This window comes from Enhydra lutris, unplaced genomic scaffold (genome assembly GCF_002288905.1).
Source record: "Enhydra lutris kenyoni isolate GAN:26980312 unplaced genomic scaffold, ASM228890v2 scaffoldscaffold72, whole genome shotgun sequence".
Classification (NCBI taxonomy): domain Eukaryota; kingdom Metazoa; phylum Chordata; class Mammalia; order Carnivora; family Mustelidae; genus Enhydra; species Enhydra lutris.
The window spans coordinates 6240822-6312910 of record NW_019154156.1 but is presented as its reverse complement, the minus strand read 5'-3'; positions in this window follow the sequence as shown (position 1 = coordinate 6312910).

Sequence of the window (72089 nt, the reverse complement as noted above, 5' to 3'; positions counted from 1 at the left end):
CAATGAGAGAGGGAACACAAGTGGCGGGGAGTGGGAGAGGGAGAAGCAGGCTTCCCATGGAGCAGGGAGCCTGATGTGGGGCTCCATCCCAGGATGCCAGGATCATGACCTGAGCCAAAGGCAGACACTTAACGACTGAGCCACCCAGGCACCCCCAAATTATTTCTTTAACAAATAACAGTAGTGCTGACTCTAAGCCAGACCTTGATCTGAGCACTTTACAAATATTAACTCGGTGCTCACAACAAATTTATGAAATAGGCGCTTTTACTTTGATCTTGTAGGTGAGGAAGTAGATGTACCAAGAGGCTGATTGACTTGTAGAGGTCAGGTGGGGGCTAAGTGGCGGAACTAGAATTCTCACCAGGGAAATCCAGCTTCACAGCTCGAGGTGAGTGCGTGCTATGGTGTGTGGGGTTGGCCATTATCATAAATATCGATGAGCATTTTAAAAAATATCCTCATTTGGGCCAAATACTAATTTCTACTCTAAATGGCTTCCTAATTTTTTTTGAAATCGTGATAGTCTGTGAAATTGAAAATTCAGGAATTACTCAACTGTATATCTTTTCTGAATCTCTAAGTTTCCTCCTCCCTGAAGGGAAACTAGTACTTTCTGGCTTCTGTACTGCACTGGATTTCTGTAAAGATTAAATGAGATAACTAAGAGAACATATCTGGAGAAGTCATGACTGTGTGGTTCGACCCCGAGAAAGACTTTACTTTCTGTATGATGTAGGGAGCTACTGTGAAGGGCAGTTCAGTGAAGAGAGGCACGTTCCCCTCCCCACCCCCGCCATGCCCACTCGCACACCTCCACACTCACAGAACGACCAAAACCCTTTCAGTGTGTTGGTTTAATGGCAGCCGGGTTTTGGGCTATTTCATAAAATACAACACAGGTCTGAAAATCTTTGGGCATCAGAAGGTCCATGACTGCTGCCTTCTTCATTGGGGGTTAATAAGTGGCATGAGAACTAAGGAATCTCAAGTCACTGTGTGCGGGACAGTCAAACTGTGGTGAGCAGAGTATCCAGGCTGCAGATATTTGCACAATGTTACTAGTACAAACACCCAAGGTACCAATGCTTTCATGGAAATTCTGGCTGTGCAACTGTATTAGCATTGGCTCAGGCTTGAAGCTATTTTCAGAAGCCTTCACAAACTTACAGGAAGTACCTTCCCTTTTTATTTACATTTGGCATTGTTATTTTTAAACATGGCACATGCGGGAAAACTCATTTCCTTTGCCTCTACGAATGCTCATGTTTTTAAAAATCACACACGTATGAACAATTGTGAAAACATATAACATTTTAGTTGAGCTCATCTTAAAAACAAAAACAAAAACCCTGGAACACCCAGCTCTCACCTGATGGAGAGGCTAGAACTGATGGCTCTTTCTAGCAAAGCTTCCCAGCTCTCCCGTCTTGGTAGAGTAGACGGACCCTCCCTGGGCTCCAGTGTGAACTGTGGCAAAATCAATAAACAAATAAATAAAGTAAAGTAAAAGCCAGAGGCTCCGTGGAGAGTTGGGACTCCCTGTCTCTTTTCTGAGTAATGAATGTGGCAACCACAGAAACCGGGAAAGGACTCGGATTCTCAGATCTGCAGCCAACTTCCAAGTAGGTCAGTGCGCTTTTACAGGGACTTGGTGGCAATGGGGGTGGGGGCACCAAGGAATAACTAAGAAGAGGGGATTGAGGCAGACCAGCAAGGAGCTTGGAAAGGAGGACGTGTTAGGGATTGCTGTGAGTCCATCTTCCCTCCCTCCTGAAATGCCTGTGTGTTAAATGTTGAAGCCCCAGGATCTGTTGTGCAACATGCCTGGATTTCTCAGCCCATCTCTTGGAAAGTAAGACGATTTGTGTCCAAAGAGGCCCACCTGATGTGGCCATCTGTCTCAAGACTGCTTCACTGTCCTGGGTGGTCCCAGGCTTTTGAAAGGGAACATCTTTCTCTTGAGAAATACCTATGAAGTAAATAGAACACAAGCTGGCTCTCCAACACTGGCCTCCCCGTTCCATCCCAGATCCTTCATGTTTTCTTAAATATGGGGGGGCTTTCGTGTGTCAGTCCCTTGTGTGCCTCTTCTTGAATGCCAGCAAAGAAAGATGGCAAGAAGGAAATAAGAGAGACTAGAGGGGCTCAGAGAGTATTTGCAGATCCAGACATGAGCAAAACAACTGAGATCATCTTAGCAACTGGGACCAGTCCCCTCACAAACCAATAGTCAATCTTTAAAGTCATGGGAGATCAGAAAGGTAGAAATGTGGCCCCTTGTTCCATGCAACATGAGCGCTATTCTACAATACTATTTTTTCTTTCTGTGTGTACAGTGAAAACTATCTTTGGAACACTAATATGGACCTTAATGTGTATGGGAATGACCTTTCCATTAATGTATTCTTAAGAGTCAAGAAGAACAAAAAAAGATGATTTATTTTTTTCTCACATTTGTTAAAAAGGGCTCTTGTTCATTTCTATACAGAATGCATGATTGCCTACTCAATGGCTCACTCAACCCACTCTCTGTATGTGCGAAACACTTTGCGAATCAAAGAAGCTTCCAGTAATTCTCCAAAGACAAAACAATGTATTTAAGCTATAATGTAGTTCTGTTTACCTCTTTGGGAGTAACCAGGACTGGCCAGGCCTATGCTCTGCTCTGGAGGCTTGTAGGGGAGCCTGGAGAAAGAAGGAACCTCTGCTTTGCTGCATAAGTCATGAAAAGATTTATCACTTACTCATCTAATTAGAGGAGTCCTGGGAGCTTAAGGCATAAAGAAAAGAGATGGAAAAGAAAAGACATTTTTAACAACTTCCAAGTTATGAGATTAGAGTAGACAGATGAATATTGGAAACTAAAGAGGAAGAAATGAAATGAAAACCAATCACAATACAGTGACTCATCTGGCTTTGATTTATTTTTTCCATTTAAAAATATCGGGGGGTACAAGTGAATTTCAATCCTTGTCCCATTAAAAAACATGACTTTGTTTTGGCAACTGGTCCATTTTCTAAGACACTGATTTTCTCACTACAGAAAAAGTGAAATCGACTTTTTAAAAAATAAAGGTATTTTTATGCTATATTGAGGTCAGTGTTCTCCTCTACTCTTGAGAGGGTGGCTGAAAAGGGAGCCCATACTTCTTTTTTAAGAAGCGACTGTAAGTTCCCATCAAAGAGCTTCCCAACTTCAGGGCTAACAGTGAAGTAAGTTATTTCACAGAGGAGAGAAGTAAGTGTCTGCACCAGTTGTAAAAAAGAAATGCTCTTAAAGGAAGCCCAGTGTGCTGCGTTGGGAAGGGTAGTAAGATTTTATTGTGTGAAAGATGAATGATGTCTGCTTAGGGCCCGAGAGTGACAGGGAGAACAAACACTGTCTCTTTGCTATCTTAGCACTAAGTAGACACCTGCGAAAAGTGTTACTCGCATAAACATTCCATCTGCTGATTGCTGAGAACGGAAAATCACTTAGGAAGTAGAAAGGGACTGAATGGGGGCGCCTGGGTGGCTTAGTCAGTTGAGCATTCAACTCTTGATTCTGGCTCAGGTTGTAATCTCAGGGTCATGAGATTAAGCTCTGTATTGGGCTCCACGCTCAACACCAAGTCTGCTTGTGCCTCTCCCTCTGCTCTTCCTCTCTCTTCTTCTCTCTCTGCAAAATAAATCCGTAAAATCTTAAAAAAAATAAATAAAGTGACTGAATTGATCCTTTTATCTCACAAATACCGAAGTTGCAAGGAAACAGCATGACTTGGTTGATGCACTGGAGATCCTTTCTCTGATGGTGGAAGTGTGTCTGTGGAGGGAGCAAGAGGAATAGAGGAGGGTAAAGGCAATTGATGCTCAATTACGGGGGACAAACATGCAAAAATACCATGCTTTAAGCTTCACCCCTTTGTCCTCATCATCTCTCAGATCTGAAATGACCCAGAAATCTGCTTTGCAGGATACAGCAGCAGAGGAAGAAGTTACTTTCTTTCTAAAGAAGAAGTTGATAGAGAAATCCACTGGGAGTACAAGGTAAAAATTAAAATATCAGGATGCGTCTTGGTTTGGAAGCCCAGCTCTTCATCAGGAACAAAGGCAAAGTTTTTCTTAGCTCAGGCCAAGTTTAGGAGACAAGTGGGTTAAGGTGAAATATTCTGAATATTACTTAATGAGAAGAAGTAGATCGTAGTGGTTAGGATTACATGTTCTGCTTTTTTTAAAGCAATAATGTGCATATACAAAAGTCCTATAGCAAACATTTTACTTAAAGGAAAAATACTGAACAGTTATTCACAATAATGGAAATAAGACAACGTACTACTTCTTTTTGATATTGTACTAAAAGTTTCAGCCAGTACAATAAGACTATTAGGCTAGAAGTGGATAAACAAGAAATAATAAAAAAATTCTGTTTTTACAAATTAAGAAACATATGCTTATAAATTATCCACAAGTCAAAGAAGAATTTACAGCAGAAATTTGAAAATATTTTATGCCAAATGATAATAAAAATATAACATTCAAATCTTGTAGGTTAGGTAGTGATTACAAGGGAATTTATAGCCATAAAGTTTCAAGAAGGAAGACTGAAAAGCAATAAACCCACCTCAAAAAGAAGGAACTAAATATAATGATATAGAAGGAAGAAAATCGTAAAGACAACAGCAAAAACTAATGAAGAAATAAAATGATAAATAAATGTAAAATGTAAAAATGTAAATATAAAAAATGTAAGAAAAAGCAGAGGTTGATTCTTTAAAAAAAACACAATACTATTGACAAATCTGAATGGGGACTAAGAGGACAAAGAGTAAGGAGGGTGGAGAAGGAGAAAGAGAGAGATAAAATTACTAATATCAGGAATGAAAGAATAGTCACTAAAGTAGATCCTGTAGACATTATAAAGACAGTAATAAGATTTTACTATGAACTTTATGCCAATGAATTTTGAAAAGGTAGATAAAATGGACAAATTCTTAGCAAAACTCTATTTATTTATTTTTATTTATTTTAGCTTTTTAAAAATTATGTTATGTTATTTACCATACAGTACATCATTAGTTTTTGATGTAGTGTTCCATGATTCATTATTTGTGTATAACATGCTGTGCTCATTGCAACATGTGCCCTCTTTAATACCCATCACTGGGCTACCCCATCTGCCAACCCACCTCCCCTCTGAAACCCTCAGATTGTTTCCTGGAGTCCATAGTCTCTCATGGTTCATCTCTCCCTCTGATTTACCCCCACTTCAGTCTCAATTTTAAAAAAGAAGGGGAAAAAATCCCAAATGGCCATATAACTATTAAGCTGTGAGCATATTGAAAACCTTCCCAAAAAGGAATTATCAGGTTCACTCAGATGGCCTCACTAATGAATTCTACCAAATATTTAAGAAGATTATTAAACCTCACAAAAACGGTGAGTACTAAAATATGGAAAGGATAATTCATCATAACCTGGTTGGGTTTATTCAGGAATGTAAGATATTTAACATTGATAATCAGCCAATATATTTGAACTCATTAAGCGAACAAAAGAGAGAAACCATACAATCTTCTCAAAGTACAGAAAATATTCTTAGCATAGTTTAACAGCAAATTAAAATTTTCTCAGGAAATAGAAGAATAGATGAGAAAAGTTTAATCTGATAAAGGGAAGCTATAGAAATGATATAGCTAGCACATACTTAAAGGTGAAAGGTTGAAAGCTTGGCCTCAAGATTGGGAATGAAACACGGATATCCATTAGTATACCTCTGTTCAGCATCATACTGAATAAGCTCCCAGATATTTCAGTAAGCAAGGGCAGAATATGAAAATGTATACAAATAGGAAAATAAGAAATAGAATTATTCAGAGCTGACATAATTGTGTACATAGAAAATCCATCACCATCCATAGAGAAACCATATGTGAGTCAATTTAGCAAAATTGCTGGATACAAGATCAATTTGCAAAAATCAGTTGGACTTCAACATACAAACAACAAATTGAAAACAAACGTGGGAAATTTGCACTGAAACTAGAAACATTGTTGAGAGAAATCAGAGAAGAGCAAGATAAATGGGGGGATATATGATGTTAATGAATTGCAAGATCCAATGTTTTAGAGATGTTAACATTCCTATATTAATCCACAGATCTAACAGAATTTGAAATGGAGAGCTTATTTTGCTATGAAAATTGATAAAATTATTTTAAAGATTTATTTATTTATTTTTGAGGGGGGAAAGGGCAGAGGGAGAAAATCTTCAAGCAACCCTCAAGTGAGCTTGCTGAGTGCAGAGTCTGATTCAGGTCTTGACCTCATGACCCACAAGATCACGACCTGACCCAAAACAAGAGTCAGATGCTTAACCAACTGAGCTACCCAGGTGCTCCAATAAAATTATTTTAAAATGACTATAGAAATGCAAAGAACCAAGAATAGTAACTGTCATCTTGAAGAAGGAAAAGAACAAGTGTGGATGGCTAAACTTTATACGTAATAATAAGTAATACAGCATGGAATTAACGTAAGGATAAATATACCGACCAGTGGAATAGATTAGAGACCAGAAAACAGACCCATACATAAGATCAGTGGCAAAGATGACAATGCAGCACTATTGGGAAAGGAACTTTTTTAAAAGATTTTATTTATTTATTTGACACAGAGAGAGAAAGATCACAAGCAGGCATAGAGGCAGGCGGAGGGGGGCAGGCTCCCTGCCAAGCAGAGATCCTGATGTGGGGCTGGATCCCAGGACCCTGAGACCATGACCTGAACTGAAGGCAGAGGCTTAACCCACTGAGCCACCCAGGCACCCCATGGGAAAGGAATTTTTAAAAATGAATGATACTATGCAAAATGGACACACATACACATGTGTATTTTAATCTCTACCTAATATCAAAACATAAGTCTGTTCCACATGGATTCCAGACCTAAATATGAAAAGTGAAGCAACAAGGCTTTTAGTAGAAAAATGTTAAAAGGACTCCAAAAGTGCTAACCATCAAGAAAAAAGTGATAAAGTTATTATTATTTTTAAATTAAAAACTTATTCAGCAAAAGATATCCTCAAGAGAGTAAAAAGGCAACCTATGGTGTGGGCAAAGATAATAGCAATACCTCTATCTGACAAAGAACTCATACACACATAACAGATATTTTCTGAAAATATGTCAATGTGTAAAAACTTTACCAGTCAGTAAGACAGTCAGACCAATTTAAAAAAATGGGCAAAAGCTTGAAAGGGCACTTGGCAAAAGAGGATATCCAACTGGCCACATTTCTTAGTTATAATATAAACATTAATTAGCAGCAGCATGGCTAAAATGAAAAAAATGGAAGATATCAAGTGTTGGCAAGAATGTGGAGCAATTCAAATTTTTGTACACTGCAGAGAGAAATTTTAATAGCCACATCATCTGAGATACTTCTTGTAGCATGTGCTGAAGTTGAATGTACGCATCATCTATGACCCAGCAATTCTACCCTTAGGGGTGTACTCAAGTGAAAGGCACATACACCTAAAACTAAAATGTATTAGAGTGATTATAGCTGCTCTATTAGTGATAGCCCTTACCTGGAAACTACACAAATGTCCATCAATAAAAGAGTGAATAATGAAATCGTGGTATATCTACATAATGGAACACTATATAGCAATGAGAAAGAAAAATCTAGACATTTACACAATATGGATTTATCTCACAAAAATCATGGTGAGCAAAAGGAACCAGACACAAACACTACTATATTATTCCATCTATATTAGTTCTATTTATGTAAAGTTCAGAAATGGGCAAAATTAACCAATGTAGTTTAAAGTAAAAAACTTGGTTACCTTTGGGGATGGGGCCGATAGTAATGCGGAGGGAGCAAGTCAGGGCCTTGTAGAATGCTAATAATGTTTACTTCCTGGATTTGGACGGCAGGTACATGGATGTGTTCACCTGTAAATTGTCACTGAGCTGTACATTTACAGTTTCTGCACTTTTCTGTATGTGTAGTATACCTCATAAAATTAGTGCATTATTTATATTTATTCTAAACTCAACGATTTTTTTTCTCCTAGTGTTTTTGGCTAAGCTAATTCAAGTACAAGTTGACTGATTTATGCATTGATTTACAAAACCTTTTTGCCACACCTTTACAGATGAAACCTGTTTCTTTCTTTTTTTTTTGCCAAAGCAGGATTTTCCATTACTGCCTGCTGCTATTGCATTAGAGCCATTTCAAACACTCCTGGAAGGTTCCATTTCTTCTTGGAGACTATTTAAATTACATGTTCAGAACCTTTTAATTACCAGAAAGTCCCACGTGCCTTTTATAGGCATTTGTCAGTTCTCACTTACCATCTTTAAATGGAGGAAAAGTTGTGTCTTAAAGTTTATTTTGGTAGGAAAGTGGGCATAGGATGTTAGGATAAGGAGCTTTTGCACTCACTCTTATGTGTGGTATTCCCTAAAAGAACTGTTTCATGGAATTGTGTATTCTAAGTGAAATCAGGAGAGATGAGAGAATAGGCAGGGGAAAATGGAGATTAGTTCTCTGAGTCACCTCTGCATGTGTAACCAAAGCTACATAATGAAGAATTGATATCTCTAGAGGTTAAATCTTATGAAACAAGCAGAGTTTACTGAACACACTGGGAAGCTTCTCTTTCTGACCTTCCAAATGCTGTGACATCAAGGCCATTCCCATCCAAGAGGCAGTCTTGGCCGAGAAAGGTCAAGTGTAGCTAGCTGAAAACCACAACCTTGGTGAAGCATTTCCTGATTTCTCTGTGCATAATTAATATCTTCCTCTACTCTAATTCAATAGACTTTGTTCATATTCAATTTCATCTTTATATTCAACCAAATGATATTGACTGCCCCCCCCAAACAAAATGGCCTCATTTTCCCTTTTCATAAAAACTGGGGTGTGTCAAGGATTGTAATAACATCATACTATTATATTTTGTTTGATGTTACCCAAATTTTCCTTCACCAGCATGTTGCTTCAATTTCCTCCTTGCATTGCTAATAAAGGATTTCCTGGCTCAGATATCTATAAACTTATGTTCACAGCAGCATTATTCACAATATCTGCAAGATAGAAGCAACCCGAGTGTCTATTGTAAGATGAATAGAAGAATAAAATGTGGTTAACACATATAATGGTATCTCATTCAGCCCTAAAGAGAAGGAAATTCTGACAAATGCTACAAGACAGATGAACCTTGAAGACATCATGCTAAGTGAAATAAGCCAGTCACAGAAGAATAAATATGGTATGACTCCAGTTATATGAGGTTTCTAGAGTAATCAAATTCATAGAAACAGAAAGAAGAATGATGGTTGCCAGGGGGTGAGGGGAGGAAGGAATGGGGAGTTCTTGTTTATTGGGCACAGGGTTGCAGCTAGAGAAGATGCAAGAGTTCTGGAGATAGATAGTGGTGTTGGTTACATAACAAGTGAATGTCATTTATACCATGGAATTGTATACCCCCCAAATAGTTGAAAGGGTACATTTTACACAATATTTTTAATATACATAAATTTTAATAAAAGAATCCTTGGTCCTTTTCCCCCAGCAACTCCTGGTTTGTTGGTTGGTTTGTTTTTGTCATTTTTTGTGCCTGATTTTCCATTCTGCCTGTCCCATGTTTCTGTTCCATATACTAACACACATGCCCCGTATTTGACTTCAAACAACATTTAGTATATTCTCCCACAGAATGAGAAGTGCATTACCTTAGGAATCTGGAAAGGCATTTTCTTTTGTTTAGAGGCAAAGCCTCAGAACAGAGAAGTTTAATTTTGATTTAGCCCCATGAAGAAACTATTTTGCCCTGGTGAGTCTTTTGGACAATAGAACAGAATGTACCAGAACAAAGAAATGGTGACACTAATATTATAGTTGGGGGTCCTAGACAGCAACCCAGCTCCCTGCTTTGAAGTCTAGAGCAAATACATCTTTAGAAATTAAAGGATGGCTCATTTCCAGAATATATTTGAACATGTAAAGATAAGGTTGCCTCATAGAAAAGCTTCTCGATTAAAAAAAAGTAAATTCCAGTTGAAAGGAAAAAAGACAATTTGTATGTTATTTTCTAAATTGTCTTCTGTTTTCTACTAAAAATAGCACCATCCAGCTGCTCATTTTGTCTGTTTCTCTCCTCCTCTCACTTTCTCCTTTTTACTTACTTACTCCTTTCCTTAGAATATACAGAATAAAATCCAAATTCTTTGTCACAAAATACAGGGTTCATCCCGATCCAGCCTCAGACTGTTGTTCTTATTCTCTCTCTCTCTCTCTCTCTCTCTCTCTCTCCAGCCTGACCCTTCCCACCCTACATTCTCTCCTGTCATAGCACACCACCCGTCTCTCAGAATGGGCCATGATGCATACATCGTGTTGTCCTTCCTTTACTGCTGTATCCTCTGCTCAGAGGACGTTCCCACCCTTCTCCACGTGACAGCTTCTTATTCACCTTTGGAACAGCTCAATCATCACCTTCTCTGTAAAGCCTGATGTACTTCCTTTTCTCCTCTGCCTAGCCCGCTACTTGTCCCTCTTCAGGGATCCGCCATGATTCAGGACCTTTCTGCATGGTTTGTGTAGAGCATGGAATAATGTTGTCTAACGTATGTTTCAGCTTTTATTTAATTTTTAAGATTTTATTTATTTATTTGAGAGAGAGAGAGAAGGAGAGCACAAGCAGGGTGAGGGACAGAGGGAGAAGCAGTCTCTCTGCTGAGCAGGTTGCCCAATGCAGGGCTCAGTCCCGGGACTCCGGGACCATGACCTGAGCCGGAGGCACACGTTTACCCAACTGAGCCACCCAGGTGCCCCTGTTTCAGCTTTCAGACTAGAGGATTCTCCAGAGTGGGGTCATCATTATATCACAGCACCTGACACAGGCCCTTGGAATCAACTCTCAGATACTTGTTTGGATAAATGAATGAATAATGAGTGGAGGAATGAGTGAAAATCAAGACATAACCATTCATTGTTATGGATTTCACAGAGAGAACACAGAGGCTTGTATGTCCAGTGACAAGCATGAAGGTAAAGTTTCTTTCTAACAGAGAAGACAGAGTTTTACAGTTACTGGTTGAACGTCAACTTCACCCACAACTAAAAACCACTTGCTCTGCTTTGTATCTGCAGAGTAGGGCATACTAACATTACACTCAGGAGTGCTGTGAAAATCAATTTTCATCAGTTAACTGTTTCAAAGTTCAGAGGTAATAAATTGTCTTTATGCTATAAATTTAAAATAATGTTATCCTCTAGCATTTTTTTTTTGAAATAGAAAAAAATCCCTTTCTACATTGAAAATGTGTGGTAGAAAAGTAAGTAGAATTGTTTCCACTTACAATGCTTTCAAGTGATACCCCTGGAGTCATTTGGCCTGAGCTATAAAGGTGGAAAGAAACTGAGTTTTATGCACATGCATGCTCACACACAGTACACTCTCTTATGTAAACCAGGCAGTGACAAGTTACTTGGATGGCTAAATCGAAACTGGTCCACCAAACAAAATTGTGCACTGTGTTGGAGAGCATTAGTGCTGCTGGGTTTTAAGGTTTGCCTTGGCTGGGATTCATTGTAACACCACCCACCTCTCTCCAGTTGCAATATTCTAACCAGGTCACCTAGATGCTGTGAAACAGATGTTCATTGAAGGGAAAGGGAAGTAGGTGGTGTCCATTGAAAAGTGATAGCCATGGCAGAGGGGAAAATATACTTTTACCTACAACACAGGCTGAATATTATGGAAAATTATTGGTGGGGGAGACATTCCTAGATCTCCAGGAATCTGCACATTTAGTAAGCGCTTGAGGGTACTGAGAGGCAGGAAAGCAGGGAGGGAGGCTCTTGGGCTCTGGGGTCAGACTGGTTTTGACTCCCAGCTCTGTACCTCCTAGCCATGTGCCCTTGGACAAATTACTTAATCTTCATCTTTAGCTTCTCATCTATAAAACTGAATAAGAATACCTACTTCCTATGGTGCACTTCAAATGGTGCACAGTGTTGTTGACTATTATGACAAAGATTGTCTTTATGCTGAGGGAACTCCACTGTTGATTTGGGTTGGCAACCCACTCAACCTAAAGTTCTAAAAGGGGAGGAACAGTGATCAGAGCTTCACCAAAGGGCTAGGAAACAGTCTGTTCTCAGTGCTAGGAAGATTTGCACTTACAAAAGTCAGGAGGGAAGATGGCAAAGCTACCAAATGCAGAGCCTTGAACCTCTCTTGACATTCCAGCAGCCCCACTTTGCAGAAGTTCATGGCAGGCTGCTGATGGTTGCAGCCCTCTGCCCAGGAACTTAGTGGGCACCTTCTTAGCCGTTTGGTAGACCTATGACTTGGTAACACTTCACGTCAGCCTTGAAGCCCCAGAGTCCTTTGTCAAATCTTCCTCCCCTGCACCTTCATGACCTTTCCAAGCTTTCACTCATCTCTTTCCTCCTGAAGGAATTTCTATCAGTGAGGGTCTTCTTTCCTGATCGAGTTGTCAGTCCATTTTGTGATCCAGGTTGTGTGGGTATCACACGTACACCTTCTGATGTCAGGGTGCCATAGTTAGTAAACTGAGGCACTGGTTGGGAGATGTAGGAATTAGGAATATAGATTCCAAAGCTTCTCTGTTTACAAACTTATTTACTTATTTTTTTTATGAATTTTCATTAATTTGAACAAAGCTACATGACAGAACATAGCTTCAGCATTGTCCACCACCAACAGGTAGCAAGAGAAGCTGTTGAGTGTTTCAGTCTTCATCTCTGACCTGCTGTTTTGCATTTATGCATACTCTTCATATTTTAGGAACAATATCACTCTGCTGTAGCCAATAAAAACAAAAGCAATGAGAGTTTCAAAGTGCTAGGTAGAAGAGGAATTTGAGTTTGATATAAAAAGAAGTGGTCTCTCTGCTTCTGGCTACGATGGGATAACTGGTGCCAGACTAATTACCCTCGGCAAACAGCCACAGAATAGGCACCTCCTCAGAATGAGGCAACTGTGTCCAACCCTTGGACAGCAGGCAGTGCTAGACAGCAGTCCTTAAGAGAGGGGAAATCCATGGGGTGAGAGCCCTGATTGCCCTAGCCCTGTGCCTGTGCACAATTTCCAGAGGGCAATGTAGGGATCCGGAACCCAAGTAGACATAGGGGTTCCTCTGGGCTGAGGAGGCAGAGATCAGAGTCTGGAGGATGTCATGGAATCTGAGGGGTAAGGCACCAACAAGGGAGACCTCAGGAGTCGTGTGAGCTTCCCAGTGGGTCTTTGGTGGAGGGAGAGCCTAAACAACTATAGAGTAAACATCTTGGTATCTTGTGTCCTTTCCAATTCATTGTCTTACTAATTTCTTTGCAAATCTAGGAAATTGTTTGTCTGGAATATTCTCATATATCACAGGTTATTCTTCTCAAGTGCACTAATCTGATGATTGCTTATAACAGCATGTTGTGTTCTCGTTTTGTTGAATATGTATCTAGGTCTCATGCAGCACCCTTTTTGTTGATTGCTTATTTTTAAAAACCTAATGGTCTATCCAGATCTGCTCTTTGCTCAAGAAGAACATGGGAAGGGGCAGGAAGGGTGATTCGAATCGGCAGTAGAGTCTCATCTCAGAACACTTTCTCAGCATATTTGCTGTCTTTCCATGGGGAATGACTGCGTTCATCTTCCAGGAATTCCTTCCACATGTCCCTTCTCATGCTGTGGAGTAGGCAGATCTCTCAGCAGGAGGCCTGAAAGCTTAGTTCTGCCCAGTCCTTCTGTTTCTGTTTGGTGACTTAGTGTTTATTTTTGCTATGGTAGCAGATAGAACTCTAGCTGGTTATAACTTTCCTTCTCTCTTCTACTTGGTTTGGGGTGAGAAGTCTAATCAAGAAAAATCAAAGATGGTATGACTCTGTCATACCTCGCTCAGGTCCGTCTTTCTAACACTCCATGTTTGGGAGTCAAACCTCCATAGAGCGCTTTCAGACTTTTTCTCTGGCCCACTCCAAATCCTGGTTTCTGTCACAAAAGACAAAGAACTGTTTGTTGAATTCAACACAAAGTGACATGTAGGATTTCATGTAGGATCTCACTTGTCCTGCCTCCCTTTGGTCCTAATTTTCACAGATTTTACAAATTTTGGAAAATCCGTGGTTTGTGGTTGTGGTCATATCCCACTTGTACTGAAGGAGTAAACTTTTTAATTTGTTTCTCATTCTTCTAATGATATGTACTGTTTAGAATTGAAAAATTGGAAAAGTTTTTAGTATGCTACTTAAAATTATAAAGTTAAATGGTAATAGAACTCCTTATCAGGAGAATCAAAGAAACACAAATAAAAGTAAAAACTGTTAAGTGTCTAAAATTTAAATAGGGAGAAGGAGAAGTGGTAAGAAGGAAACTCTAACGTAAAATAATAATATAGAATATAAAATAAAATCACATATAGTGAAGTTGCCAAATATATCTACTATAGTAAATATAAACCGGGTAAGCTTTAAAAACAAAGATTTTTAGCTTTTACTAAAAACCAAAACCCAAATATAGACTATTGAAATAGTAAAAAATTAGAAAATATTTGAACAGTGTAATTTATGACAAGTAAATAATATCATGTCTTTACTATCGAATATATATATATATGTTCATAAGAATTCATACATATGTGTGCACACACACGACTTATAGTCTACAAATAGGTTGCAAAACAGTATGAAATGACCTTTACTTAAGTAAAAGACTTGAGTATGTGTATTCTAAATATACAAAAAAAATCTGAAAAGATTTATAATACCTTTGAGGAGTAAAATTTGTTAGGCTATAAAAGGAAAGGGGGATTTTATTTCTCACTTTTTATGATTCTCAACTGTTTGTCACAAACATATTTGGCTTTTATAGTAAAACCTTTTAAAATAGCTATCACATATATTCAAAAAATGAATTGTCAAATATTTTGCATACAAAACTGAATCCTTAGTCTATGCCCCAAATCGTTTCCTTTCTCTTGGATTACTTAAAAGGGCAATGTTAAAGTTTTCTATGGCTCAAGAGTCACAACCTGCCACAACTGTAAAAGTGGAGAATTTGAAAGAAAGTAGATTCTGTTAGAACATTGACGACGGAGGTATACAGTCTAACTGGAAAAATGACAAATGAGGCTACAAAGGACAGCAGGTGCCAAACACTGGTGTATTAAGGCATTAGACATAGTGAATAAAGCAACTGAAATTTTGTTGTTGTTTTTGTTTTGTTTTTAGAGAGAGAAAGAGTGCATGCAGGGGCGGGTTGGGGAGGGGCAGAGGAAGAGGGAAAGAGAGAACCTCAAGCAGGCTCCGTACTCAGCACAGAGCCCTACAGTCGGCTCAGTCTCACAACACTGAGATCACGACCTGAGCTGAAATCAAGAATCAGATGCTTAACCGACTGTGCCACCTGCATGCCCTGCCACTGAAGTGCTTTAAGCAAGTAGCATAACACCATCAAAGTTGCATTTTCAAGAAATTGCTGGTTGAAGGTTGGAGAAAGAAGTTGGAGGAGGGCAAGAATGGAAACAGGATTCGTGACTTAAGGCTGATAATCTTAAATCTTCTGCCTAGCTCAAATACTAGGTTGTGAAATTTGACTTATGTGTCTCACAACTGGAGGACAAAATACCAGCTTTTTTTTTTTTTTAACTGATGAAATTTAATTACATGTTTGCAGCCCTCTCTGGACTACCTCATTTTTTATTCCTCCAACTGGCAGTTAAGACCTTGGATTCAACCCACCCATGTGACAGTTTTAGTCAGCAGCTATATTTGCGTCTTGTAAATCCCAGTGACTAAAAGGAAAAGAGAGGAAGAGGTCTTCAGACATAATCTTTTGAAGTCAGCCTGGATCCAGACTGAGGTCAGTTACCTTGGTCTGAAGAGCAGAACAGAATGTCCTTTCAATGGGCAGACAGGTACTAAAGGAAAGAATCCCAAAAAGTTGAACCATGAATGCTTACTCCTTTTCTCTAGGGGTGGGGCCATAAATGAAAGGTCAGAAGGGACAGAATTGTTCCTTGCATACTTTTCTTCATTCCCTGAGAATGTGATGAGTAGGGAAGAAGTGTGACCCTGGAACCAAGGGGCCAGGCACAGTGAGCTTCAATCACGTTTGAGACTGCAATGTCCGTCAGACTCCTGGGAGCAGAATGGAGCATCTCAGTGTCAGCTGAGCACAGAGGGCTGTTTCTTCAGCATGCTGTAAGAGCTCCCATGAGGGAGTGAGAAGGTGGTTTACTGGAATGGGGACTCACATATATATGAAGCCAAGATTTGACTTTTTGAAAAGAAGTTAAAAATGTTTAGTTATTTCACTCTTAGAAGAGTAAGTTAATGACTTAAGGAATGCATTTACAAGGTTCCTGGTTAGAGTTTGAGGTTTGCATTTAGAAAAGACTTTCAGCCATGTTCTTTGGATTTCTCTTTCCTTATTTCCTTCTCTTCCTTTCCCTTCCATTCCCTTCCCTTCCTTTCCCTTTCCTTTCCTTCTTTCCCTTCTTCACTGTCTACAAGTTTATAAAGAATACTAACTTCCAAGCTTTGGGCTATGTTTCATTCCACTGACAGGTTCAAAGGATGTACACACAGTAACTATGGAAAATCCTACATCAGAGCCACTATTCAACAACATCAAGGAGAAATTAGTGGGCATTTTATGAAGGAAGATGACCAGAGCATTCATAGTTTTCATCTTACAAACTACGTTAGAGTGTTTCTTCCAATTTCTAACTGTCCAGCCCTTCTCTTTCCTTTCTTTTAGCGCTCTGAACTATGATGGTGCAATTGGAGAATTTCTGGTTCTGCTAATATTGTGGATTGGATAAATTGAATAGTAACTTGCTACAAACACCCCCAAAATACTGGGATAGGGTACAATACTCATTGTTTTAAACACATAGTTATATTAGTAAGAAAGAAAAGAAAATCCATATATAAAAAAAGCAATCTGAAAATCAGGATAGTGAGCTCATTACCTGACATAGAGTTTTCTAACTAAGGTGAAGAGTGGAGTATATGTGGGGTGTTCTTAATCTTATTAATCTACAAGCATGAGTCTCACTCCCTGCGCAAGAACAGAAGTTGATGGCCTTGAGGCTGCAAGAGGCAGAGAAATGGAACTGGAAAGTAACACAAATCATGGTTCTGGAAGCAGAAATTAGAAAAAAATATTCTTCCACTGGCAGAAGTTGTTGACAGGGAAATTTTAGTTCCCTTCAGGATTCTTGGATAAAAATAAACACATAATAAAATGACTTGAGAAACTAGGAATAAAGTGATCATTCCTAACCTGATAAAGGGAATCTAAAAACAAACCTAGAATGAACACCAAACTTAATGTTGAACTTTTTTTAAAAAAGATTTTATTTATTTATTTATTTATTTATTTATTTTAGAGAGAGACAGAGAGAGAGCATGCAAGAGAGTGGGGAGGGGCAGAGGGAGACGGAGAGAGTGAATCACAGGTAGACTCCCTGCTGAGCACAGAGCCCAATGGGGGACTTGATCTTATAATCCTGAGATCATGACCTGAGCCAAAATCAAGAGTCAGATGTTTAACCTACTGAACCACTCAGGCACCCCAATGGCGAAATTTTTTAAAACTTCACTTTAGGAGAAGAATATGAGCTCTCACCACTTATTGTCATTATGCATCATCACAGTGAGGAGGGAAAAAAAAAAGTATGGGATTTGGAAGTGAGGAAGCAACATATTGTTTTTACATTCTGTCATCTCCTTCGTAGAAAACATCAAAGAACCTACAGACAAATCACTAGAGAGACTAGGGGAGTTTTGTAAGGTAGAGGAAACAATAAATAAGACAAAAAGTCAAAAGAAAAATAGACAGAGGCTTGGACCAGATACTTTACTAGAAGAGGAAAAACAAGTGGCCATCAAATATACTGAAGGATGCTCAGCTTTATTAGGTATCAGAATTCATATTAAGACCATGCTGAATTATGATTTCACACCCACTGGGCTGGCCAGAAGCAGAAATTCTGGTAAACTAAAAGAGTCTCCCAAGTAGATTTCTGAAGCTCTTTCTTTTCTCATGGTTCCTTCCTCCCTACAACTCTGCCCCAGAAAGCCAACCAACTCTCTTTCTCTGACCAATCTGTGCTTCCTTAGTTCAGTGAGATAACCAAACATTGCTCTCGATGATCCTCCCCACTGTATAATAAGGAACGTGCTTCCAAGCAGAGAATAGGTCCTCTTGGTCTTTTTCTTTCTCCCAGGCATCACAATCTGGGCCACTTGCCATCCAATGCCTGAACACAGTTGTTTCACTTATTTTGTTCAGTTTTTCATTTGCTTGTAGTGGGAAAGCAAAGGTGGTCCTTCTTACTCTTGTCATGACTGGAAACAGAATTTCCCTGTATCTATGCATAACAGAGTTCAGAGAGAAGGGAGCAACGCAGGGACGCAAGGATGCAAGGACTCTAGCAATCTGCACAGAGGTAACCTTTGTGTCTTTCCTGACACGAGAATATGCATGCTTAGGGTAAAACTCTGTGTCTGGAGGAAAAAATGACCAGGGATCTGTGGGCTTCATGCTTCCAAGAACTCGTACAGGGCATGAAGTTCCAGGCAGTCAGAGTTACAAGTCCACACTGATCACCTAGGGCATTTATTAGAGACCCCGTATGAGTCAAACCTCATGAATAAGATTAACTCATCCCTTGAGATTGTGCCATTTGAGACAACATGGCTGCACCTAGAGGGTATTATGCTGAGTAAAGTAAGTCAGGTTAAGAGAGAAAAGTACCATACAGTTTCACTTGTAAGTGGAATCTAAAAACAACAACAACAGAAATGAGTAAACAAAAAGGAGAATTAGATCTATAAATACAGAGAACTAACTGATGGTTGCCAGAAGGGGAGTGGGATGACTTATGGAATAAGTAAGTCACAAGAATAAGAGACACAACATAAGAAATATAGTCAATGATATCATAATAGTGATGTGTCAGGACAGAAGCCAGCTACACTTGTGATGAGCATAGGATAATGTATAAATGGTCAAATCACTATGTACACCTGAAACTAATGTAATATTGTGTGTCAAATATATTAAAAAGAAAGAAAGAGAAAGAAAGAAAGTGAAAGAGCTAAGTCATACCTCCAGTAAAGGTTACTCTGGACCTTCCCTGACAAAGCTTAAATAAAACTCAAAAAGATCAATGTAACTTGCAATAATTTTACTACCTTTAAAAACAAAGCCCAACAGTCTGTAGAGGAAGTCAACAAAATCCAGACTTAAAAAAAAGTATCATTTATAATGTCCAGAATCAAGTGAAAAATTATTAGACCTTTAAAGCAGGAAAATACAACCTATAATTAGGAGAAACATCACTCAATAGAGAAAGACCAAAATGATGGAAAAAGATGGAAATGATGGGATTAGCAGACAAAGATGTTAAAACTACCTTACAGTATATAAAGGAAAATGTGAACTCAATGAGAACAATAGAGATATAAAAAAGAACCAAATGAAACCGCAGACAGGAAAAATTAAAAAAAAAAATCTAAAATGAGAAGCTCACTGAATTAGACTAATGGCAGATTACACTGTGCAGGAGACATGATAATAGAAAGCAACCTCAATTAAGTGTACAGCAAATAATTTTAGTATATCTCATCTATGTGTATATTAATAATATATTTTTATAGTAATAATTTTAAGACCAAATTCAGCAACATAAGTACCTATACATATCTACATGTGTGTGTATATATATATATATATATATATATATATATATATATATATAGTAGTAGTAGTGTTTGTCCTGAGACTACAAAGTTGATTTAACATTTGATAGCCAACCAATGAACTTTACCAAATTAATAAAAGAAATAATACAAGTTCTAATGCCACTTAAATAGATATAAAATACTAATTAAAAAATTAACCCTCAATCTTGATAAAGCTTCCAGCAAAATAACAATAGATCCGTTTCTCAATTTGTTGAGTGGAATCTATGAAGATCATAAACTGATTTCATAATTAATGGTAAGTAACTGACATATTTCCCCCCAAGTTCAGAAACAAGCCAAGCATATTCACTCCCAACACTACCATTCAATGTTGCATTGGAGGTTCTAGCCAATGCAATAAGGGGGAAAGGGAAAGAACTAAAAAGGAATATTGGTTAGAAAGGAAGTAAATAAATAAACTTGTTTTTATTTGCAGCTGGCATAATCTTCTGTGGAAAAAAAATGTAAGGGTCTTAAAAAAAAACTACTCAAACTAAAAATGACTTCAGTTGAGTTAAAAGTAACAAGGTTAAAATACAAAGTTTGATTGCATTTCATTGTGTTAACAATTAACAACTAGAGCTTGAAATTGAAAAATCAATATAATTTGTATTGTTAAAATATTAACTAGGAAAGCTAACAAGTATATGCAAGAAAATTAATGAAATATATCCAATTCTAAAGGAGAAAAATCTTGGTGAAATTGGGGCAGGCAAAATTTTAAAGTAGAACACAAAAAGTATAAAGTGTAAAGAAAAAAATTTTAACATGGACTTCATCAAAATTCCAAAATTTTGTGCTTTGAAAACACCCTTAAAAATAAAAAAGCAAGGGTGCCTGGGTGGCTCAGTGGGTTAAGCCTCTGCCTTTGGCTTGGGTCATGATCTCGGGGTCCTGGGATTGAGCCCCGTGTCAGGCTCTCTGCTCAGGGGGGAGCCTGTTTCCCCCCTCCTCTCTGCCTGCCTCTCTGCCTACTTGTGATCTCTCTCTCTGTCAAATAAATAAATAAAATCTTTAAAAAAAATAAAAAAATAAAAAAGCAAGTTGAAGAACTAAACATTCTCTTTTTTCCACTATAGATTAAAGGAATTGTATCTAGAATTTGTAAAGAATCTTACAATTCCTTAAGAAGAAGACAAACAACCCATTTTTTTAAGAAGATTTTATTTATTTATTTGACAGACAGAGATCACAAGTAGGCAGAGAAGCAGGCAGAGAGAGAGGGGGAAGCAGGCTCCCTGAGCAGAGAGCCCGATTCGGGGCTCAATCCCAGGACCCTGGAATCATGACCTGAGCTGAAGGCAGAGGCTTTAACCCACTGAGCCACCCAGGTGCCCCAAACAACCCATTTTTAAAAAGTAATTTAAACAGACACATCAGAGAATAACTACACGAATACTCAATAAGCTCATGACATGATACTAAATGTAAATATTCATCAAGAAAATGTAAATTAAATCTATCATGAGATACTACTGCATACCTGTTAGAATGGTAAGATTGAAAAGACAGACCATACCAAATTTTTGCAAGAATTTGGAGAAACTGAACCCCTTATTAATTTCTGGTGGAAATATAAAATGGTACAATTACTGTGGAAATAGTATGGCAGTGTCTTATAAAGTTAAATAACATTTTCCATATGACCCAGTCATTAAAAAAAATTTTTTTTTAAGATTTTATTTATCTGTCAGAGCGAGAGAGCATGAGAGAGAGAGAGAGAGTGCGCACAAGCAGGGGGAGAGGAAGGCAGAGGGAGAAGTAGGCTCCCTGCTGAGCGAGGAGCCGGATGCTGATGCGGAATTCCACTCCATGACCCTGAAATCATGACCTGAGCCGCAGGCAGACAATTAATTGACTGAGCCACCCAGGTGTCCCTGACCATCATTTTAATCCATATTCACTCAAGAAAAATGAACAGATGTCCACAGAAAGGCTGTTTGTAAATATTCAAAAAGACTGGCTTTATTCCTAATGGCCCAACCTGGAAATAATCTAAATATCCTTCAACACGTAAGTGGCTAAACAAATTGTAGTATAATTATACAGTAGAATACAACACAGCAATACGAAGGAATGAAATATTCATACACACAACACGATGAGCCATAAAAACATTATAATGAGTAAAAGAAGACAACAGAATAAATACCATAGGTTTCCATTTATAGGAAACTCTAGGAAAGCTAAACCTAATGTATTGTGATAGAAAGATCATTTGTTGCCTGGAGTCAGGGATGGGCTGGTACTTTACTGGGAAGGGGCCACTGGGGCATCTTTTGAAGGTGATGATAATATTTTATAAATGATTTTGCTGGTGGTTATAAGTACGTATGCTCTTGTCTCACTGGACTGTACACTTAATAGGAGTACAGCTTATTGTTTATAAACTATGTCTCAATAAAACTTGACTTTAAAAGTCTTGATAGGGGCACCTGGGTGGCTCAGTGGGTTAAAGCCTCTGCCTTCAGCTCAGGTCATGATCCCAGGGTCCTGGGATCGGGCCTCGCATCGGGCTCTCTGCTAGGTGGGAAGCCTGCTCCTCTCCCCGCCACCGTCTGCCTCTCTGCCTACTTGTGATCTGTCTGTCAAGTAAGTAAATAAAATCTTTAAAAAAAAAATAAAAGTCTTGATAAAAGCAAGTACAAGAGCAATCTTATAGTTTTGATTTTCATTTCCCTGATAATTCGTGATGTTGAACACACTTTATATACATGGTGGCCATTTGTATGTCTTCCTGGAGAAATGTCTAGTCCAGTCCTGTGCTCATTTTCAAAATCAGGTTATGAGATAACATCCCCCAACTGTAGAATGGCTATTATCCAAAAAGAAACAAAAGATAACAAGTGTTGGCAAGAATGTGGAGAAATTGGAGCCCTTTTATACTGTTGGTGAGAATGTAAAATGGCTTGGCCCCTGTGGAGAATAGTATGCAGGTTCCTCAGAAAAATTAAAATAAAACTACATTTAATCCAGCAATTCCACTGCTGTGTATGCATCCCAGAAAACTGGAATCAGGATCTCAAAGAGATATCTGCACTCCCATGTTCATTGCAACATTATTTACAACAGCCGAGATATGGAAACAACCAAAATGTCCATCAACAGAAGAATGGCTAAAGAAAATGTAGTCAGTATGTAGAATGGAATATTGGCCTTAAAAAAGAAGTAAATCCTACCATTTGTGGCAACACAAATGAAACTGGAAGACTTCATGCTGAGTGAAATAAGCCAGTCTCAGAAGGCCAAATGTTTTATGATTCTACTTATATGAGGGGTCTAAAATAGTCAAAAGTAGAGAATAGAATCGTGGTTGCCAGGGATTGCCAGAGGGAGAGGAAATGGGGAGGTGTGAAAATGAAAGGATCTAATTTAAGCAATTATAACATTGCCTGGCACATAGCAAATACTCCATAGATGTTAGCTTTTAGCATTAATATTGTCTTGGCTCTCCAACAAAGAATGTTGATAAGGGATTACTTTAAGATGTGAATATCATCTATTCATCATTCTGGTGAAACTCAACTTCAAAACGCACGTGCACACACACACACACACACACACACACTCAGAGACACACACGTGCAAGCCAGGAAGAGGTGACAATAATGACCGTGCAGTTGTGAGACTCTAGTAAAGGTCTTGTTCATAGAAATGAAGAGATAGGTTCCAATTTGGGAGGGATTATTAGCCAAGGAAAGTGTCAGGACTTGTCAATGAAAAGAATTACTTTAAGTGACAAGCATTTGGAAGAGAATGTTATGTGTATTGTTTAAATGTGTAACAATTCCTGAATTATAATTCCAGTGAGTCACCATGCACTGACCGCACCAGGGAGTGGAGGGTGTGACAGCCATTCACATTCTTGTACATACTGGCTTGTTCACTCCCAGGGGATGGAGTGTTTATGGACATAACCTCACTCGAGCCTGTGTTCCTTCTTGCAGAATTGCAAACATTACACAAATGGCCTTCATCTTGCCTTAGACTTGCCTCTAACCTACGTCTGTTTTCAAACCCTTAATCATAAACTCCTATTGACCTTGTAGTCAAATGAAGATACTGAGTATTTCCTTTATACAGTCACATCTTCCTCACCCCATACTGATGATTTGGGGGCTTTAGGAAAGGACTCTAAGTTCCTCTGATTCTATTTTACTTTGCTGGATTTGGTTCATCACCAGGCCAACAGATTGGTCTGTTTGTTGAAAGCATACTCTGTCATCTAACAAATTTGTTATCCATTTCAGTTTTGGGTCCTCAGGATATCTGATAAGCATGCATTTTATGACTTCATCCAAGCTTTTGATAAAAATATTGAAAAGAATAAGATCAAGGACAGAACCTTAAAGCAAGTCATCCCAGAGATCCTTCCAAGTTACCATTAACAGCAAGCTTGACACTGGTATATACTCTGATCAACTCAACCATAGGGGCTTCATTGTCAAATACATTCTGGAGGTGTTACCTATTGTGCAACTCTTAGAATTTTGCATTACAAGTCAGCATCCTAAAGATTTAGGGAATTCCCCAGTGAGAAGGGTCTTATCTCACTATGATGTACTTGTTCATGAAAGACACTTAACATCCCAGGGACCTACAACTATGGAGATTTAGGATCCTGTGAAACAAGGTCTGACACCCAAAGGAGAGGACCTCAACATCATGTGAGTGGAATGCCATTGTGCGGAGCCTAGATCATGTGGGAGGAAAACGAGAGGTCCGGGCTCTGTGTGTTTTATTGGTTTTCGTCCACCACACTCGGAGTCTCTGGCAGTTCAGTGCTCTTCCTCACTGGCTCTGCTCATCTCTGCAGAAGAATGTGGAAGACAAGGGATGGTATCCACGATTCTAGAGAGAGAGTAAAAGAGCTCTCATCATTCCTGCCGAAACTGGAATCTCTCTGAGTAGAGGCGTCCCGGTGGTTCTCCATGGACAACACTTAGCTGGGAAATATAATGCCTCAAAAAGCTGTGATGAATGTAACTTGCTTTTCATTTCTATGACTAAGGGTCAATCATTCTGTAAGGTGTACCCACAGTGGCACAATCTCTTTTCTGGAATGTAGTGGAAGAAAGACAGCCTTCTTGTTTCGTATATGTTTCCTCCTCTCTGAAAGTCCTGTTTCTATCAGTGTCAGGGATAAGAGGAAAAGAAGAGATGGGATTTTGTTTGTTAGCTTTGTGGGAGGAGGAACCTCTGTGGAGAAGCACAGTGCGTACAGAGAAGCAGGGAAGGCCTCTGCTTTACGTAAGCATGGACGGGTGACTGCATCTCCGTTCCCCTCTCCCCGCATGTGCTGGGGATGGGGAATGATGAAAACATCAAGGCGTGACTTCAGTTTGCTAATTATCCAGGGGCTCCGTCAGCCAGCCAAACAACATGCGTCTGCTTCTGCCTTCTGGCCTAAAAGCTGACCCTGTCTTAGCAGGACCACCCTCCTTCCAGCCTCAAATCAAATCCTCTTATTCGTTCATCTGTGACTTCTCCCACACACTGAAGAGGCCAAATATGTTTAATTACAGAGATTATTTTGTAGTCCAGTGGACTACCACCCCACAGAGACTCCCGCTGAGATCACAATGTTCATTTCCCTGTCAGAAGTCTGCTGTGATTTTAATCCATGTTGTCTCGGAAGTGAAGAGTTCAAGGTTTTTCTCTTAGCTAAGATATTAGACCAGATGTCCCTGACGGGATGCTTCTGGCAACAGCAGGAATCGTGTTCCCAGACCCCTGAACAATAACTTTGTAAAGGTTCTTCCAAACTCTAAACACATGCATACTCCTACCCGTTCTGCCTTCTTTGCCTCCTGTTTTTCTTTCTGTTTTTCTTGGCAGGTGTTGGTGTTGGGTAAACAGTCCTTTCACGGAGGTGCTTCTCTGTCAGGTCCCACAGAGAGTAAAGAAAATGGCAAGTTAATGAATTCAGGGTTGTGTCTGGCAGGAGGTGTGTTCCAGTCGGGAACACATCGGGCAGCAGGTTAAAGCAAAACAAAACATAACAATGGAGTGAAACTACAGCACCCAGAAACCCAAGCTTAAAACAGAACTCAGTAAATGACCTAAATGTAAATGTCCCCGAAGTCAAGAGCGTATGAGGAAGCAGAAGAAGGAAGACCAGAAAGGCATGACTTTGCAGCGGTCACCATTGGGCAATTTAAAAACTACTTACAGAGTAGCAAGAGGAGCTTTTCAAAATGAAGTTGTTCCAAAAATGTAGTGTTTTTAGGATCTTGCCTTACAAGAGTTGTCTGATGAAGGTGGCAGAAATGCTGGTTCTTCCCCATGGTGCCAAAGGCGTTCCAGGAGAGTGCCCCCCTCAGTGTCTCGTTCTCTGCCATGCAGCAGCTTCAGCTTTAAAGAAAATGCAGGACTGGGGGCGCCTGGGTGGCTCAGTAGGTTAAGTGTCTGCCTTCCACTCAGGTTGCGATCCCAGGGTTCCTGGAATTGAACCCCACATTGGCTCCTTACTCAGCAGGGAGTCCACTTCTGCCTCTCCCTCTGACTCTCACTCCTGCTTAGGCTCTCTCATAAATAGATAGATAGATAGATAGATAGAGAGCAGCTTAAAAAAAAAGAAAAGAAAATGCAGGACTGTTGGTTGTTACCATTTCAAGTAGGTCTGCAGAATTGATCTTTTCTAAGGACTCCATGTGTTTTAACCCATTGAGCCACCCAGGCACCCCAGGACTCCATGTGTTTTAAAATGATTCCTGTATGCTTGGTCATGATATCTGTTCACTTAATGCAGGGGGTAGGGAGACAGTTATCTTATTGATGCAAAAGCAGAACTTGATGTGCACGATAGCAGAGGACAGCCTTATGGAGAGGAAAATGAAGCCTTCTTTGGATATGATACTTAAGCTTTTAAACAACAGTCAAAGAGTGAGACTTTGAAATGATATGGAAACTGAAGAAGGAACTAACTTCTTAAACAAAGGGCTGTTGAGAGTGGGACAGGCGCATCTGAGCTTTGTGTAAAATGATAAATGCCACCAAGGTGGTCCCAGCAGATTGTAACATTTAAAACTCCAATAAGGGACTACATCAGGGCTCCATTTAGTAGAGAAGCTTTCCATGGAAAATAGAAAACATTCTTTCTGAGTATCTGAGGATCTTATGTGTACAGCTCCATGAGCTCCTCAGCAGAAGTAAAAGAATTGATTTCTTGTGAACTCTTCAGGCCAACAGATCAGTCATGTCCAAAGATGTTGGCTGGTTGAAAAAGAGAAGGATTTCATTCTCTATACCTCTACAGAGTGCTGGAAGCTTTTGTTTGACTAGGCCACTAATGAGTCTTTCTTCTCCAAAAGCAAAATAGTAATAACAAAAACTGCAGATGAACAAACAGATCCTCAGTGGGGCAATGAAACCTGAGAGATCAGAGCGTTCTTTGGGCACTTTATCCTCCCTGACTTTTCAGTCTACACTTGGACCTCATTCTTCACCTGACGTCAAATACAGAGTCACTTTAACCAAAAAGTATTTGCTTAGTGAGCAAACACTAACAGGGGAGAAAAGCACATTAAAGGAAAGGACTCATCTTCCTTGAAGACTCAAAGGTGACATGAACTGAAGGCAAAAATTTCCAGGGAAAGAAAAATGGATGTCTTGGTCTTGACAGTTAAAGGTCAAGAGGTCTTACTTAGAACATCACTTGGTGGAAAGTTAGAGGAAGTCCCTCTGTAGAGGATACAGAAGACTCCCTTTGTACCATAATGGACTGATGTTATAAGTTACTGATCCAGAGACCAAGACTCCTCTAAAGCACCATTAGGTAGGGTTCCTGCTAGACATGTATTATGGAGAGATGACAGAGGGTGAGCGTAAGTTCCTGTTTCTGGAGGGCGAGAAGGAAGGACCTGTCAAGGTCTGTGTGCAAGGATGCCAAGGAACTATTATAAGAGAAGCCTGACCCCAAGAACAGAAGAGGACTCACTGGGAAACATTATTCCAGGCATGATGAACTACTGGTGAGACTAAAAGGAGAATGTTGCAAATAGCAGAATATCTGTTATTCTATTTTTCCAAGACCTTGCAAAGTCTGACACAGGGACTTGGACCAGATACTTGGGGAGAGGGGCTTGTAACAGGTAGGACTGTATGGATAAAACTGCTGTAAAACATGTGAGTCCAAGGTGATGCTCTTCATGTTCCCTACTAGTTACATGTCTATACACATATATACTAGTACAGGTGTACCATGTTAGTTACATACAAAGGATTTTCCCCTCCTTTACTAAGGGGGTTCTAGGAGTACACGGGAAGGCATAATAGAAGAATGATGTCACCACACAAAATGACAGAGGACTTAAAGCCACAGTTGCCTGCATCACCGTCACATTATTCCGTTCTTCAAAATCCTCTAGTAGATTCTTACCAGACTCCAAATAATGCTGAGATTCCTTGCCAAGGTCAACAAAATTCTCTGTGTTGACCCCTCCCTGCCTTGCTCACTGTATCCCCTCACGGTCTCTCCCTTTCTGCTTCAGCCATTATGAATCTTTGTTCTTTGTCAGGAAACCAAATCTACCCCAGCCTCTGGGCCTTGAGTTTGTTTTCCTTCTGTCCAGCCTGCTCTCTCCCGAGATCTTCACCTCACTTCCCCTCTCATCACATGCAGGTTTCTGCTTAAAGGTCACCCTCTTAGAGAGGCCTTTCCTGAAATCCAGAACCTGTGAAGATGAATTTGAGTTGGAATTGGCTTCCCCTATTCTGAGCTGGAGGTCACATGGGGTCTTGCTCATTGGTTAACAGGAACCCCATCATGTGCGGAGACTAGTGTGGCTGGGAAACATGGTCATCACAGATCCATCTCAGGTACAGAATGTGATACTTTTTTTTTTTTAATAACCCTATTCAGCACTGTTTTGAAGTTTCTTTGAACTACTGGGGAGTCTATGTAGAGCTGAATGCTGAAAGGTAATCAGCCCAAACTCTCAGCATTCAGAAGTCATACATCAAAACATGGTCATCAGATCATTCTGAAAATTAAGTTTCTGAGAAATGAGGACCTCTGTTAAGCCATATAAGAATATGTTTGTGGAGTCACCTTTGCAGACAGAGCAGAGATGAAGCCCATGTTATCTATGAAAGTGTCACCAATACCGAAGACTGCTTGGAGTAAAACAAAATGAGCCTAAAGTGAAAATAAATCATCTGATATCCAAAATTTGACAAATAAGCAACTATACTTAAATCCCTTTTCCCTGGGATACAAAGAAATAGTAAAACTCACAGAAGAAAGAAAGAAATGAGAATGAGGATTTCAAACCCCTTTATTCTCAGAATGAGTGAATATTGACTGCAAAATGATTGAATAAAAATGAGGGTGTCTTCTGATCAAATTTTAGTTTTAAAAACATGCTCTTAACTTTGGAATGTTTATAGGTTAAGTGTGTTTATCTAAAATAAATCACGCCCCAGTGAAGTTCCTAAAGTTACTACAATGCTAACTCATTTAGTACCAGGCATGACTAACTCGTATCAGCTTAATAAGTCTTGGCAGCGCCCAGGTGGAAGAGATGGAAAGAGATACTATCACAGTTTATAAACAAAAAAGGAGAACAACTAATGTTACATGAATCTGTTCACACTTGAGAATGCCAAGATTTTTTTTTTTAAGTTACAATGCAGATCTTTGTGATAATTAAAAAATAGACACAAGCTTCCTTAGTTTTCATTCATCGGTACAAATGAGGTGCGGTTTCTGCAAGTGCAGGTGTGCATGGCAGGAATACACACATGCCCCACATGTCAGAAGCTTGCTCGGCTCATGCAGGTGAGCTGTGTAAGAGGAAAATATGCTGGGTGCTCTCTTCAAAATTTATGGAGCACAGACTCCGGAAAAGTCCTCCATCACTATGAAGTCAGCAGTCCAAATATAGGCCACGTGATGGGGTGGACCCCACAATCAGAAGAAAGTAAACTTTAGTGGTTCACCCAGAGCTATAGTTTATAATTTAGGAGGAACAGGAGTGTCTTGGTTTGTCTCAGATCTTTCTTGAGGAACCTCCACCTAAGCAGTGCTGATTCATTGTAATGGTATTGGTCCTGACATATTTTTCTTGAAAATATACGTGGCTTGGAGAAATGGGGGATTCTGAAAATTAAGACAGGGAAAATCCAAGATGAGCACAGAGTCTCTTCTAAATGCAAGTAAGGAAGGAAGAGAAAAGAAAGCAAAATGAAAAACAGATGGAAAGTTTGGTATTGAGTAAACTATATTCTTTTTTTTTAAATTAACGTATAATGTATTATTTGTTTCAGGGGTACAGGTCTGTGATTCATCTGTCTTACACAATTGGCAGTGCTCACCATAGCACCTACTCTCCCCAATGTCCATCACCCAGCCAACCTATATTCTTAATAAATAGCCCAGGCAAGGCTAAGGTCATTCTGAACCATATTTTGAAACAACTGCCCCAGGGGTATGAAATGGTGTTTTTTCCAAAATAAAGGCAGATTGACTGGACTACTAACAGCTTCTATAGTAAGCATTAGTAAGCATGTCTTTACGTTGAGCTGAATTGTGTTATTTCCACACTATTTATATGTAAGTGATGCTTCTTGCAGCTTATCAGACTACTTAGTTTTCCTTTAGGTAAAGAACGGGCTACTAAGATAAACAATGGAGACTAATTTATGACAATGTTTGTGTTCCAGGGACATATGGCTATGGTTGTGTTCCAGGGATTTCTACAGGAGCATGGTCCCATTACCCCAGGAGCTGTAACACTCCCCTAATAGAGTGAAAGGAGTGAGTGAGTTTATTAGGCTTTGTTCCATTGTCAAATTTCTCCTTTTGCTGGTTCTTGAATTTTTCTATTTCATGATTTATTCCTTCATTCTAGTGAAGCACGTCCCCTTCAAGTCTCAAGTCTCTTGAGAAAGAAGAGGTCAGAGGTTAATTATTTTTTAAACTCAACTGTCTGAAAATTAATTTTCTTATGTCCACATATTTAATGGATAGCTGAAAATCAATTATTTTAACTTATAATTACTTAAAGATAAGGTTGAAACACACCTCAGAATTTTTAATGCATGACCTTGCTGTCTTTGAGTTTTACTAGACTGTCAGCCATGATTATTCCCTCTCTTTTCCTCCATGACATAATTATTTCTCTGGAAGTCTTGAGGATCTTCTCTTTGTCCTAAATATTATATAATTCATGTTGTTGGTGTGCCTGAGTGTTGGTCTTTTTTACTTATTTAGCTAGAATCTCATGCCTTTTTGTTCTGGTAAGTTTTCTTCTATTATTTCTTCTATTTCTTTAATAATGTACTCTATCTTCCCTGCTATCTTCCAGAATATCTAGTCATTAACTGTTGGGTCTCTAGAAATGACCCTCTAATTTTCTTACATTTTATCTCCAATTTTCCATCTCTTTCTCTTTTTGCCTTCCATTTTTTAAAAATTTTCAAAAGTTTTTTTCTTTTTATCTGTTTGTTCCCTTTTTATAATACCCTATTCTTTTTGATAGATGCAATATTATCTTTTATTTGTCAAAATATATTTAACATAGTTGCAGTCTTAAAGTTGTGTTTCCTGGTTTGTCATATTTCTTTCAAGTTTATTATTTTCTTTTATTTATCTCAATCTCCATTTTTCATTTTTACTTTTCATAATTAGCTCAAACCGTGAGCTAATCAATTAGGGGACCTCCAAAAACCAGTATCTGTAAGTCTTTTCTTTAGAGCTATTCCTTTTCTCCAAAGAAAAAAATCACCAATCTTTTGCAGATGGTGAGGTTGGCAATGATGTATTGTTGGCTGCTAGCATCCCCGAAGAGCAAAGTTGAGACACCATTTGCTAAACAACCTTCCACCTCGTCTTATTTTCATTTGCTCATGATCCTTTTTCTACTCTTCTTGCTTCTCTCGTTCTCTTTGTGTTCTCTGCTTTATACCTTCTTAAAAACTTCTTTACTTTCATGATTTGAGCTTGTGGCCATCCACCATGTTTAAGCAGTCTTAGCTTCCCCTTGTTCCACAGTGCCTAGACTACAAGAGATTATCAGTAAATGTCAGCTGAATGGATGACTTAGAGTCACAGACATATAAATGTGAAACAACAGGAGGGAACATTCTATTCTTTAAAACTTTTGTTTGCTGAGAAACATCAATTTTCCCTCAAAGATGGTAGGACTTTTCTATTGAAAGGGATGAATTGTGTTCCTGTCACTTTCTGCACAGCAATTCAAACTTCAAATTTCAGTCATGTCCCCTGATCCCAACCATGGTTAGACTGAGAGTTCCTCCAAGGCAGACTCACGCTTGGCTCCTCTTTTGTTTGGTGTACAGTCAGCTCCTAAAAAAATATAAATGAAACTTTTCTTTAGATACACGTGAACCTGGTCTAAATTGTTCTTAATCAGTGTCTAGTTCAGTAGCTTGGCAACAAGATAGGAAAGTCAACAACAGAATCAGACTGACCAATGGCTGGTTGCTCTGGGCAGGCATTTTCAAACTGGTATTTTAGCTCACATTTATTTGGAAGAGAGGTGAGATTGTACAGCAAAGGGTGGGATGAGCAGACCAGGTGGTAGTGCCTCTTTTGGCCCCAAACTTGCAAAAAGAGAATTTGGTAAAAGAGAGAAGCTTACCAAGCTCCCACTTTGTAAAAAGAGAAGCTCTTCATAAAGAAAGATTTGCAGTGAACTAGAACCCTTTGCAAATTATTTCAGACACTCTTTATTGCATAAACATGCTCTTATAAGTGGAGTAGTACAGCTGGTGGTGGTGGTGGTGGGAGTTCTTCTGGCTTATCCGTGTGAGTCATATGGTTCTCTGCCCAAAAAGAGTTCGCATATGTTCAATTTTCTCTATCTCATTATGTTTCCAGTCTCTTTTAGATATTCATATCCTGGGTAATTGCTCAACAAGTATTACCCTTAATTCAACTTTAGTCAATGTATATCTGCATTGAATCTTTTTTTTTTTTTTTTTTTAAGTTGGGAAAATGTTGTTGGAAAGAAAGAAAGGGATGTTTGCCTTCATAATCTTGGTGGGGTCATTCACAGAGCAATTCCATTGTTATAGCCTGTCTGGGTATAGTCTCAGTCTTAACTCAGCTTTCTGGTGACTTGGCAAATACCAATTCAGTATTGCAGTCCTTCTTAGAATAACCTTAGTGGTGTTATCACAAACATTCACATCTTTGACTTGGTAACCCTTTGCAAAGGCAACTGTTGGCTTATCAAATGAAGTTTTTTAGGCCTAGAATAGTGGTCAAAAATGAGACCACATTGAAGTTAATTAAGCAGCAGCTCTAAAAGTGTTGCATCCAAAGCAGATTTCAGATTTGCCCTTTGAATACTGGACGACTTTGGAAGCAGGGATTTGAAATACATGTGAGTGGTAATGTTGTCTTCCCAACATGATGCTAAACATGGTTTCACTTCATTTTCTTCATATTTTCATCTTCTCTATAGATTTCACATTCCTCATACATGGTGCTTAACCTCACCTACAGTTTGCCTTAAGCCCTCATTACCTCATTGTCTGTTTGAGCAACTTGTTCATGTTTAACAACCTTAGATGAATGTGGCTATACTTGCTTGCACATCAGAATGTGTTATTACTTATTCCCTATAAACCTTTTTTCCCTTTCTTTCTTTCTTTCTTTCTTTCTTCCTTTCTTTCTTTGTTTCTTTTAGAGAGAGGGCAAGTGAGGAGTCAGGGCAGGGAAGGGCAGAGGTAGAGAGAGAGAAAGAATCCCAAGCAGGCTCATGCCCAGCATGGAAACCAACATGGGGCTCAATCTTATGACCCTGAGATCACAACCAGAGCCAAAATCAGGAGTCGGATGCTTGAACGACTAAGCCCAGGTACCCCTCTTTTATTTTATTTTAAAAAACCTCATCAGTCTTCATTATTACCATGCCTAAAACCATCTTCTCTGAATGTCTTATTTGTTCCTTTCTTCCTAGAACAGGAATCGGTTTGGGTCTTTCAGGGCCTAAATTGCAATAAAACACTCTAGAAACAAATACTATATTGGCTATTACTACAATGTCAAAGAGTGATAACTACTTTTCACTTATTTTAAAATTTAATTTAATTAGTATCATTATTTTACCTTTATTTTTATTCTTTGTAATATAGTTTAGTGGAACTGCTACAGACTTGAGAGTGAGACAGAATTGGATTCAATTTATGAATCTATTGCTTGTCCTAGCTTTGTGATCTTGATTGACCTCATTAGTCTTTCTAAGGTCAAATCTAAGGTATGACCGAGCATACTGATTTCACAGAATTGTGATAAAAATTATGTAATAAAGCAAAACTCATCTTACTAATGGGTAATTAGATTTTGATTATGTTCTTTTAATTAGGTCAAGTATTTCTCAGACCCCATTGTACACCAAAATCACCTGGAGCACTTTAAAAAAATACAGATGCTTCAGACTCAGAGATTCTGATGCAACCAGTCTTGGGTAGGAACTGGACAGTGGTATTTTTTAAAGCTCCCTAGGGGTCCTAATGTGCAGCCAGTGTTAAAAATTGTTGGATGAGAGCTCAGTGAATGTTAGTGATCATCATTCTAGAGGGTTGATGACTAACTTCTTGGGAAACTTAGAATGATAACAGTGCTTCAGCCACCATGAAGAAGATGAGAGTCTCTGAACTACAAAAATAATCAGTTCATCCTCATTTATCCTTATGGTTAGTGGTGCTGGAGAAAAGAGAGTCTTATATGGCTTTGTGGTTTTGTAGGTTCTGTAGAGAAAGTAGAGATCAGTGTTCTTAATATCAGCAAAAATACTTTTGAAGCAAAAAATTTTTAGTAGTTACTACAGATCTTCTACTATATTGGTTTAAAAAATCTGATGTAAAAGTAAAGGGAAATCCATTTAAATTAGTCATATAAAGTTATAGATACATCATACAGAAATTTTTAAACACCTGATTTTAAAAAAATAAAATAAAACATCAAATGAGAAATAAGTTAGAAAAACTTTGGCATAGGTACTAAAGAAAGTTTAAAGCTATTTTATGTGTAAGTCAAAAGTTCTCTATTATCTTTTTTGGAAGAATCTGCACAATGATGGGTTTTGCTTTTAGTTTTTTAAAAAAGCAAACCTGTAACTCTCATAGCAGTTTGTTACTAGTATTGGGAGATCCATAATTAAGTTATTCCATACTTAAAAGGTAACTCTAGAAAGTCAGTCAGAGCAAACATTTTCACATGCTAACAAAACCGGAATAGAGCTAAGGCCACCAGGGATGAATAAAGGTCTGATTTCTTTTGTAGCTTTTCCAGAGGTTTGACTATAAGAACTACTACACAGGACTAAGTAGAAGGTAAATACATTATTATTTTCATTATTCAATAATAATAAATTTATTCATTGCACTGAAGAGACTACATAAACAACCAAAAATAACTATTCAAAGGAATTTCTACAATGTTTGGAAATGGAAAAGAGAAAGTTGGCAAAGAGATATTCTAAAACACACAAATTCACTTCAAAGACATATGGTATATTTTTGTGAGTTTTCCGTAAAGTACAACTAACATACAGCCCTAAAATATCTGGTCCTATAACCAAGCACCTAACACTTACCAGATGCTGTGCTAAGTGCATCATCTTATACAATCCTCACAACAACCTAACCATTATCATCCCCATCTTACAGATGAGGAAACTGAGGATCAAAGAGTTAAAGTCCTCACTACTCCCAGTGTGGTTTAGGAGGAGCAGTCACACTGCCTGGTTGCCTGCAAGGCATGCACAATGACAGGCTCTTCCCCACAAACACTGGCCACCCTCAGCCTTCTAACAGGATCTCCAGGTAATTCATCTGTAACAGTCGCACTGGTTTAAATAGGTTGCCCTGGGTATATATTCAGATACTAGCCCAAGCCGGGACTCAGTTTAGTCAGTGTTAGTATAAAACAGACACTAAGATGTGCATCCTAGGAAAGTCAATGATAATACCATTTTATAAATTAGAAAAGCTAATTTGAAAGATTGAACACAGGCATCGTGCAGGGCACAGATAGTTCGGCCAGAGGGAAGGCGTGTAACCGGGGTTGTGGGCTCTACAGGTGTGAGCAGGAGTGGACTCCATCCACATTCACCTCCACCCTGACTCTGAGGAGGAGGCTACGTCAGTTTTCCAACAACCCTAAGAGCACCCACCTCAGGGTCTAACCTCTCTCTACTCCATACAGTTGAGGAGACACTATCTTTGATGGGCTCAAAGGAGGGATTGTTCACTTCTCTGTCTGTGGCTGCCACTACCACCACTGAGACTTTGCGAGGAGCCCAGTGCTAACTCACGCTCCCGTGGTAGGAGAGCACCCCTTGTGGCTTTCCCTGGTTCTTGAACACACCTCTTGCTGAAGCTCTCCAAATCCTTACAGAGCCAAAGTCAAAGCACCCCCTTATTTATTTCTGGGAATCCCCACAGGTATCTCCTGTGTTCACAGGTGAGTCCTGCCAGCTGCCACTTGGTGCCCTCTGTTTTCTTGTTTCTCCCCCAACTTTCCCCAATCCCCAACCCCTACACTATGTCCAGAGTCTGTCCATTCTGTCACAGCTGTAGCTTCCCCTGAAAACTTCTCTGTCCACTAGGCGGCCACTAATTACTGCATTTAATTTAACCATAACCCCTTTGTGAGGTAAAACATTTGCAGATGAAGAAACTGAGGCTGAGCCAAGCCCATTAATAAGTTAGGAAGCTAAGAAGTAACACAGTTAACACGCGGTAGAGACTGGATTAAAATTCATATCTGGTTGCCTCCATATCTGACCAGAGCTTTTTACCAAGTGTAGACATTTGCCTGTGACAGTGAGGGGCTCTGTCTCCCAAGAGGGCACCCTTGTGAGGACGACTGCACTCCACCTAAGCCAAGAGCGGGTGACTCCGAGCTCAACTCAGGGAAGTGAGGTTTGTGCTGTTATTTAGGTTTGCGCCCCATTACACCTACAAATGCTATTCAACAGGTCCCTTTACAGATGGGTACAGGGTAACTCCCACTGAAACGTGTGGCGGGTCCCTGCTGCGGGCAGCAGTGGGAAGTGGCCTCTAACTGTCTCTACCTGACAGCAAGAGACTCGACACAAGAATGGGCCCTCTGACTGGTGCTGACAGAGAATGTGCTGCCACTGCCAAAGGGAGGCCCTGCCAGTGAGAGCCACCATCGCGGTGACTTGGTGATGAGGCCTGCCCGGGGATCTCCCACCAACAATAGCTGCCCATGCCAAGAACCAATTTCTCTCCAGAGGCCACAGGGAAGCCATGTGTGGGCATCACACCTGGGAGACGGTCCAAGGCCACCTTTGGGAGCCCAGATAACATGTAGCCTGGGGAGACCTGGCTCCCTTCACCGTTTCCAGCGTGAGTCACATTGGTGAGGATAGAGTTTGTTGATCTTTCAGGAAACTCCTGACCAAGAATGAGAAAGAAATTCCCAAATGAAAAACGGGCAGGGTTAGAGGCATCGACACTGAGATTTGGGGAGCCTTCTGCCGAGAATTTCAGTTCTAACTGGGTTCCTCAGCTGGGGAGCGCCTGGGAAGGGGGGTTACGTACATGTAATCATTTGCCATTTGCTTTGGGACATCTGGTCAGCAGCTGTTTCCAGAAAGCTCTCATTTAAACTTTGGGGATTGTCATCATCATGGTGCAATTTTTTTCCCCCTTCTAACTGCTCTTAGTCTCTGGCACCATCATATTTCTGATATCTACTTTTGAGGTGTATCTTAATTCCCTCCTGAAATTTCTACATGTTTCTCTGAGGCTCTTGCCTTGTCCTTTATTTTCAGATACTTTTCCAGGAGTTCTGGAAGTTACATAACTTTGCGTCAGGGTCCCCAGACTCCTCTCAATCAACTGCGTCTGCTGGCCAGTGTGGGTCATCCTGTCATCCCTGTTTGGGTCTGGTCTTGTCGTTCCCTCCACGTTCCCTTCATGTCCCTGCCACCCAAACACTTCACTCTTCACTCTCACACAGAAACACCCTCAAAGATGTTGACATATAATAAGTTACCTTCTTCCAGGGCTTGAGAAATTCTCTAGGAAAAACTTAGTCATTTGTGGAGGCTTCTTAAACTCTACCATTCTGCTGAGTTTCCAGGTAATTACTGCTAACTGTACTGCCTGTGGCCCAAGAGCAGCCTCAGATTCCCTTCGCCAAGCAGGCCAAGAACATTCCCATGGCACTAGGCAGAGTTTCCGAGGGTGGGAGGTCACTGTCAATCCCGTCCTCCACGAAATGTGCCACAAAGTGCTGGTTGTCCCATGGGCGTGGTGTGGACCCTGAATGACATAATGTGCCAGTGCTTTAATGTAAATTAACAAATACAGCACAATGCCTTCCATCTGCATTATGTGCCTTTGATGCTAAGTCTGTTTGAATTCCTCTCAAGTCGTCATTTACATGCTCATGTGCTCCAACCCCCTTGTGGTCAGGTGGCCCTATAGAAATGATTCTTAGGAATTGGATAAATCTTTGCAAAGACTTTTTGCCTTATGGAGAGAGACTGTTTTTCCTAACAAGGGGCATTTTTAGAGTTGACGAGTACCAGAGTATTCAAGTTTCTGAAGTTTTCTTTTCCTAATTTGTTTTTCTTTTTTTTTACACAACAATATTGCTGGAAATATGTACTGAGTTCTCAGTAAGGGCAACATTCCCCTATATTCTCAGATGAATATGCTACAAATTTAATTACTTTTTTCCAGTAAAATTATTTCAGTGATTTTTTTAAATGAAATTACTTTTTTAAAAGATTTTATTTATTTATTTGAAAGAGAGAGAACAGAGGGAGAGTGAGAGGGAGAAGCAGACTCCCCACTGAGCAGAGAGCCCAAACCAGGGCTCAGTCTCAGGACCCCGAGATCATGACCTGAGCCCAAGGCAGACATTTAACCAACTGAGCCACCCAGACACATTCCCCTCCCCCACCACCACTTATTTATTTATTTATTTGACCTAAAAATCTTTTCTCATTATTTTCAAGAAATGCTGTACATGCCCTTTCTTGTTCAGATTCACCATTTTGGTTGAGAGTAAAAGACTATATAGTCATGCTTACTGCTGAAATATTCTATTGTGGAAATTCCAGACTCAACAGTTTTAATTATTCTATTTTTAATTCACTTTAAATTTGAAAATAGAAAACATGTTCTCAACTGAAACAGCAACTGAATATATGTCATAGAAGAATGTATGAGAATGCCAAAAATAGCAGAAGAACCAAGAGGAGGCCTTCATTATTTAATTATTTTAATCATTTATTCATTTACAGCAGGTATGTATAAGACAGCAGGTTAGTAGGGTTAGAAATTAATTCTTTTCCCCTAAATTAGGACTATTAATGTTTGTCCAGCTTTACTGAGTTATAACTGACACATAGAAATTGGATATATTTAAGGTGTACAACATGGTGATTTGATATACATGCACATTGTGAAATGATTACCACAAGCAAGTTAATTGGCACACCCATCATGTCACGTGGCTAACATTTTTATGTGTGTAGTACTGAGAACACAAGATTTACTCTCAGAAAATTTCAAGTATGCAATACCCTATTTTTCACCATGGTCACCATACTGTACATTAGATCCCCAGAACTTATTCATCTTATAACTGGAAGTTTGTACCCTTTGGCCAACATTTACCTACTTGCTCCATCCCCATTGCCATGTTGCCTATGGCAGGATTTACTTTTCTTTTTTTAAGGATTTTCTTATTTTTATAAATAAATTCTATTCCTGTGTGTGTGTGTAATCACATCTTCATCTATTCATCGATCAATAGACAATTAGATCTTGACTATTGTGATAATTTTATAATGAACACGGAATTGCAAATATCTCTTCGAGACTCTTACATTATTTCCTTTGGATATAAACCTAGAATGGGATTGCTGGATCATATGGCCATTTTATTGTTATTTTTTAAGGAACTTCCATATTGCCATATTTCCAGACTTCCTAATAAGATGTATCAACTTATAATCTTACCAACAATCTACGTGGGTTCTCTTTTCTCCATCTCCTTGCCAACATTTATTATCTCTTGTCTTTTTGATAAAGACTATCTTGACAGGTGTGAGGTAACATCTCATTGTGGTTTTGATTTGCTTTCCTTGTTGATTATTAATACTGAGCATCTTTTCATGTCCCCGTTGGCCCTTTTGTTGGCCAAGTACCTGCATGTCTTCTTTGGAATAAAATACCTATTTTGTTCCTTTGTCCATTTTATTTTTTTTTTATTTTATTTTTTCAGTGTTCCAAGATTCATTGTTGATGCACCACACCCAGTGCTCCATGCAATACATGTCCTTCTTAATACCCACCACCAGGCTCACCCATCTCCCCCACCCCTTTCCCCTCCAAAACCCTCAGTTTGTTTCTCAGAGTCCATAGTCTCTCATGCTTTGTCTTCCCCTGCAATTTACCCCAATTCACTTTTCCTTTCCTTCTCCTAATGTCCTCCATGTTATTACTTATGCTCCACAAGTAAGTGAAACCATTTTAAAATTGAATTTTATATACATATATAAAATTCTTAATCTAATTAAATAAATTATATAAATATAATTAAATATATATGTAATTACTATATAATATATATATAACATACATATATATTTATATATACAAATGTTTGTATATACAAATATATATATGTTTGCTATTAAAATGTGTGTGTTCCTTATGTCATCAGGATAAACTCTGAGAGAATTGAAAATCTTTTCTCCCATTCCATAGATGGCTTTTTCATTTTGTTGATGGTTTTCTTTGCTGTGCAGAAACTTTTTACTTTGAAGCAGTCCAACTTGCTTCTCATAGTTTCTGTTGCCTGTGTTTTTGGTGTCATATCAAGAAAAAAAATCATTGCCAAAACCAATGTCAAGAAAACTTTTCCCTATGTTTACTTCTAAGAGTTTTGTGGTGTCAGGTCTCATATGTAAGTTCGTAATTCATTTCAAGTTAAATTTTTTGTATAGTGTAAGATAAGGATCTAATTTCATTCTTTTGCATGTGGATATCCATTTTTTCCAATATCATTTATTGATGAGACTTTTTTCCCCCTATTTTGTATTCTTGGTGTCCTTGTCAAAGATTAGATGACTATTTAGCAGAGTTGCAGGATATGAGATCAATAATCAATATACAAAACTTAATTGTATTTTTATATATTAGCAATGAGCAATCCAACAATGAAATTAAGAAAATGATTCCATTCATAAAGAATATTCTGGTGAGGAGGAGGAAGGGGAGAAGGGGTTGAAGGAGAGAGAGAATGAGAATATTCCTCTAAGAACTGAAAGTTGGGAGAGTGGTTTGAAATAAAGTTATTCAGGGCACAGGGGAGTAGGTCACAGATTCCTTGCAAACAATATCAGGACCTTAGCCTGATAGTAGAAAATATTGGAGGGTTTTATGTTTTTAAAGAAGAAAAACAATGGCATATCTGTTTTAGAAAGACCATCCTGGCTGCAGTGTGGACTGTAGACAGACAGAACTGGATTTAGGGAGATGGTTTGGATGCTACTGCAGTAATCCAGGCAGAGGCAGAGTTAGAAAAACTAGAAAGGAGTGGTCAGACTTGAGGGCTATTTTGAAAGATAAGTAACCTGAAAATGATTACATATAAAAGCAAAAGTATGACTCAATAACAAATATTCTCGGTGTTTGCTCATGAACACATAGTTTCCTGAAAAAGCTACCTAGATAGGCTATGAAAGTTCCAGGCAAGGTCTAATCATGGAAATATCCCCAATCTAACTTTCCTGGCAGCTTGCTGAGTACAGTAGATAACTACTACTGTACAGATACTACTATGGGTATGAAACTCTTCTATCAAGAGGCAGAAACTCCAAGAGCAAGACAAAATTATGAAAATGGGACACATTTTTAAGAATTCTTGCTTATTTGCTCATTTATTCATTCAATAAATACTTATTGTGTACTTACTACGCATCAGGAATTATTTTAGGCATTTAGGACACAAGAATGGACAAGACAATAAAGTCTTCTTTAAAGATTTGTTTATTTACTAAAGAGAGAGTGTGAGCAGGAAATGGGGCAGAGAGAGAGGAAGAGAAAATCTCAAGCAGACTCCCTGCTGGGCATGGAGTCCGAGGTGGGGCTCAATACCAGGACTCTGAGATCGTGACCTGAGTGGAAACCAAGAGTCAGTCACTTAACCTACTGAGCCATCCAGGCGCCCCCAAAATAGGACCTTCTTACTATAATGAAGCATATTCTGGTGGGGACAGAAGCACAGTAAACAGGTAAATAAATGAGTAAAGTGATCTTAAAGATTCTGAAGTACTTCAAAGGATATGGAGTTGGAGATATAGTTGAGAGAGTGGCTAGGAAGGAGTTCCATGATCCACAGAGGCTTTTCTGAGAAAATGGCATCTCAGCTATGATAAAGGGGCTCACAAGGCATTATTATATTTTCTAGTTGTAACAAATAAAATATGAAGATGGGTTCATTTTCTACTTAAGTCTAAAATAACAGCATGGTGGGGCACCTGGGTGGTTCAGTTGGTTGGGTGTCTGACTCTTGATTTCAGCTCAGATCACGATCTTGGGGTCCTGGAATTGAGCCCCGTGTCAAGCTCCATGTTCTTCAGGGAGTCTGCTTGAGATTCTCTCCCTCTCCCTTGGTCCCTCCCCCGGATCATGTGTGTGTGCTCTCTCTCTCTCTCTAAATTAAATAAATAAATCTTTTAAAAAATAATAAAATTACAGCATAGATAGAACCAGTGAATTATTTGATAAGTTCAAGCAAGCTAGCTGGTATTTCTTATATTGATTTTTTTTTTTCTAAAAATCCCCAAACTGAGAATAGTAGGAAGTAAGTACAGCTGACCATAACCAACTTATGATCCACCTCTGTCACTCATGTCTAGCCTATAAAAGAGAGGATCAGATGCTTGAAAAGATGATGAGAGTGCCATTAACATAATGAGTTGTAGGTCAAGGGGATAGAACCCCTCCCCTTCTGTGGACTTCATGGCTTTTGTCAGCAAAGGGTAATTAAAAGTTCCTACAGGTTATTTTTCAGAAGCAACTTTCCAATCTTCAATGTCTCTATATTTTGGAATCAATAATGTTGCGGTAACTGAGGAGCTATTTTCCAGTTCTGATAAGTGGAAAAACTAAACAGGAGATACAGAGCCTGTTTGGAGCTTTGTAGTCCTGGAATTCTTCTGTGTAAAGGGAATGTCCAGGCAGAGAGTCCTTTGCCCACAAACATCCCATCTCTCACTTTCTGCATGTTCATGTTATTTTCTTCAATTTCTGTTGGCTCTTCCAAGCTCTGGAGTGATGCCCTGTTTACTATCCTCCTGGTGACTTATCTCTAGAACCCCTTTGATTCCCCTCATCTGTTTGAAGCCTAGGGTGACCATTTTCCAAAACAGCTCAATCATTTCACAGGCCTGCCATTAGTGTATGAGGGTTCTGATTTCTCTTGTTACTTGTTACTCTCTCTTCTTTTAAATATGGCAATGCTAATGGTTGCGAAGTATCTCTTTGTGGTTTTGATTTGTATTTCTTTAATCACTAAAGATGTCACAGATCTTTTCATGTGCTTTCCATCCATTTGTATTTTTTCTTTGGAGAAATATCTATCCAGATCCTTCACCCACTTTTAAAGTGAATTATCTGGGGTTTGTTGTTGTTATTATTGAGTTATAATTGTTTCCTGTGCATTTGCAAGGAATATATGTCCTACTCTTACTTGGTGGAGTGTTGTATTGATATCTGTTAAGTCTAGTTTTTTTATAGTGTTGTTCAAGTCTTTTATTTCCTTATTGATTGTTGTCCCATTGTTCTACACATCATAGAAAATGGGATATTGAAGTCTTCAACTATTACTACTGAATTGTCAGTTTCTCTCTTCAATTCTTTCAGTCTTTGGGTCATGTAATTTAAAGGCTTACTGGTGAGCTATTTATGTGTTTATAATTGTTATATCTTCTTAATGTATTGACCTTTTGGTCATTATAAAATGTCCTTCTTCACCTCCAGTAACAATTTGTCTTAAAGTCTATTTTTTATAACATTCGCATAGTCACTCCAACTTCCTTAAGGTTACTGACTGCACAGTATATCTTTTTACATCATTTTGCTTTCAACCTATTTTTGTCTTTGAATTATAAAATGTATCTCTTGCAGAGCATATGGTTGAAGCACGGGATTGGGGAAGGGGAAATTGGAAAAGTTAAAATGCCACCAATACTGTTCTTAATGAGATTCAAACATTTTTCTTAGATAAATGTTCACTTAATTTCTGTAAGCCTTTGTGATTCATTTCTAGTGCTCTGAAAATGTTGATCCTGAATATTTTTTTCTAGTGTGTTCATTTCCTTTATGGATGAAAAATTAGGGAAGCTTTATTCCATCATTTTCAGAAATGTAACTATATAATCTGATATTTTTAAGTGATGTAGCAGCAAAAGATAGGAGATATTCATAAATGTCTATAAACTATAAAAGAGAAACATCGGTATAATACTGGAAAGGCAAAAACAATAATCACAAATCCTGCAGGCATGCCTTTTGATGACTACATTATAGAATGGTTGTTTAGTGGTTCAAAATGGAAGTATTTTTAGAAAAAGGGAAAAAGAATGTTCTTGATATATGAGAATATGTGAAATTGTTTCTACACTTTTATTCTTCAGACATACTTTACTTCCTCTGAATGGGAAATTTTATCCTCTTGTTTCTGAGTATACATTTCTCTTTGCTTAGAATAGAATCATTCCTTAATATGCTTGAGTATCTCCTCTTTGTTTCAAGAGATCCTACTATATGGTTCTGTGGCATCCTGATTTTATACAGTCACAACATCAATCACATTGCAATTGTTCCTTAAATGTCTATCTTTACCAGTAAAAGTTGAGTTTTGGTGAGAGCAGAGCAGATTTCACTATTATTTCTAACACTTAGGAGACAATTCAATACATATTAACTAAATCAAAATGATATAAGTTGGATCATATTAGAGCAAGAAAGATTTAAAAACCCCTTTTAAAATTCTGCTTCCCTACCATTTTCTGCATCTTTTTCTTTTTTCTCACTTATTTAACCTGGGAAAGTCTTAAACGTTAAAATTAACACTCGACCCTTTGCTAGGGAATAATATTGCGTTATTTTATTCTGATATAATTAATATCACTGGAAGAGTTTGAAAAAAACTGTTATCTGTGTAGGATATTGTAGAAGTGCTTTAAACAGGAAATTATTTGGAGAATTATTCCCAAAGAGATCCTTATTATAATACATAATTATAGTGTATTGCAGAAAAGACCACATGCTCTTATGCACTTGAGGCCTCTGAAAAGCATGTACACTAGAAAGTTTCATTTGCTGAAGATCACTGAAAAAAATTACACATCAAAAGTAGTTATTTTTACTATTTAGAAAGTGAATTTCTAAATTCATCATCTCTGTGAAGAATCATAAAATTAAGAGATCTCCCAAAGCTTCCTAGAGGCAAACTCTAATCCTGGAGTTTAATCATTTCCATTGCATTTTATTTATTCAAACAATGAGTTTTTGCATTGATTCATAGATTCACTTATTAAATAACAGTCCAGGTACTGCCTTACACCCTTGGAATTATAAAGATGAATGAAGTTGATTTTTTTCCCTGAGAAATTTATATTCTAGGAGTAAGAGAGATATGGAAAAATATAATTATTTTATGAAATGATAATTGCTCTGAAGAATTTATATACCAGAGGCTATGGAATGGAGAAAGCATGTAACTCCAGTTGGGATGAAGCATGAGAAGAAATCTCATGAGAAATGTAATTAAATCATCTTGAAATAAAAGTATGAATTAATCAGATGGATGAAGAAAAAAATATATTGCAAGGGAGGGTGATAGGATGGAAGTTAAGAGGTTAATAAATGTTAACTAATGTTAATGTTAAAATGGGGTCTTTTCTAATCTGGAGTTTTGGATGATGGTTCCAAGCTGATGATAATAGATGTCAAAAGCCTACACATTCTAAGATAGGTGTTAGGTCATCTATTAGTGCCCACAAAAATCCATTTGTGTAGCCATTATCAGTATTTCTGATAGAGGTTATTACCAGTCTTCTCCTCCCTAGACAATGGAAAGATAAAATCTTCATATAGACTGAAACTAGAGAGCATTTGTTTATTTAGGAATGATAAGGAGTCAGCTCAAGATTTTACCTAAGTACGTTCAAGAACAATTCAATTGAATAGTTTTTAAAGGGAGGTGGTAGTGAAGAATAATTGCCTTACTAAGTTACTTCCTTTAATCAATTAGTTACTGCAATCTGAGAGAGTCTGGTGTGCACAGGGATTGCAGATAATGTGTCAGATTGAAAGCCATAGGCCAGATCATAAAAAGCTCCATATATATTGCTAAGGTGTATGGAGGTGGTGGTGAAGTACCTGATCAAATTTGCCTTTTAGGAAGTCACTTCTCTAGACATATGGAATCAGAGTGGAATGAATTAAATATTGAAGTGGGATGACCACTCAGTAGGTAATTATGATCTTCTAGGCAAGAGCTATAAGGACCAAAACTAAAGTGAAAGAAAGAAAGAAAGAAAGAAAGAAAGAAAGAAAAAAGGAAGGGAAAGGAAAGGAAAGGAAAGGAAAGAAAAAAGAAGAGAAAAGAAAAGAGGGTTGCCTGGGTGGCTCAATCGTTAAGTGCCTGCCTTCCACTGAGGTCATGATAGCAGAGTCCTGGGATTAAGCCCTGTATCTGGCTCCCTGCTCAGCAGGAAGCCTGCTTCCCCCTCTCCCACTCCCCCTGCTTGTGTTTCCTCTCTTACTGTCTCTCTCTCTGACAAATAAATAAATAAAATCTTAAAAATAAAAAAAAGAAGAAAGAAAGAAATAGGCTCAAGAGATATTTGGGAGACAGAATACATGACTTGGTTATCAATTATACATAATATATAGAAAAAGAATTTGAACATTGTAAAGAATTCTGTTTTAAGATGTCTGCTAAAATGGAGAACATCTATGGAGGAGCAATGTGACTAGAAGGAGAATTTATTTTTGGATTGGATAAATGGTGCATAAGTTGCCTCTGGGACATCCAGGTGGAGCTAGATGTACAGATCTAGCCCTGAGAGGCCAGAGTTGAAAATACAGTTGCACTTGTTTTTAATCTATTATGAAGCCACAAATGTCGTATGACACAGTCTGAAGGAGATGCAATTAGAAATTTGCTACATGGAGGAATTTTTACATCCAGGAAGGTTTTTATATCCTTGATTGCAAAAGATGTACTTGTCTGGCATGTCCTCTGTCCTCTTTTCTTTTGTCATTTCTCCTTTCCTCTTCCTACTGTAATGAGATCCTGATGCCTCAAGGTACAAAAGCCATTTGAATTCATTAGCAACAGCATAAGGACAATACCTGCAAGCTAGGGATTAGGGAGCTTAGAAAATTAGAGTCAGTATTCCTCTCAGTATCACTAAAATACCCCGGACTTCTGTATGTCTTCTTACATGAGATGAATAAACCCATAAATATTAATCCATTATTAATGAAAGTGTATATTAAGAATTAAATACTGTCAAAACTGATACAGGAGTCATTCACCACTCTTACAAGGTAGTTGAATAAGAGACTATTAATGCCCAAGGTACTCAAGTGCTCAGGAGCTAATCGTTTTTTTTTATCATGTGCATACGCTGAGTTGCCACACAAGCCAAAAAAAAAAAAAAAAAAAAAAAGAAAGAAAAATAAGAAGAGTAAGGGAACAAACTGAAGCAAATAAGCCTAAGAAAAGTCAAATAAAACTGACCTGTATTTCAGTTGTTTACTAACTTAATTCTATAGCTATGTGTCAGGCACTTACATATCAGTGAGTGACCTCCTTGGGGACAGCTAAAATCGGTAGAGATTTTCCTACATGGTTTCTCAATGATTGCAGTTGCCTTCTTGATGCTTTTACTGAAATCTATTCTTACTCTTTACCTTTGTTTCTACTTCCGTCCCTTAACTCCCTGACTTCAGGGTATCCCTAGGCTTGCACTGAATCTCCATTGCCCTGTGTGCTTGAGAATCACACAAACATTGTGAACTCCCTCTGTTTGTGTGATAAAAGATAAAATCCTCTGTTGTGGATTGAATTGTGGATTGAATTCCCCACAAATTCATATGTGTAAATCTTAGGACCATTGCCAATGTAATTAGATAAAATGAGATCATAATGCAGTACAGGGGACCCCCTAATCTAATGTGATTGGTGTCCTTGTCAAAAAGGGTAAATTTGGACATAAACACACACACACAAGGAGAACACCATGCAAAGATAAAGGCAGAGATCAGGAAAATGTTTCCATACAAGGAACGTTGAAGATTACCAGAAAAATCACCAGAAGCTGGAGAGAGGCAAGGAACTGAGTCTTCCTCATACCCTCAGATGGAACAAATCTGCTGGTACCTTGTTCTCAGACTTCTATAGCTTCCAGAACTGTGAAACAATAAATTTCTATTGTTTGGGACAATCAGTTTGTGATCTTTGTCATACAGCCTTAGTAAAGTAATGCATAGGCTTTGGTTTTTTTTCCCTTGGTATTCCAACAAAAAGAATTCTTGTTATTATCCTTTTTTATCCCTTTTCTTTTTCTCCTCAGAGAGTATATCCAGGACCTCTTGGGACCTCTCTTTCAAATCAGCCATAAAGGAATATCCTTTATGATACATTCTTGAGGAAGTGCTCATTGCACTCATATTTCAAAACCAAACAGTTATTAATGGTCTTCCTCTTGATGATTGTGTTGGAAAGGTTAATTAATTCTATTCCTTAAGGTGTGATCTAACATTCATTATCTCCTTATTTATCCTACTGGAATGGCAAAAAGATGAGAAAATGAACTGTCATGGAGATTGTAAGGTTTTGATGAAACATTTACATTCAGAATTAAAATGCTTAGTGCCAATGCCATCTCTTTCCAACTTAGAGTGAGTGACAGTTTAGTCACCCTCCACTTAAACTGAATAGGGGGTATGTTCTCAAAGAGGCCTAGTAGAAGGATGTGGGAGAGGAAATCTGTGCTATATTTCAGAGTTTATGATGAAAACTGTTTCAGATCATAGAGAGCTAGATAAAATTTGGAAGGAATGAGAAAAAAAAGGTTAAAAGGTAGACTATTACTGTATTTTATTCCAAGAAAAGATATTCTGTCCCCTTTGGAGAGCAGCATGATTCAAATAGAGGTTCAGCCAATGGCCATCTGCATTAGACCAATACCCCAAGCACCCTGGACTTCTGTACCCTGTGCCAGGCCACAGAGTCATTTTGGCCTATTTTCATATGGATGCTTCAATAATACACAGAGAGTTGCATTAGAGAACAGTAAAGGACAAGCCCTTTTTGCTGTAATTCAACTTAATTCAAGCCACATTTACCAAATACTTCAGTGTGGCATGTACTGTGCTAAAAGGATTTGGGCTATGTCTTATTCCATTCTCAGTCTGGTGAGGGAGATCAAAAAGTTTTCTTGTCTTTATGCAATATGTCAGACTTGTAATACATCAAGAGCAGAGATCAAGTCACACTCTTCTTTGTATCTCTACAGTGCTTCACATATAATAGATCCTTGGTAGAAATGAAATAATACAGATACTTATAAGGAAGCTACAGAGACCCAGAAGAAAGGGCAATTAATTCTACCAGGAGACAATAAAGAGAAGCTCATAAAGGAAGCTATAATTAGATTGGGACTCAAAAGATACTTAGAACTTCACTTGGATAGAAAAACGTAGGAAAAAAATCCATTTCTGGCTGAGAGACTAAAATTAATAAAGGCAGGAAGGCAAGGAAGCATGACTTGATGAAAACAAAATAAAGTCAACTAAACACGTAATTCATTATATCCTTCATTTTTTTTAAGGGCTTTATTAATAAGGACCTTAATAAGGTCTTTATTAAACTTATCTACTGAACCTGAAGTTTGAGGGGCTCAGCACCTCTGGGTGACTGTTCAAGCCCTTTGACTCCACAGGCCTCCTGCATGGAAGGGTAGTTTTAAAGAACAAGATAATGCACAAAAGAGGGAGAATACACCCATGTGAGGAGCCAACTTTCCATGTTGATGGTAAAGGAAAAACCTTTGGATTCAAGTGCCTTTTTTTTTTTTTTTTTAATGGAGGGTCTAATAAGAGGTAGAATTTTCAAAGTCCATATTCTTAACCATAGCATTTTACCTTCCAAAGAAGTCTAGGCTTTAATATCCTAAATGCCACTTTGAAGTAATTACTCTCCTCTATTTTTGTTTAAACATCCAAATGCTTGTATTTTTAAGCAGCAGTTCCAGAGGACGTTGGCTCCTGGATGTTAAGAGGTTCAGAAGGAACATATGGTGGTGTGCTTTCAGAATCTTAGTAATGAAATCACTATTATTACTTCCCTCTCTGCCTGCTATCTTCAGCTCACCATGAAGTCAATTTTATTATTTCTGCTGAACAGCTTCTTCCAAGCCATTATGGCTCATTCAGACCCTCAACGATGGTAAGGACACAAGAAGAATTAGAAACAATTAGAGGTGAAGAAAATGAGAAGTCTGTTTAAATACACCAATAGTCACACGATACCAAAGTGGTGACTAGCCTTTCCGAAGAAGCAAACTTTATTGTTTTACTTTACTTTACTTCTTAAAGTGTCTTCTTTCAGGTATTATTTTGATATTCTGGCATCTTTCTTTTCAGGGAGAAGAAAAGAATACTATATGGAACCTTGTAACTTATAATTTCCATTCACCACTAAGACAATTGAATTTAAAGCTGTGTTATTACTTTTCATTTTGTTGCTGTTACTCTTGTGATTGATGATTGGATAGCCTTAAAATCACACCTGATAGGCAGACCCATATGGAAGAAAAAATGGCTCAAAAGTTCTAAGTCTGAGTGGTAAACACTAGGAATTCCAAATCAGGAGATTGGAGGGGAATGGAGGGACTTCAAATGAGCTCTAAGTTATCTGTTTTTCTCCCCCTTAGGAGAAAGAGGCAATCTAAATCATGAAAAGAATGGCAGTTACATGTTATTATTTTGTGCCAGTAATGGAATAGAATTTGGCCAAGTAAGGAAAATTGTGGCCACTTATGTTTCATTTCCGCAAAAGGAAAGACAGCATTCCCGGGGCATGGATTGCAGAAAAGTAGTTCCTTGTAACAATAATAGGTGTTATAAGAAAAAAAGTAAAAGGTAAGATAATTTTTATAAAGGTTTAAGCAAAGTTAAATGAGCCTTTTTGGAAGAGGACCTCTTGGAGTTTTTAATACACTAACGTGCATTCTGATAATGAAAATTTATCTTACTTTTTTGTGGAAAAAGTTTTAGGACCTCCAAACACTTTAGAACTCATAGCAAAAGATACTTCACTTTTGTATAAGAAATGGTTTCACCCTATCTCATGAAATAAAGGTGTTATGCCTTTGGTATTATTTTAAAAAATTACTTTGGCTGTTAGCATACAACTTTTTCTTTCTTTCTTTTTTTTTTTTTTTTTCATGTTTCCCTCAGTATCTTGAGGGACTGTATCTCATTCAAATTTGGAGGGCAGAATATAGGGCAGCTGGTTGGTGCTTTATTTAGCTGATCTCACCAAAAACTTTACTGTATCTACAAACAGAGTTTATAAATATCTAAAAGGTTGCTATGGTCTTTTGCTAACAATGGGCCCTGAGGGAAGGACAAGAAATAATTAAGGCAGGAGGTTTAGGAAAAATCATTTTAAAAGGCAGATTGGTTTACTGAAGAACCATGTGTACTCTGAGTATGAGAGGTTTGTCCTTCAATTTAACTTACTTTTACTGAGATCTCACAAGTGACCATATATTATATTTTTATTTTTTATTTTTTTCATACACTGTACTTTTTATAAAGATTTTGTTTATTTATTTATTTGACAGACAGAGATCACAAGTAGGCAGAGAGGCAGGCAGAGAGAGAGGAGGAAGCAGGCTCCCTGCGGAGCAGAGAGCCCGATGCAGGGCTCGATCCCAGGACCCTGGGATTATGACCTGAGCTGAAGGCAGAGGCTTTAACCCACTGAGCCACGCAGGCGCCCCCCCATACAGTGTATTTTTTGATGCGAGTTTTCTATTGGGTGGTATGCTTAAACAGAAATATAGGATGAGTGGCAGCTGTTTCAAATCTGTGAGCAGGGGGACCGACATTCTCATAGAAGTTCCTACCAATAAGTTGGAACGCCAGTCATGCCAAACACAGAAATCATTCTGGCAAAATAAATGAGAAGACTTGTTTTTGAGGACCATTTCTCTTAGAACTTCATGAAAAATATATCTCATTTTTTCAGCTTTCAAGGAGATGATATGAATATTATAAAAGTCGTTATGATTTCAGAAGTTGATCCATTCCCAAGTAGTAACCAAATTTCCCAAAGAAATAGCCTCAGAGTAAACATCTCTTGTTGCTCCATATATTACACAAAGCATCTTCAGAAACTCTTAAAATTTGATACCAAGGTCCTTGATGGAACAGCCATGCGTAGTGTTCAAATCAGTTTGGTAGAGTGAAAGCCTAAGGAATAATCATATCTTGCGATCCAGAACTCCTGGGCATGAGCATTTGGATAATACAGTCTTCTTTTTTCTTCCAGGGTAGTTTATTGCTTTTAATGTATTTTGGAAAGTACGTGAAGTAAACCATTTCTAAAATTTACTAAACTTCTTTCATACTACATGCATTTGAGAAGAAAGACATTCAGCATTCTTCTCTGTTTTTCTTGTGCTTGAGGTTGATTTCAGAGGCCCTTTCAGAGTCTTTACTGTCAACAGACAGATCTGCTCAGCATCTTATACTCATAAAATATTCATATCATCAATATCTACCGAGCAACTTTATATGGTCAATGGCTTCTAATTTGTCACTGGCTTTCCAATACTGGTCATATTATTACTCCATCTCAACCAGACTTACTAGGCACCTGTTTTTATGTCTGCCCAGTTTTTGTCCATGGCTATTCTTTGATGGTCTAGAGAGATCATGACCTGAGCCAAAGCATCTGACTGAGCAACCTAGGTGCCCCCAGGCTAATCCCTTTAAGAATGGAATAGAATTTGGCCAAGTAAGGGAAATTGTGGCCACTTATGTTTCATTTCCACAAAAGGAAAGACAGCGTTCCCTGGGAGTTGGATTGCAGAAAAATAGTTCTGAATGAACACCATTTTAGCTCAACAATTTATGGTCATCAAACATGTGAGAAACAATTCAGGCCTTTGGATGATTCTGTAGTAAACCATTCTTTCCAAGCATAAATGTAAGCGAATTACAAAACTATATCATGGACTTACTAAATGAAATAGTGGTAAAACATAACAACCAAAAATCAGGCTCAGAGTTTCAGAGTGTCAGAGCTACAAGGCAAGTTAGATATTATGTAAATCAACTATCATTTTGCAGCAAGAAAACGGAGTCTTTCTGAGACTGAATGACTAGCAAAAGTTATACAGTTAGTTGCAGAGGTCTCTTATTTCCCAATCTCATGAATTTTCTGTATATCATTTGACTTGCTATAGTTTATTTGCAATAAAATTATGCTACTGGGGCACCTGGTCAGCTCTGTTGGTTAGGCTTCTGACTCTTGATTTTGGGTCGGGTCATGATCTCAGAATCGTGAGATTGAGCCCATCATCAAGCTCCCTACTCAGCAGGATGTCTTTTTGAGAATTTCTCCCTCATTCTCCCTCTGCCCCTTACCCCACTTGAGTGGGTGCTCTCTCTCTCTCTCAAGTAAATAAATAAATCTTTAAGGGTGGCGGGGTTATGGACATTGGGGAGGGTGTGTACTATGGTGAGTGCTGTGAAGTGTGTAAACCTGGCGATTCACGACCTGGACCCCTGGGGCTAATAACACATTACATGTTTATAAAAAAATTTAAAAAAAATTATTAAAAAATAAAAATAAATAAATAGAAATAAAACTATCTATGATTCTCTACCCCACCCTCAAATTCCTAGAAATACTCAATAACTCAAAATTATTCCATTTCTTAATTAGTACTATACCATACGGGCTGTTAGAGAAGCTTAAAGGGATTAGCCTGGGGGCACCTGGGTTACTCAGGTGCCTTTGGCTCAGGTCATGATCCCGGCTAGGGTCCTGAGATTGAGCCCTGCTCCTTGGCAGGGAGTCTGCTTCTCTCTCTCTCTCTCTCTGCCCCTTCCCCCTACTTGTGCACTTTCTCTCTTCTCTCAAGTAAATAAATAAAATCTTAAAAAAAAAAAAAAGAGGATCAGCCTATACAAAGTTATGCCACACAAGAATAGTGTTTTGTTATGAATCATCCTAAGAGTTCTTCTTATTCTCCCTTTATATTCTGGCCAATAGAATCCTGAAAAAAGTGTGGACTCACTTAAGTTCAGTGTAGTTGGGTTTTCAAGACTTAAGTGAATTGAAAAAGGACTAAAAGTAGGGACACCTGGGTGGCTCATTAGTTAATTGTCCAACTCTTGATTTCGGCTCAGGTCATGATCTCAGGGTAGTTATTTGGAGCCCCTCACCCCCTACCCTCTATTTTTTTCTCTAAAAAAAATAAAATAAAGAAAAAGGGCTAAAGTAATATTGTGGAATATTCTATTGTTAACATATATAATATATATAATAGCTATAGATAATGTATAAAAAATATATATCTATATATATATACACATAATATATGGGCCTAGCACGCTTCTGCTGCGCCACTTTGCTATATATACATAATATATCACTGGCATGATATATCACCATCAATCCCACTTCATCAGAGAAGGTGAAATACTGCCCTAGGAATAGGGGAATGTATCTCCAAGTTTGAGTCAAAGTCATCTCCTTTATCTCTCATGCTGATTCTCTAATATTCATAGATTTCCTTCTAACACCATATATTTTGAGTCTCACTGAGTCACAGCATTAGATACCAGATTCACCATCATTCCCATGCTCAATAAAGATTTAATGGGTGCCCATATATGCTGAAATTGGACCAGGCAAAGGACATAATATGGTGAAGGCATCAGACATGGTCCTTACTCTCATAGCACACACTTTCTAGCGACTATCCTTTTCTGATATACAGACTGTAGAGAAGTACTGAGTTTTATACTGATAGTTGCTCAAGTTTTGGTTATCACCAACTCTTTTTTTTGTTGTTTCAACTATTTTTATTCTTATTTCACACTGTACAAACACATTTAATATTGAAATACTGGAGGTTTACTCTTTCCTTGAGGAAATGTGTTCTTATAATTTTTTATTACCAAATCATTCATTTACTAGATTACTGAAATGAATAGGGCTTTACAGATCTTCCTGACCTTCAGCAGGAAGAGAATAACTCAAGCTCTGTGCACCTTGACCCATATTCTTCCCTACTCCATGTAAGTCTTTTATATTATGGTTATCTTCTGTTTCCTAATATTATGTGTCTTCTTGATTGCAGATGAATGTTAGAGTCAAGTACTTATTAACTTTTTATTTAAAAATATTTTTCTATGTGTCACTGGTATCTACACATAGTCAATACCCAGTCTAACCCATCACTCACCAAAAAAAAAAACAATTAAAGAACACATTCAATAAAGACGTCTTTGAGAGTCTGTGATTTGAGAATAACATTGAACCAAACTGAAGGTTTGTCTCTAAATGTGGAATGGAATAAGTTTTCTTATAGAGACTGCTATGAATGTTCTTTTGGTTTCTCAGGGTGTCTCATTAATGTTATCTATTAAGCATATTTCACGTTAAACAGGGCAATAGGAATAGCACAAGCAGACCCTAAAATACCACCAGTATGTTTACTTTAAAACAAAGTCTGTAAAAGCCCAGAGGTACCATTTTTGTATAATGGTGGTCTGGGGACAAACCTCCTCCATCTTGGAGCTTTCATAACTAATACAAGCAAACAAGACATTTCCATCTATCATGCAAATGAGTGCTAAACTTGTTCATGCATGTTCATAATTTAAAATTTTATATAAATTTATGTGCAAATTAGTGTGGCCCTTAGGTCTCTGGCAAGTTGCCATGGTAGCCATTGGAAGTATAGAACTTGCACAGCTCAAAATTTATAGGCTTTTCCTTGAGGTCTGCTTCATTGACTTCTGCTTTTTTGTGGTCTGCTGGGGATTTGATGCCTGATTCTAAAATGTATGTTTATGATCTTATCTCTCCACTTGGGACACTCAGTGAATGAGTTGACAAAAACAAGTGAATTAAGTGTATATTTTGGAAGAAATATTGTTAGCTCATTTTTCAATTTCAAGACTTTCTGTTAAGTTCATTGAAAACCTTCACTTGCTAGTATTTATGTAAACAGAATAGTAAAGTGTTGGACAAGTTCTTTTGTTTTTAGCTGCCTCCTATTAAAAGTTACCTTTCAAAATGGTTGATCTTGTGAATATAAAATTGGCCCTCACTTATTCAAAGGTCATTTACCTGCTAAACTGCTAGCTGGTTTCCAAGTATCTGAAAGAAGGCCTATGAAAACATTCCAAATTGATTTTGCAGTCTGTGTGCCAAAGGTCAGGTACTACAACCATAAAAGAGACTCTCTGACAATTAATGAAAGTACAACCATTGTACTCATGCTTTGTCCTTAATTCTATTGTATTTAATTAGTTTGTTTCCTGGTCTGCACCAGTTTGCATACAGCAAGTCCAAAGAAGCAATTGTAGGTCTCCCTGACTCTAGGAAGCTGTAACATTTGACAATCCAATTATACATTGGGAGAGGGAGAATGAAAACCAAAACCAAACCAAAACAAAACAAAATAAAACAAAAACCTGGCTTACCAGTGTCAAACTGAGGGCATTTGTTATGTGGTTAAAAGCTCAACTCACTTTAACAGCCAATGAGGTTATCATGGCCTTACTGCACAGCAAAGAGGTGGATTAATTCATTCAATAAACCTTTGTTAAGAACTTAATACATAGCTGGGGTTGGGAAAGCAAAGACAAGTAGAGGGTAGTTCATGTCCTTGAAAATACCAAAGTTCAGCTGGGAAAGCAGAAACATAAGCCATTACGATAGGAAAAGACAGTGCAATAGAAAGACAGAGAAGGGAAAAATTATTTGTCTTGAAGGAATAGATAAGTAATATTCAAAGCTGGACTTAAAAACCAATCAAGGGCTTTCCAATCTAATAATGGAGGAATGGCTATAATAGAAAGAAATGACAGTATATCCACAGGTATAGAGTAGTGGAAAAGCATGTGTATGGCAGGCAGAATTCTAATTTGGCCCCCAAGATTCCCACCCCTGCTGAACACGCCCTCTATAATCTCTTCTTGAGTGTGAGCAGAACATGCCAGTGAATATAAGGGGATATCACTCACAGGATTATGTTGTATCAACTGTCCAAGGAGATTATATACATGGAATTAAGGTTTCTAATCAGTTGACTTTGGGTTAATCAAAAATGGAGATTCTCTTGCGTGGATCTAACTTAATCCAATGAGCCCTTAAAAGAAGTGAAGAGATTCAAAGAGAGAAATTCTCCTGCTGGCCTTGAAGGAGCAAACCTCCCTGTTTTGGATAGGGCCTATGTAGGGATCTGAGAGTTATCTCTAGGTGTTGAGGGTAGCCCTTAAAGTGGGCCCTACAACAACTAGTAATAAAACAGCTACCTCAGTCATATGGCTACAAGTAAATAAATTCTACACACAGTCTGAAAAAGTTTGGAAATGGATCTCTCCTAGGTAAATGTAAAACTTCTATATGAGGATACAGGTGTCTGATACCTTGATTTCACCTTAGTGGGACACTGGATGGAGAACCCAACTAAAATGTGCCAGAATTCTGATTTACAGGAACTGTGAGATAATAAACTTAAGTCTTTTAAACTGCTACATTTCTGGTAATTCATTCTACACACACCAATAAAAAAAAAAAGTAATGAATACAGCATTTGAGGGGAATAGAAGTTTAAGATTTCTAGATTGTGAGGTTGATAAACTAGACAGCAGGAAAAATGTAGACAAGGGAAAAACTAATTAGGTGTCTGATACATAATGAAAGGAAGTTTGAATTTATCCTGCCGGTCATGGGGAGTCTTTAAAAGTAGATAGTGTAAAGGGTGCCAAGACCAGATTTGTGTTTTAGAAAGTTAATGCTGGCCCAAACAGTAAAGATAGATTGAACAGAAGAGATGATAGAAGAATGGACTCAGACTATACTGAAATAATCTTAATAAGTGGTTATGTAAGTTTATTAAAAGGCAATGACAGTAGTGAATAAGTAAAAGAAGATTAGAAAAATAGTTAAAAGGTAAGACTGACATGATGACCAGCATGAGATCAACATGAAAGAGAAAAATTAAAGGAGAATGATTGCAGACTTCCTGTCCCAATGACATGAGAATAAGGAAAGAAAAACAATTAGAGAGAAAGGTTATTTTGGATTTTGAAAATGTCATGGTTTAGTTGCCTAGAGGATTTCCAAGTCATTAAGAGGAAGTACTCCCAGTCAGTTAAAAATATAGTTCTGGACCCTAGAACAAGGTAGAGGCTGGTGATTTATCTGGGAAATTATCAGTATAGTTGAAGGCATGGGAATACATGAGATCATTCAAGAAGAATATGAACTCTGGAAAGATGACGGCAGATTAAACTAGGGAGCATCAACATTTGAGTGGAGGTAGAGTAAGAGGAGCTGAAGAGGAAAATAAGGAATTATTATATTAGGAGTAACATCTGAAGAAAATGGTATCATAGAAGTTAAGGAGGAGAATTTTTCAAAGAAATGAAGACTGAACATTGCCAAATGTCAAAGGACTAATAGAGCATTAAGGATAAGCCTCTGGATTTAACAATAGGGAAGACCTTGTTGGCTTTAATCAGAGCAAGTTGTCCTTAATAAGAGGGTTTCAAAGGAATGGAGGGTGTTGGAACCATACTGTGGTAGATTTTAGTAATAAATGGTAAGCAAGACATTGGACTACAAGGAACATCTTTAAAGTAGCTGGGCAGCAACAGAAGGAAATTAAAGGAAAAGGACCCAATCAAAAAAGTACAAGGACAACTCATAGAGTTGGAGAAAATCTTTGCAAACTATATGTCCAATAAGGGACTTGCCAGATTTATACATAAAATATATAAAGAACCCTTACAACTCAATAGTAAAAAGACAACCCAGTTTAAAGTGGGTAAAGGATCTGCATAGGCATTTCTCCAAAGAAGATACATAAATGGCCAATAAGCACAGGAAAAGAGGCTTGACATCATTAGTCATCAGAGAAATGTAAATGAAAATCATAATGACATACCACTTTACACCCATTAGAATAGCTGGATCAAAAAGTCAGATAACAATATTTAACAAGGATGTGGAGAAAATGGAACTCTCATATACTGCTGGAAGGGAGACAAAATGATGCAGCCACTTTGGAAAACAGTCTGGTAGTTCCTTAAATGATAAAATATAGAAATTTCCATATGACCCAATAATTTCCTTCCTAGGTATATATTCCAGAGAAATAAAAACATATGTCCACACAAAAACTTGTGCACAGATGTTTATGACAGCCTTCTTCAAAAAAGCCAAAGGTAGAGACAACCCAAAATGTCTATCAACAGGCAAGTAGACTAAAGTCCTTGGAATATCCATTTATACGTTGGAGCGTTACTTGGCCAGAAAAAAGAACGAAGTACTGATATATACACAACGTTGTAGATGTACCTTGAAAACATTATGCTAAGTGAGAGAAGCCAGTCACAAAAGACTTTGTAGTATATGATTCTACCCATATGAAATTCTGAAAGAGGGGAGTCTAGAGATGGAAAGTAGAGAAGTATTGCTTTGGGCTGGGGGGAGGTGGGAGTGGTAGCAAAGGATGGGGAGGATGATAGCTAAAGGGTACGAGTCTTCTAAAGTTGATGATGGCAATGGTTGCATATACCTGTGAATACGCTACAACCATTAATTGTACACTTTAAATGGGTGACTTATACGGTACCTGGGTTATATCTCAATAAAGCTGTTTAAAGAAAAGAAAGTGAAAGGAGTAATTCAAGGTAGATAGGGTCAAAAAGAATGTTTCTTTTAGCTCATGAGAAATTCCAGTATATTTGCACTCTGGAGGAAGGAGTTGGTGGCTATTCATAGTGATTGATGTTCATGATGATAACTCTGAATCATCAGAAAAGGTCAAATCCTGTTCAATATGTAATATCTTTTACAAAGAGTTCCAGCAAAAATATCGAAAAGAAATTTCCTCCTTTGAACACTAAACTTACTTTCTCTTATTGGAAAATTAATTTGTGAAGAACATGCATTCCCTCGTTGACGGTGGACAAATGAGGTGTTACTCTAACTAGAGGAATCATGGTTACCAAAAAAGTGTCTTTTAAAAGATTATTTTTTGTTTCTGAAGTTTCAAACCAATCTTGGGGCTATGACAAAAGAAAAGGAAAAATATACCACATCTCATGATTCCCATACGACTGTTAATCAGATCTGTATTGACCTTTAACTGTCTGGCTCATAAGCAATGAAGGAAATACGGTCAGGAGTCAGGCTTTGTACTTGTCACACTGCTCTGGAGTAAGAAAGGAATGCCACCGTAACTCAGCTATCCAGCAGACAACCAGAGTAACTTCTAGTACTCCCCGTGTTTCAGCCAAAGTGGTGTGTTTCTCTTTCGAAATTGTGTTCCGCAATATTATTGCTTTTACTTATTTTTTTTTTTTTACAGAGTACTTCATTACTCTTTGACGTCTGCTGTTATAGGATATTGCCTAGCTGTGAAAAACAGATTGTTATTAAAGACTTGCTGGCAAAACCCCAGAGGATCTGTGTGGATTTATTTGTTTTAAAATGTATTAAAATTCTCTGGATACAGATGAATTTCGCTTGCTCAATATTTTTTTTTATTGTTTCACCTGCTATTGAGTAGAAATTGCAAGTGGGAAGGTTTTTGTTTTGTTTTGTTTAAGTTACCAAGTTCTATCAGGATTGTTTGAACCTAAATATTTTTTACTGGAATGATCCACTTTCAAACAACCTACCACCCTTAAGAGGGGGTTACTCATAAACACAAGGTGTCCAGATGTCTTGAATAGGGAGCAAGTATTCATCATTTTTAAGAAAGGGTGAGAGCACTTTGGAACTTGGCAGGAGCTCAGCCCCATTAAGAAGAAGACACTCCCCATTTCTCCATTGATGACCAAGGAAATGGTCTGCTGGATTCTGAGTGTGAGAAAAGGCGGCGGAGAGCTACTATTGATGGAATAAGCCAGGCAAAACAACTTGCCCGGTGCTGGGAGGGTGAGCCAGATCAGAGCGTCCTGTGAAAGCAAGTCCGAGAGGGATGGAGATTCGTTTCTGGGAAGGACATAATGAGAACAAACTGCATAATAAATAATAGCTTGTTTTTCTTTTGACTTGGATTTGAGCTTTGATATAGAGATCAAGTGGTTTAAATAAAAGTGATGAGTTTCCATTTTGTATTTATTCAGTATAGAAGGCATCAGAGAGAAAAAAAGATTCTTAGGGCTTTTCTGTAATTTTATGTCAAGTACGAAAATGAGATGTCTGAAACCATACTCAGTACCGAACCATATACATATATATACCATGTCCCATACTCACGTACTTATGATAAAGTGTAATTTATCAATTAGGGAGGTAAGAGATGAACGACAATAATAATAAGATAGAACAATTATAAAAGTAGACTATAATGAAAATTCCGTGAATGTCTCTCTCTCTCTTTCTCAAAATATCTTCTTGCATGGTATTCACCCTTCCTCTTGCAATGATGATTGATGAAAAAAAGTCTACATGATGAGATGAAGTCAGGTGAAAGACGTGGATGCTGTGATGTAGTGTTAGGTTACTTTTGACCTTCTAACAACATATTAGAAGGAGGATCATTAGCTTCCAGACCACAGTTGAGCAAGGATAAAGGAACCCGTGGAAAGTAAAACCACAGATAAGGGGGGACTACTCCTTCCTTTCTATCCTGAGACCAGAAACTCCAAATAAGCTCCTTCTTGTGTCTTCAGGAGTCAGAACAGTGAGTAAGGACTAAAAGAGGCCTGATCTAGAAACAATATTGTTTTCCAAAGGCACAGATCCACTGGCATCTATATGCTGTCAGTATATTCACGAGAATGGAAAAGACATAGACTTTGGCCTCCAAAAACCTTTATTTAAATTTCTGTGGCTCCATTTAGTAGCTGAGTGACCACTAGCCTCTTTAAGCCCGATTTGTCTTATTTTTACCTCTCTGTTTCCTAATCCATAAATTGGGGATAATAATACTATCTAACATTGTTTGGTTATCAACTGAGATATATGTAAAAGCCCTTTTATATGTTGTAAAACATAATACTTATGTTAATTGGAAAATATCCTTGAATATTTTTCATCTGACCTTACAAAGCCAGGATTTGTACATAGAGCTATGTGACTCCAAAGTTTTTTTCCTAAAATTGCCTTGTTAGTCAACTATAAATTAGTAAATATTTATAAATAATATTTAACAATAATCTTTATAAATATTTTCAACATGTGAAGTTTTTCTTTTTTCTTAAAAAAATTTTTTATTCATTTATTTGACAGACAGATCACAAGTAGGCAGAGAGGCAGGTAGAGAGAGAGAGAGAGGAAGCAGGCTCTCCACCGAGCAGAGAGCCAGACGCGGGCCTCAATCCCAGGACCCTGAGATCATGACCTGAGCCAAAGGCAGAGGCTTAACCCACTGAGCCACCCAGGCACCCGTAAAGTGTTTTTCTTTAAGAGATACTCAGAAGGCATCAGACATAGATATTGCTTTCAAGGAGCAAATAGTTTATTATGAAAAACAAAACATGGATACAAATATTTACCCTCATGAGTTAGAAAATGAGTCTTAAGGGATTTCATTCAACTAATTCATAATTACCTATTGAGCATTTATAATATGACAGGTATTGTGCTAGACCTGGGGACCAGAATGATAAGCAAAAATAGACATGATTCCTGCCCTTTTGGTGCTTATTGTCTTGAATGAGAAATAAGGTTGAATAAATGAAAAATCAAAGCATTTATAAAGGCTTCAAAGTAGAGATTCTTATAAAGTGCAAGATGATTTAGAGAGAAAAACTACTTCCAATGGCGTAGAGGAGTGCTTAAAAAAAGAGTTCATTGTAACTCAGTTTTTGAAGACAGAGAGGATTTGGATGTACTAAATAAGAGGGAAAGTTGTCTCAGAGAGAGGAACAGACAGGGTGAACGGAGGAACAAGGATAATGAAGGTGTGAGTATTCCAAAGTGTTTGGAGGAACTGAAAATAAATCAATTTTCTTAATATAAGGGAAAATGGTTAAAAAAAAAATTGCCAGGGGTGTTGAAGCCGTACCATGAGAGTTTTGAATGCCAGGTTAAAGAGTTCAGATGTTATTCTGTGATCCACAAAGAATCTCTGGAGGTTTATGAACAGTAGGGATGTGAATGGGTTTGTATTCCATAAAATAATCTCAGAACAGAAGAACAGATGCCATTTAAGAGGCTCCTTCAGCAATGAGCTACTTGAGGACCGAGACAAAGAAGGCCCATATTAGACAGTTAGCCATGAGAATCCAAAGGGTCCTACTGTCAAAATATTGACACAACTTGATTGGGAAAGACAAGGACAATAAAAAATTATTAATAAATATGTGGAAAATTTAAAAAAAATCAGCTGCAAATTGGCATAACATTTTTTTCCTCAATGGAACTCTTATACTAGTGTTGCATGTATGTTAACGTAAAACTTTCCGACTTGAATTTATCTATAAAGGAAGGTGGATAATAATCACTGAGATGGAACAGTCATAATAAATGCTTTATTCAATAAAGCCAATCAATAGATTGGTGCCCTTTGTAGGAATTACATGACCTAGAGTCACCTATTCAAGTAGAAAACGTCAGCGCTCGAAGGAAGCTTAGTGACCAGAACGAACACTGGGTTTTACAAGCGAGGAAGCTGAAGTCCACAGAGATTAAAGGACTCAAGTGAGGCCAAACAACTAATAAGAGACAGAGTCCAGATGTCCTCTTCCCAGGCCAGGGCTTTTTTCACCACTTCATGGAGCTCTTACTTTTTAACACTGATGTTTATTTAGGAAAACGATATTCTCCTTGCAGCTGGGCTTGTCCAACCCATAATGGTTGCACAGTGTTTCAGAGAGTCAGTGAAGGAGAGATCCCTTCTTACTTTGGATGAGAACAGTTGGGTGTAGGCTAATACAGCCGGGCTCGTGCCAGATTCTCTGTTATGCCCATCCTAGGATTCTGTCCCGTGTCTGAGAAAATTAAGTAACTGATGGGAAAAGCCACAGAGAACGGAGAAGCTGCTCAGGAAAGATCTCATTCCAAGGCAAAAAGAAGCCAACAGGCACTGACTTGGATAGAGCTACATAAACCAGGTCTGGGAGAGAGCATTGCCAGGGGCATTGTCACTGTTGACTTCCATTTGAGTCGCCAGGTAAAGGGACCATACCAAAAAGCCAAGAAAATGTAAAAAGTGATTTCTTCCCCGTCTCCGTGAGATATTGAGAATGCAAGGTGAAAATGGCAGGGATGTAAGCAAAAGAGGCATAGGCAGCGTCCATGACAGTCGGTTGCCAGCTGTGGCAGCCGAAGTACATGTTGTGTTGACCAGATCAACAACGTTTACTTGCAGACAACAGCTGTCTTGATTTTAGGCATTGATATCATCAACGCAGGTAGCAGCAACAGCAAATATGCCTTTACTTGGCATTTAGTAGCTCACTTGTCACTTTTACGTTGGGAACATGCTGGGAAAGAAGTGGATATGAATTTGGAAGTACCAAAGGTATTTGTGGGAATCATCTAGGGAACTCCTAGAATTCCTAACGTGGAAATTCAGAAGGTTGAAATTCCTATAGTATGAAGTGGAGTGAACAGGAAAATTCTCGTATTTACCTAACATTTCTTCTAGAGGTAAAAAAATAAAACAAAATTTAATCTATTTTTATTAATATTATGGTTGTTATTTTGAAATAGTCTTAGGATCTGAGACATTGTTGGGGGCTTGGTGGGTTTATATTTCTGAGTAATCATGGGTTCTGTAGAAATCGACCTCTGAAGAGTTGACCCTTTGTATCATGAAATCTACTGGTGAGTTTTGTGGAAAAAGTAAAAGGAGTTGAATTGCCTATTTTTCTTTTGCTTAGATCTCAAACAAGCTTTTGTTCCATGTGTTGACCCATAGAAAGAGCACAAGAGTTAGGGACCTGACTTTTAGTCTTATTGCGCAATAGGAACTTATGAAACTTATTTACTTTTTCTGTCTGACAGTTTTAGCTTTAAAAATAGAGATCTTTCTGGAATATGGGGGAAATTTTGTTCAGTAAAATAGGATTTGTTTTAAATTGTATTCAACTACAGGAAATCTGTCTTTCCATGGGATTATTTCATAGCCTTTGCAGTAGTGTTTTCCAAACTGTTCTTTTTTTTTTTTTTAAGATTTTATTTATTTATTTATTTGACAGACAGAGATCACAAGTAGGCAGAGAGGCAGGCAGAGAGAGAAAGTGAGAAGGAGGCTCCCGCTGAGCAGAGAGCCCAATGTGGGGCTTGATCCCAGGACCCTGAGATCATGACCTGAGCCAAAGGCAGAGGCTTACCTTACTGAGCCACCCAGGTGCCCCAAACTGTGTTCTTGATAATACTAATAAAATATTCCTTCATTAAATCAATAGGCAAATGCTTGATTAAACCAAATTAAATAAATCTTATTACTGAGGTACTTCTCTGAAACTTTAAAATACCCTTTGTCAGTATCCAAAAAGGGGATGTATTAAATAGAATTTCTCATTTAAGTAAAGTGTTTCAGAGGATGCAAATGTGGGAAAATCCGTGCATAGTGTTATTTGGATTTTTGAAACATGCTAATGGACAATTTGATTAGGCTCCTTTTTCCTTTCTTTTCAAAAAATATTTTATATATTTATTTGTCAGAGAGTGAGTGAGCACAAGCAAGGGGAGTGGCAGGCAGAGGGGGAAGGAGACTCCCTGCCGAGCAAAGAGCCTGATGTGGGACTTGATTCCAGGACTTTGGGATCATGACCTGGGCTGAAGGTAGACACTTAACTGACTGAGCCACCCAGGCATCCCTCCTTTTTCTTTTGTCAAAGAAAAAAAAAAAAAAAGCATTTATTGTTCTGAATCATGCCTAATGATGAATATATTTGAATGATGAGAATTTTCAATGCCTTTTCTTATAATAGTGAATTGGAATATATTGGTATTTTTAAATTGTCATTAATTTTTCAAGAATTGACTCAAGAATTCAGGGGCAAGTGAAGGAAGAGAAGTGGTTTCTCTATCCATTTTGGCTGAACTGGGGTTGAGACTTAAGACAAGGCAACAAATAAATAAGGTACTCCTATCCACATTCCTGAGTTTTGAACTTTTGCATTACAGAGCCAAAGCATTTTGAGCTTCTTAGATACTGGTAATTCATTACCATCTGTGGATGTGGAGACCTAAAACATGTCTACCATATATTGGGTAGATATCCTAACAGTCTCCTATAAAAGCACATGTAATGGCAGTGAGCTATGCTCTGGAAGCATCAATTTGTACAACATGACACTAGCCCCTCAGACACAGTTGATTGGTCCAGAATATGAACCCATGACTTAAGCTAAGCCAATGAGAATCCCTTCTCTAAAAATTTTGAAATAGAATGATAGGATTCTGGGCTTAGGTTTGGCTCGTCTTTTAATTACTACAATGAGCAGACACCTGTTCATGACCAATTGCACTGGAATGCAAGGAAAAGTTGTCTGCAGAGCATGCGAAGGATGAAGCTGACATCCAAGAGAGGAAGAGCTGAGGGGCAGGAAGACATCCCAACTCCCCAGTCCTTGGTTCTCTCTCCTCCTGAGAGCTGTGCATTTTTTTTTTTTTTTTAAATCTTGGGCACTACAAACCATATCTATATTCTATCATTATTCCTCTCAAAATAACCCGAGTTTGTTTCTATTTTTCCAAACTATGAGCAAATGATTTTGTTCAGTACAAAACAATGCAAAGGGTATGATACCATGCCAAATACTGACTGTATGGTTGATAAAACAGAAGGACCAGGGTGAGACAAAGTATAACATAGTAGGAAATGCATAGTCTTGGGAGACACACACTTGAGTTTGAATCCTGGCTCTTCCAATTGTAGGAACCCACTGATAGAGGGCAACATTACACTTTCGGAGCCTCATCTCATCTATAAAACGGGAATAGTAAAAATACTTCAAAGAGTTTGGATAAGGATCCAACAGATGACTGAAAAAGCACATGGTACATAATGAGAATTCAATGACGTTTATAACCATTATTAACCATTTTCTCAAGGAAATAACTTCAATCAACTTGTCACCCTCATAATTGTCAAAGATTGGAGGAAAGGAATGGGAAAGGTGGGAAAGGAAAACAGAAAAAGGGAGGAAAATCATCCAGACCAGGCCTGGGAAAGATGTCCTGCTGTGCCGAATGCCCCTGAAAATCACTGCAGTGCCGTTCTCTCTCAGAGCACTTAGCACACATTTACACCAAGGGGCCAAATCATCCCTGTCCGTTCGTTCTGTACACTAAACAAGCTGTCTTTAAGATTATTTGCATGACCACTCCTTCCTTCTTCGCAAGGACAAGATGCCCATGAATTACCCTGGAGTAAAATTGGCCTCATGGACAAATTGTCCTTCTGCAGACAAGGATCTCTGGAGCTAATGACGAATGCAGAAAAAGTCAAAGGTTCTCTTCTGCATGTTCGCTGTCCTAGGGAAGAAAAGTGCGTGGGTCCCACCCTCCAGTGCCCAGCCTTCCATGCTGCTCATTGAGAAGATTCAGCCACCCTCCCCTTGTCTTGGTCCATCCAGTGTTTGAAAAGCAAAGGCAACACTCTTAACATGAGTGTAAAAAATACCATTTTATTTTTGGCTTTTTCCTATCAGGAAAATGGACTATTGTCAGTATATGTCTTTCTTTCTTATAGGTCATTTTCAATGACTTTTCATATTGCCTCCTTGCTCCTTGTAGGATTAGATGTTCTGTTGGCAAAGGTAATTATGTAAATGAAAATATTTCTATTTCTGCAGGGGAAAAAAAAGACTTAAGTGAACCTGTTTGGGGGTAGTGCTTAACCTGGGGAATATTCTCTAGGTTAAAACAAGGAAAGGAAACCAGTCGGGGCTCAGAATTGGATAAGGCAAAGAGGCGTGTGAGGGAAAGGATAACTGTAGACTGACTTGAGTGGGCTCACTTCTCACTAATGGTAGCTGGCAAAGACTGCAGCCTAGAACATTCCTTTATTGAATTCTGCTGTTTTTCTGGGTTGGTACAAGAAATATGTCTTCTGCCTGCTGAGACACGACTCTTCTTCTGAGTAAGACATGCAGAGACTTTTTTTTGGAAATGCCACAGTTTATATCCCCTGGCTCGGTATTATTTCCTTTCATAAAAATAAAAATATGCCCCCAATCTTTGTTAAAATCATGAATTATTTTTTGATAAATATTTTAATGCAATCTCTCATCTTTCTTGACTCATTCCCTATAAATCTAGGGAAGTCAGTCTCAGGTGGTTTTCCTTGCTATGACTCTCACCTTAGCCTCCCTTTCATAGTTTAATTAGATCTGTCTGGATTTTTTTTTTTTTTTAATTCCCAAGGTCTTTTAAAGATGCCAATGAAGACTGGTCATTTATTCTGCTCTGGGTCTTTAAATTACTTCCTCAGCCCTGTAATTTTGAGTCGAATGGAATCCATTAGCACCTGTTAGCTATGTAGCAGCTTTATCAGTAACATGGGATTTAGTTCATAAGGTTTTGGGGGAAAAACAATAACATAATGGAATAAAGGAAATTCTCCTATCCCCAAAACTTATTTTTTGTATTAAATGGTAACCCTATGCTTCCCAACAGGCAGAAAAAAAAAAACCTCACATCATATGTAAAAGCAGGCTTTGGAAATGTTAATGTAATGATTGATTAACAAGTGACCTTGTTAACCAAGTTAATAAATTTGGGAATGAGTTCAAGAAGGTGAGGAAAAGGAATGTGTTCTGAAGAAATTGGGTTCATGAGAAGGATGGAGATGGGTAGAAAAGGTCTGGGCCTGCGGAGCAGCAGCTGAGGGAAATCTCTCTCAGACAGCAAGGGCTAAAATTTCTTAACTTCATCTTCCTATGGAGATTTCTTAAGTAATTGTCTCTTTCACTTATTTAAAATTATTTCCCTTTATGTTCTACTGGAACCATAGAAGGCAGAGCTCCTTCCCACTATCCAAATAAAGCAAGATAAAGGGGTTAAATACAAGTACCACAAGGCAGTCATTTGCATCCTTAAAGAAAGACAAAGCCCCTGGAGAAGACCATTCAGACAGGGAAAGAAGAAAGAACTATTATTTAGAACAACTAGAAGTCTGGAATTGGCTTGTTGTTGTTGTTGTTTCAGTTTTTGTAAGTCTAGTCAAAGATTGTAGTGTTTCACTTTTATAGAATGTACTCATTCATTCATTCCTCAAACTCACCAACTCCCAAATGGCTGAGATTGTGGTAGATGCTGGAGGTATAAAATAAATCAGACACATTTGCACATTTCCAGGATTTAGAAAACTTCAGTGGGAGATTTACATGTAAGCAATTTAAAACAGTAATCATATGGCAAAAATTCGTAATAGTAGTATAGAAAATTAAAAAGAAATTCAAAAGAAGTCACTACCAGTTCAGTTCAGAGATGTCAGTATCATTTTTCAGAGATGCCAACAGTTGAATTATAATTCGAGAGATAAACAGGAGTTGACCAGGTGGAAAGGGGAGGGTGCCTGCTCTGGTGAAGAGAAGGGCATAAAAGAAAGACAAGCACGTGAATGAGTTTCATGTGACAGGGCAAGGTTGTAGCTGAAGTGTGGAGGGAATGGGGATGTAAACGGAGGATGGTAAAGGGAGTTGAAGCATTGGTCAACACCAGATTGTGAATGGATTTTTCGGCTGTCTTCTGTAAGTTAAAAATTTTGGAAGCTATGTCTTATGCAACAGGATCTACTGTCTGATTTTATTTGTACATTTTGTAGCAGAGAAACATAAGAAAATGTGTCTTAAAGGGTTAACCCTTGTACGACATACAGAATGGATTACAGACAGGTTGGGAAGTGATAGAAGAAGACTAGTTTATTCTAATAATCTTAGATGAGAAATAGAGCTTGAACTAAGGTGGCAAAAATAAAGAAAAGAAGTGAAGATATATTGATGAAATATAATTAAAAAGAATTGTTATCTGGTTGGATCAGGATGATAGGGGTCAAAACATTCAGAAATGACCCAGAGATTTCTAGCTTAAGCAACTGGATGACATCCTCCATTGCTCTGGAATATAGGAAAGCAGCAAGTCATGAGAGGATGCCATTAGTTCAGTTTTGAATGTGTTGAACTGGAGGTTCCTATAGGGTAGTCAGGATGTCCTGTTCTCTAGGCAACTAGTAATATGGGATTAGGATTTAGGAAAGCTAAAAGGACTAGGATTATTGTTTTGGTGGTCACTAGAATTTAGGAGAAAATAGAAGTTACAGATGTGGATAAGATCACCCCAGCAAGAGCACAGAAAGGGAGCAAATGTAGTCTACGCATGTGCGAGGGAAGCCAGGAAAGGAGATAGATGAAGAGAAGTCATAGCGCTCAAAGAACCAGAGAAAAGCCATGGAAAAAAGTAGGTCCGAGAAGACAGGAGCAAGCAACAGTATTTCTTTAGTGAGGCATCCTATAAAAATACAGTCTCTTTTGAGACACCTGGGTGGCACAGCTGGTTAAGTGTCTGCCTCTTGGTTTGGGCTCAGGTTGTGATCTCAGGGTTGTAGGATTGAGTCCCAGGTCAGGTCTGGCTCTGTGCTCAGTGGGGAGTCTGCTTGAGATTCTCTCTCTCCCTCTCCCTCCGCCCCTCCCACTCATGCCCAGTCTCTCTCTCTCAAATAAATAAATAAATCTTTAAAAAAAACAAAAACCAAAAAAACAGTCTCTTGAACTGGGTAATTACTAGTGATCTCAGTAAATTCAGTATCATGGTAGTGATGGGGCAAAAACCAGATGATAGTGGGTTGAAGAGAACATGGAAGGTGGTGGGGAAAGAAAGAATCAGTGATTTGGAGATTAATGGAAAGAGAGCAGAATCAAGGGAAGACTATATTTAAAAGGAGAGATAGACAGGCTTATAGACTTAGGATGAAGCCTGGGGGAGGAGGACTGTTGAAGATTCTGGACAGAGCATCAACACCAGGGGAGCAGGGCCCCTTCTGGATCCTCACAGGCTTTAAAATGATATCTCCCAGCCTACACCGCAGCTGTGTGGGGATGTGGATAGTAGCCAATTAAATGTGAAATGAATCTATAGCAAGATCTACCTGGGTGGGGATAGTATATTTTGTTTTTAGAGCCAAAACAAAAATAATTGCGAACTTATGAACCATTTATAGTCCTTTTTTTTTTCTTCCACAAACTATTCAAGTTAACAGGGGAAAAATAAAGTTTCTAAATAAAGTCTTCTTCTAGGATTGCATTTTTGCCTTGCCAAGCCAAACGAACCAAATCTTTTGTTTCTCTAGCAATCTCGCTTCCCAAGAAAAATACACCTGCAAGTATCTAGGGCCAGGTTTTCCCCACCCACAGCCAATTTCTTTTTTTTCCCCCTCAAGCAACGTTAGAGGGCACTTCTACATTGTGCTATGCTATCCTTCAGCCAAAAGGTTAAGCAAGTGTAAATTAGGGCAATCCAATCGCTCTCTTTATTTTGGAGGTGAGGTAATTGCCCCCCTCATTTGCTCCCGCAGATGCTTCGGCTCCGAAGTGATCCTTCAGTGTGTTCCAGGAATAGATAGTTTGAAGATTCTTGAGAGTTCTGGCACGGGAGCAGGCAAGTTACCATGTGTTAGTGCTTGTGATAATAGCCATTGTCTGTACCATCTAATTATCTCGTCTGGCATTCGACAATCAGTCATTCTTCCGCGGCTTGAGGAGAAGCAAACTCCGTATTTTATGTGCATCGTGGAGACACTGATTCCCTAAGTGCAAAACCCAGACACTTTATGTGAAGTTCTGGCGTGTAGGCAGGCTTTGTAAAACTCCAAACTATGGAAACTTTTCCCAGTGTATTTTATTTTGGAAGTTTGGGGTTTTGAAAAAGTGAAACCAAAAGACAGTCGTTCCTGAGATTATTCTGGTGGCTCGAAATTCTCATCGACCTAGACGGTGGCTTGCTTCTTCACTTATTAAGGGAAGTGAGGGGAGGTGAACAAGTTTTGAATGCTTGCTATATGCTAAGCCCTGTGAGAAGGCCATCCTTTGCCTTATTTATT